This window comes from Mytilus californianus, unplaced genomic scaffold (assembly GCF_021869535.1).
Source record: "Mytilus californianus isolate M0D057914Y unplaced genomic scaffold, xbMytCali1.0.p SCAF_9, whole genome shotgun sequence".
Lineage (NCBI taxonomy): Eukaryota > Metazoa > Mollusca > Bivalvia > Mytilida > Mytilidae > Mytilus > Mytilus californianus.
The window spans coordinates 30,321,833-30,393,921 of record NW_026262745.1 but is presented as its reverse complement, the minus strand read 5'-3'; the positions used below and the strand labels follow the sequence as shown (position 1 = coordinate 30,393,921).

General features: G+C 32.4%; 1 protein-coding gene across 2 annotated transcripts; it reads right to left on the bottom strand.

Moving 5' to 3' along the window:
• Window positions 1–16,844: 16,844 nt before the first annotated feature.
• Window positions 16,845–69,961, bottom strand: LOC127716326 (sodium- and chloride-dependent glycine transporter 1-like). Of its 2 annotated transcripts, none has more exons than XM_052222490.1 (15): window positions 69,891–69,961; window positions 51,727–51,826; window positions 50,788–50,974; window positions 50,231–50,362; window positions 43,951–44,260; window positions 42,832–42,964; window positions 41,886–42,020; window positions 40,794–40,897; window positions 39,912–40,036; window positions 37,512–37,624; window positions 33,315–33,446; window positions 29,937–30,036; window positions 28,223–28,323; window positions 22,013–22,180; window positions 16,845–21,040 (listed from the first exon to the last, which is right to left on the bottom strand). In XM_052222490.1, the coding sequence occupies exons 2-15, from the start codon at window positions 51,748–51,750 to the stop codon at window positions 20,837–20,839; spliced, it is 1,968 nt and encodes a 655-aa protein (XP_052078450.1). In that variant the 5' UTR covers window positions 51,751–51,826; window positions 69,891–69,961; the 3' UTR covers window positions 16,845–20,836. The 2 variants fall into 2 exon arrangements, with proteins under 2 accessions (XP_052078450.1, XP_052078451.1); XM_052222491.1 differs by lacking the exon at window positions 69,891–69,961 and adding an exon at window positions 66,310–66,441.
• Between the last annotated feature and the right edge of the window lie 2,128 nt (window positions 69,962–72,089).

The following is a 72,089-nucleotide window of genomic DNA, read 5'->3' as shown; positions in this document are numbered from 1 at the left end:
CACTGTCCCATGTTAAGGGAGGGTTGGCGCCTTCAAACGAGTTTAACCCCGCCACATTCATATGTGCTTGTCCCAAGGCAGGAGCAGGAGCCTGTAATTCATTAGTTGTCGTTTGTTGCTGTGTAACATATTTTTTTTTCGTTCATTATTTTGGTACATTAATTTGGCTGTTAGTTTTCTCGTTTGAATTGCTTTACATTTGTCATTTCGGGGCCTTTTATAGCTGACTTTGCGGTATGGGCTTTTGCTCATTGTTGAATGCCGTACGGTGACCTATAGTGAATTGTTAATTTCTGTCATTTGGTCTCTTGTGGAGAGTTGTCTCATTGGCAATCATACCACATCTTCTTATTTTTATATTGTATGGTATATTTGATGTCCCAAAATATATCTCCTGATTTTGATTACACAAATCCACCTATACATAAAAAATAGTAGAAATTTATCTATACGTCAGCTACATAGGACTTCATTATAGAAAATATTTCTCCTTCAACGTGAGATTGGGAAACGTCGAAGTTTAGATATGATCCTAATATCCACATTGTTACAGGGACCCCAAATTGTTAAACACTGATAAGTTCTAAGCAAACTGCATAAAGGACCAAAATATTGTCAACCATCGAAAATAGATTGGAAAGATTGTCGCGACTTAATAAAAGATGTTTTTATACTCTGTCAAATATGCAATTATGGTGTAAACGGGAGGAATCTGATAAAAATCACTTCATTCTTTATTTCAATAAATGTATAAATATTGCAAATATTCACATATATATATCAAATTCGAAAGTTGAAAATTAATAAAAGTGTTAATAATAAGCCCATTTCAAGGATTAAAAATAAACTTTAAGTACTTGAAAAGCGTTTTGTGTTCGTACCGGATGATAAAGTAGTCAACAATGTGGTAGTGGTATGACGTAAATAGTAAATGTATACGGAAGCTCTTAAGAATAACATTATAAATTGTTTTTAATTCAAATTGTACGCTCCACGGAGAGTCAAATAGTAGATTATCACCTCAATACCACTTTTCAGATTTAGGCCTTCTGTGGACATTCGAAGGATCTATCATGTATTGTCTATCTTAACTACACTAAAATACCGTCCAGTATCGTTTCATCTCGACTTTCATAAAATGCTGAATTACTCCAAATACTCAGTTTTGTTTTACCTCTAGACAAAGATTGCGTATTTGGCACAATTTTCTCATTTTTTGGCCTCTAATGCTTTCCAATTTCGTATTTGATTAGGCCTTCAACTGATTTGATTCGAGGCCAACTGACGAGTCGATGTAGACAAAACGCGTGCCAAAATATAAGCTCGGTATCTTTGGTGATTTTCTACAACTAATATTTCTGTCCTTTTGACTTTCTCTGACAACTATTGAAAAAGAAAAAGATGATACCAAGGAGACAATCAAAATCATGAGTCGAAATAAAATTGACAACACCATAGCCATACCAGAAAATTGACGAAATAAAACTGACAACACCATGGCCATAACAGAAAATCGATGAAATAAAACTGACAACACCATGGCCATACCAGAAAATTGACGAAATAAAACTGACAACACCATGGCCATAACAGAAAATCGACGAAATAAAACTGACAACACCATGGTCATACCAGAAAATCGACGAAATAAAACTGTCAACACCATGGCCATACCAGAAAATCGACGAAATAAAACTGACAACACCATGGCCATACCAAAAAAATCGACGAAATAAAATTGACAACATCATGGCCATACCAGAAAATTGACGAAATAAAACTGACAACACCATGGCCATAACAGAAAATCGATGAAATAAAACTGACAACACCATGGCCATACCAGAAAATCGACGAAATAAAACTGACAACACCATGGCCATAACAGAAAATCGACGAAATAAAACTGACAACACCATGGTCATACCAGAAAATCGACGAAATAAAACTGACAACACCATGGTCATACCAGAAAATCGACGAAATAAAACTGTCAACACCATGGCCATACCAGAAAATCGACGAAATAAAACTGACAACACCATGGCCATACCAAAAAAATCGACGAAATAAAATTGACAACATCATGGCCATACCAGAAAATTGACGAAATAAAACTGACAACACCATGGCCATAACAGAAAATCGATGAAATAAAACTGACAACACCATGGCCATAACAGAAAATCGATGAAATAAAACTGACAACACCATGGCCATACCAGAAAATTGACGAAATAAAACTGACAACACCATGGCCATAACAGAAAATCGACGAAATAAAACTGACAACACCATGGTCATACCAGAAAATCGACGAAATAAAACTGTCAACACCATGGCCATACCAGAAAATCGACGAAATAAAACTGACAACACCATGGCCATACCAAAAAAAATCGACGAAATAAAATTGACAACATCATGGCCATACCAGAAAATTGACGAAATAAAACTGACAACACCATGGCCATAACAGAAAATCGATGAAATAAAACTGACAACACCATGGCCATACCAGAAAATCGACGAAATAAAACTGACAACACCATGGCCATAACAGAAAATCGACGAAATAAAACTGACAACACCATGGTCATACCAGAAAATCGACGAAATAAAACTGTCAACACCATGGCCATACCAGAAAATCGACGAAATAAAACTGACAACACCATGGCCATACCAAAAAAATCGACGAAATAAAATTGACAACATCATGGCCATAACAGAAAATCGACGAAATAAAATTGACAACACCATGGCCATACCAGAAAATCGACGAAATAAAATTGACAACACCATGGCCATACCAGAAAATCGACGAAAAGACAAACAACAGCCTACAAAACATTTCAAAGAAAAATAACGATAGAGCAACACGAAACCCACAAATAAAATGCTTATAATGAAATTTTATTAGAGGGATATACAAATAATGGAATTTATTATATATGGAGTGATATTCTAGTTTAATAAGTTGCAGTTAACAGTTATATGTTTTCAACTCTCAATGCTACACTTCCAAACAATCTTATCTCACAGTACTTTTTATGTACGCAAATGATCGTTCAAAAATCTAATTGCGAATAAAAAAATATGAAAAAAACACATATAAAGCCTAATCCCTAATCTGAGAACAAAATAAGATACATATGCAAGATAAACTAACGGAACTGTGATGAGATGATTAAAGATGTTAACTTTCTCCTTGACATCATCTTTGTACATTTCGGCAAATAAGTTTATCGACAGGTTGTATTCATTCTTATAGTCAGCAACCGCGTCCCTTTAATAGCATACTTGTCTCTTTATTTTTACAATTTGAGATTAAGGATGCTACCGATATTAGAAGGCCTGCTTGTATCTTCATCTTTGATTGATAACATTTGATTTTGTCAGTTGTTATTGACTTCCCCTTTTTCTGGTATTTTTGTTATACTTTTTTCCTTGATATTGACACAAACGTGATGATTTCAACTCTTCAATTGCCATCTTCTCATTTCTCGACAGAATACACCTTATGCCCCATTGTATGGTGTTAACATATTCCCATAAAGACTTTACGCTCGTGAATGTGCACACTATGCGGAATTCATTTGATAACAGGAGTATGCTTCTTCCACAAAAACTGCTCTTACAGAGTTATGAGGAAGAATTAACTCAATCGACACAACCTATGTTTTACGGTCACCATCATGATTTATTTGACCGGTACGATGTGTCTGTGTCTCAACTCACTTTTCAAAACATGTTTTCGCGGTCTGTGATCTTTAGATACCAGCATAGTCGTCTGATCTGTTATTGTTTGCGTCCTACTCCCATTTGTGAATGTTGAATGAGTGTGGATTCGCATGGAAGGTGAAGTATTCATATCGGGAGATGCTTAACCTGTTGACTCCCACGGTCTAGCTCCTTTTTCAGTTCATACGGTGATCTAAGTTTTTGTTCATTAGCTTGTTTTGTCTCTTCGTAATCGATTCAAAAGATTTGAACATCGGTAAACTGTTTGTGTGTTATGTCTTTATATTAGTTGTTTGTTGTGCTTCGTACCGATCTGATGTGTCAGGCCTCTTCAAAATTATATTAACAATTTGCTCTTATGTTGTATTGTTACACTATTGTCCATTCTGAGGGGGAGAATTGGGTGGCCACACACGTGTATAACCCCGCCACATTCTATATATGCATGTTTCAAGTCAGGATCCTGTAATTCAGTGGTTGTGGTTTGTTTCTGTCCGTTATACAAGTGTTTGTTTTTCGTTTATTTTTTTTTTCATAAATCAGGTAGTTGGTTTTTTGCTTGAATTGTTTTATATTTTAATGTCAGGGCCTGTTATAACTGACTATACGGTATTGGTTAAAATAATATCCTTATTTTTTTAAAACATCTGAGGGAATCGCATGAACTCCAAGATGAGCGAAACTGGTTGCGTGGACAAGGTAAGCGTCTCCTATTACCCATGCGTCACCCGACAAGCGAATCTAACCTCGGTCAAAATGTCACAATTGAGAATAGGATACAATTGGTAAAATTATATGAATATTTCATATCCAAATATCCAAGAAAACTTGTTGTAAGGAAGTTGACACACAGAAATATCGTATCGGTCAACCAACTTGTGATGGTGACCGTAAAAGTTTTGTAGCGTCGATTTCATTCTTTCTTCTATCCTCATAACACTGTTGGAACAGTTTTTGTGTAAGGAGTACGCTCATGCTAACAAACAAGCACACAACTGCTAACAAAACGGTGACTAAATGTCGTAACATAGATATAAATTTAAGCATCATCTCTTTCAAACACTTCGACTCTCTTTATGACAGTACTCTCTTTATGACAGTTTCAATACACGCAGAATATTAAATGCATCTTAGGACACGCCAGCTTATTTTTTATAAATGGAAGCATATCATGTTCATGATGCAACATGATGTAAATTCATGTCAATAAAGAAGATTTGTAAAACACAAATAGTAAAAAAATGTGTCCATGCATATTTGTAGGACTCTTAACCGCGATGGCACTCCGAACAGCGAGGTCACGCTGATGTGCGATGGTTTGACGCTGAAGTGCGTTTTTGTTCATGCTGAAGTGCGATGGTGGCATTTTGACGCTATCTTATTGATAGCTACGCCGAAGTGCGATGGTTGAACGCTGAAGTGCGATGGACTGCACACACTATATTTTTTTTTTTTTTTTTTTTTTTTTTTTTTAACACTCAAATTGATTCTTTATTGCACATATTGCTGTTTTAACAATAAAACTTGGTGTACAGCATTCCATCAAGTCTCCCTGCTAAATTTACTACTAAATATCCAGGGAGAATATTCAGTAGAATTAACAATAAATAACATTGGTACAAATATCTGAATAAATAAATTACTGTTACAGACAGTCTTTATTAATACAAAATTTGTATATTATTTATATTTATACACTATATTTTCAATGCTTTTCATGTCGATGAAGAAATCAATTTGTTTGTTAGAAGTAGTTTTTTCGGGATTTTTAAAGTTAATTACTGGCTTCTACACTTTTGATAATATGTGAAACGGTGAGTGATTGGTGGAGATCGAACCTTTTGTACCGATTTTTTTTTCGAAATCTACCAAAAAATGTTTTACGTACGATAGAGCGTGGCCTTATCTCAATACACAAGGGTCCGAAGACAGACTTTTCGTGTTATAATATTACGATGAACGGGAAACTCATGAGAAGAATCAAGTAAAGATTAAATATTAACGCAGAATTATGTTCACATGCAAAAAATCAAAGAGGCTGATCTCATATTTAATTTGCGACTGTTACTAAGGACATACATAGACAATAAAGTATGCAAATTTACATACTAAGTATTAAACAAATCTACTTCTCATAGGCCTAATAATTGAACATCTGTAGATTTTAAACTAGCCATCATTCGTAGTATAGACCATTGCATATCAGCGAACGGACCATCGCCCTTCAGCGTGACCATCGCACCTCAGCGTGACCATCGCACTTCAGCGTCCCCATCGCACCTCCGAGTCCTACATATTTATTATATAACGACTAAGTTATAACATATGAAGTATTACTGTTGAAATGTCAATTATATCTCAAATACATTTTCATTTGTCATTGAGCAATACAGAAACGTGAAACAACAATAAATCAATAAAATAATTTTGTGAAAGATACATCATACTTTTCGGATTGTGTTTGTCTTCAAGCTGTATGTTCTTCTGGAGTTTAGAGATTTAAATATGCCTTGTCCTAATTGAAAATATATAATGATTTCAAAAGGATAAAATTAACCAAATGTTATAAGCGTATTTATGTGGAAATTATTGAACATAATAGTATATTTGCTAATGAATTTGGAGGGGACAAAATCTCAATTGGAATTTTATCGGAATTCCTTCAGGAATATGAAAGTTGTTTTCCATTCGTTTGATGTGTTTGAGCTTTTGGTTTAGCCATTTGATAAGGTAGTTTCCGTTTTGAATTTTCCTTGGAGTTCGGTATTTTTGTTATTTTACTTTTGAATACTTTAAAAAAAAAACATTGAAAAAATTAGAAAAAAAAAGAGGACAATATACGTATAGTATTATGACATTCAGACAATGTACACACTTGCTGATTGGTAAAGGGCAATGGTTCTAAATTGAAATGGTAGACAGGTGTGTAGGTATTTATATATACATATGTGTCATCAAAATTGAATAATAACTCCTGTATTAACGTAGCATACCAAAGCAAAAAAATATCAAAGATACAAGGCTTATCATTTTGAACGCCAGACGCGCGTTTTGTCTACAAAGGACTCATTAGTGACGTTCGAATAAACAAAAGTTTAATAGCCAAATCGAACACGAATTTGAAGAGCATTGAGGACCCAACTTTTGAAAAATTAAGCCAAATACAGCTCTGAAATGTATGTTCTTTTATATATCGTTTCGTCATAAAAAAAAAGGCGTAATGACTGAGATTTCAAAAATATATAGTTTAACTCCGCTACACATTCATGTGTACGTCCCAAGTCATAAACCTCGTAAGCAGTTGTCTTTTTTCTATATCTTAATGTTTTTTTGTTATACTGAGTTTTGTGTTGATGCCAAATCTAGGATAATTTCTGTTCAACTAGTTCACATTGTTTATAGACTCAGAACGATTCAGAGCTTGACATACTTTAAAGACACCTCTCTATTGATACAGACTGAGCGTTGCCTTTCATATATCTGTTGGTTATATGTGCCGTTGGTATGCCTTACCTTTTACGTATTATTTACGCCTCTTTTTTTCATATTAAATTGCCCTTCAGTAAACTGTCTGTGTAATTTTTATTTCTTATATCTTATAAGTGAGCCCTTTCTGTACTGTTCCATAATATACGCATTGATTTCGCAATTAAATTGATGAGAGGACTGTAGACTATTACAACGGAAAACGGGTATTTTGTGTCCAATATCAATCGTTACTTTACGTGTTTGATACCATATTCAAACCCACTGCAGTTTTATTACGACTGGAAATTCAGTTTGTTACGGAGTATACATAACAGAAATTTAAATTATTAATCGCAAGACATGTAACCTTCTGCAATACTTCTCATATGTAATGAAATTGTGACATATATCCTTTTAATCTCGAAACTGTCGCGGAACTTGCGTCTAGGTGTTTGATTGATTTGCTGTATACATTACATCCTAGTACACCATTATCTTGCATTAATGCGTTGTTTTTGTCACACTTTTGACATAAGGCTAACAGAACAGATCATGAGATAGTGTGACATTGAAGCGGATAAAAAGGCGGAAACTGTCGTCCGACATCCATTGTTATCGCGTATATTTTTAACTATTTTTATGGTAAATGGTGAGGAACATGAGATTTTTTTTTCTTTTTTGGCGATCAAAGGGGTGAGTAAACCCTCTAAGTCCCCCTTTATCCGCCGATAATACTGGATCTAGAAAAATCAGGGTTAACACGATTGAGGTCTACAAAAGCATGTTATATCTTACTTTGATAAAATACCATTGCCATATATGTCTGTCTATGTCACTGTTGGTGAACCGTCAGTAACGTTACGTATCACCCGACCACTACCATTTCCATCTTTTATTTTATATTTTTCAAGATATGTATATATATTATTGGCTCTTCTTTTCAGACTATTTTCAATGTGTTTTCAATATTTGTTTATACATCCTTGACTTTCAAAACTGTTATCCCTTACGTTTTAATGACAGCTAACAGAGCAAAATTTGAACAGCATAGAGTCGTTGTCTTTCTCTTTGAAAATTAAAGTAGAAGTAAATTAAGGTGACAATAGTTAACCGATGTTCAAATCGATTAAAAAGAGACATATCAAGGAAACACACAAAAACTGAAGGAATCGCATGTACTCTTAAAAGATCGATGCGAGACAGGATGCGTCGACAGGTTGAATGTCTCCTGCTATACCCGTAATGCGAATTCACACTCAGTCAAATGTCACAATCGCAAAAAGCAAACAACCGGTTAAATTACAGATCAGACGATTATACTTTTATCAAATATCTTAGCCCCGAAAACATGTCGCTTGTGAGTTGAGACACGTAAAACGTATGTGGTGTCGATTTCAGTGGTTCTTCCTTGTATCTCTGTTGGAGCAGCTTTTGTGTGAGGAACACATCGCTATTAATGAAGGCCGTATAGTGTGGAGTTGCAAAAACGTAAAGTATTAGTATCAACTGAGATATATAAACGCCATACGATGGAGTACAGGGTATTATTCTGCTGAGAAATGGGAAGTTGTCAATTTGGAAAAAAATAAACCATGTTTGTCATAGATTCTAGTTTGAAGTCGCTCATCTGTGTCAATATCGAGGAAAAGATAAAGATATGAAGCAGACTTTTTACCCACGGTAGTATCCTTAATCCTAAGTTTACTGGGATATATGAGATGTAAGCACTCATTGAAATTTGGGTTATTGAGTAAGAGAACATCATCATCAATTTGTCTGGAAGTGAAATAAAAAAACTTTGCAAGGTGCGTTTTCTTTTTTGTCTTTGAGAAGGTTCGGTTTGAATTCTGCTTCATAGATACAATAAATTGCTTCGCCGAGCGCAGCTGGATACGACCGCAAAGGTCCAACCCTGAACAGTTGGGGCAAAAATGGACACAATATTCGCGCTTGATACAGGTCTGAATTTGGATTGTAATTAAATATTTTTTGCGTTTGTGCAATACACTATGCTGTTGCGAATTGACCCCCCCCCCCCCCGGCAAAAAAAATAAATTCCCCCCTTTTTTTTTGCTTTTGTGCAATACATTAGCTGTTGCGAATTGACCCCCCCCCCCCCAAAAAAAAAAAAAATATTTGAAGAAATTTTCTTTTTAATTTCTGAAATCTGAATGAGAAAAAAAAATTGTTCCCCCCTCTTTCCAATTTTTTTTCACCTCCCCCCTCCCCTTTTTCCAAAAAAAAAATTCTTTCCCTCAAGATATGGTCATTATCTCAATTCAAATTTCCAATGGAGTTTGCAACCATAATTACCCATTTAAATACATGATAAAAGTCTTAAAATAGAAAATGACATACATAATCACCTCAAGACAATACAACATTTTTTTATACATAATTTAAAAGTAGTGTAAGGGAGGTAATCCAAGCTTAACATTGTACTTTAAAGTAATTATCCATTAAGGTGGTACCTAACACTACAGGGAGATAACTCTGTAAAAATCAGCTAAACGTTTTAATCACGTTGTATTGTTAAGGAAATATTAAGCTTCTCAATGATCAAAATTAGTGTTTGTCAATTTGCTATATAACCAGTGAAATTTTTCTGATAAAGTGGTTGGTTCAAATTTTTTGAAATTTTTATATTTTTGTCAAAGGGTCAAAGTAAACATTTTGTCAAAATTTTAGGAAAATTAAACGAGCCAAATTAATATTGGTCAAGGTGTTGGGTACCACCTTAACAAGGAAACCCTTGTTTTTCCCCCTTTTTTGTCCCTAATTCCTAAACGGTTTGAGCCATTACCCTCCAAAGCCAATCCTAACCATCCCTATGTGGTATGGAAACTTGTGGTATAATTTCAGAGATATCCATACACCGTTCCACAAGTTATTGTCTGGAAACTAGAAAAATGCGTATTTGGCCCCTAATTCCTAAACTGTTAGGACCATAACCCCCAAAATCAATCCCAACCTTCCTTTTGTGGTTATAACCTTGTGTTTAAATTTCATAGATTTCTATTTACTTATACTAACGTTATTGTCCGGAAACTGACGACGACGACGACATGATACCAATATACGACCGCAAATTTTTTTTCGGTCGTATAAAAACAAGTAGAGTAGTCGTACAAAATAAAAAATAAAATGCTCCGCAGGGCGCAGCTTGATACGACCGCAGAGGTCGAACCCTGAACAGTTGGGGCAAGTATGGACACAACATTCAAGCTTGATACAGCTCTGAATTTGGATTGTGATTAAATATTTGACACAGCATAGGTTTCTGACACAGAATGAATGTGGTCTAAGAACTTAAAAAATTTTAATTGGACATTCACCTATTATGGTCCAATATCCAAAATCTAAATACATGGTTAGATTCAGCATATCAAAGAACCCCAAGAATTCAATTTTTGATGAAATCAAACAAAGTTTAATTTTGGACCCTTTTGACCTCAATGTGGACAAAGTTGATAACGGGGCCCAAAAATCAAAAATCTAAATACATGGTTAGATTCAGCATATCAAATAACCCTACATATTCAATTTTTGTTGAAATCAAACAAAGTTTAATTTTGGACCCCGATTTGGACCAACTTGAAAACTGGGCACTTAATCAAAAATCTAAATACATGTTTAGATTCATCATATCAAAGAATCCTAAGAATTCAATTTTTGTTAAAATCAAACTAAGTTTAATTTTGGACCCTTTGGACCTTAATGTAGACCAATTTGAAAACGGAACCAAAAATTAAGAATCTAAATACATGGTTAGATTTGGCATATCAAAGAACCCCAATAATTCAATTTTTGATGAAATCAAACAAAGTTTAATTTTTGACCCTTTGGACCTCAATGTGGACCAATTTAAAAACGGGGCCCAAAATCCAAAAACTTAATACACGGTTAGATTCAGCATATTAAAGAACCCCAAGAATTCAAGAATAAAACCCCATTGAAATTGGTCAAGAAATAAGCAATTTATACGAAGTATCTTCTTTTGCACAATACTGTGCAATTGACAATTTCTTGCTATTGCGCAATATTGTGCTATTGGATATTTCTTGCTATTGCGCAATACTGTGCAATTGAAGATTTCTTGCTATTGCGCAATACTGTGCAATTGAAGATTTCTTGCTATTGTGCAATACTGTGCAATTGAAAATTTCTTGCTATTGCACAATACTTATTGTATAATAATTTACACATCCTGTTTGGTGTGTATCTCCTACCATATCATTATTATTTGCTTTTAAATATAAATCAGAAATAACCAACTTAAAATGGAAAATTTTAAAAGAAAAAAAAAAAGGAAAAAAAGAAAAAAAAAGAAAAAAAAAAATCCCCCCCCCCCCCAAATTTTTTGAACCCCCTTATGATTCATCACCCCCAAACTCAATCCCAGCCTTCCCTTTGTGGTATGGTACCTTGCAGTACAATTTCAGAGAGATCCATACATTTGAACACATGTTATTGTCTGGAAACTAGAAAAATGCTTATTTTTGGCCCCTTATTCCTAAACTTTTTTGGGCAATTACCCCCAAAATCAATTCCAGCTTTCCCTTTGTGATATGGAACCTTGTAGTACAATTTCAGAAAGATCCATACATTTGAACACATGTTATTGTCTGGAAACTAGAAAAATGCTTATTTTTGGCCCCTTATTCCTAAACTTTTTTGGGCAATTACCCCCAAAATCAATTCCAGCTTTCCCTTTGTGATATGGAACCTTGTAGTACAATTTCAGAAAGATCCATACACTTGCACACAAGTTATTGTCCTGAAACTAGAAAAATGCTTGTTTTTTGCCCTTTTTTGGCCCCTAATTCCTAAAATATTGAGGCAATTACCCCCATCATCAATCCCAGCCTTCCCTTTGTGGTATGGTACCTTGCAGTACAATTTCAGAGAGATCCATACACTTGAACACAAGTTAATGTCTGGAAACTAGAAAAAAAGCTTATTTTTGGCCCCCAATTCCTAAACGTTTCGAGCAATTACCCCCAAACTCAATTCCAGCTTCCCCTTTGTGATATGGAACCTTGTAGTACAATTTCAGAAATATCCAAACACTTACACACAAGTTATTGTCATGAAACTAGAAAAATGCTTGTTTTTTGCCCCTTTTTTTGCCCCTAATTTCTAAAATTTTGAGGCAATTACCCCCAAAATCAATTCCAGCCTTCCATTTGTGATATGGAACCTTGTGGTACAATGTCAGAGAGATCCATACACTTACACACAAGTTATGTCTGGAAGTTACAAAAATGCTTATTTTTGGCCCCTAATTCCTTAACTGTGGGTACCATAACCCCCAAAATCAATCCCCACCTTCCATTTGTGGTATTGAACCTTATGGTAAAATTTCATTGAGATCCATTCACTTAAGCTAAAGTTAGATTGCGAAAACTAATGTGTCTTCGGACGACGACGACGACGCCGGACGACGACGACGCCAACGACGACGAGGACGACGACGCCAACGACGACGACGACGACGACGCCAACGTCATACCAATATACGACCACAAAATTTTTTTTGCGGTCGTATAAAAAACCATTAAAATACCGATTATCTGCTGAAATATCAATCCACCAAACTCAGCAAGTATGTTTTATTAATCAGACGATGTAGTCTTTCAATTGAGCACGGGGAACAATAGAGTAAAGAGATAATAAAATGCTCCGCAGGGCGCAGCTTGATACGACCGCAGAGGTCGAACCCTGAACAGTTGGGGCAAGTATGGACACAACATTCAAGCTTGATACAGCTCTGAATTTGGATTGTGATTAAATATTTGACACAGCATAGGTTTCTGACACAGAATGAATGTGGTCTAAGAACTTAAAAATTTTAAATTGGACATTCACCTATTATGGTCCAATATCAAAAATCTAAATACATGGTTAGATTCAGCATATCAAAGAACCCCAAGAATTCAATTTTTGATGAAATCAAACAAAGTTTAATTTTGGACCCTTTTGATCTCAATGTGGACAAAGTTGATAACGGGGCCCAAAAATCAAAAATCTAAATACATGGTTAGATTCAGCATATCAAAGAACCCCATATATTCAATTTTTGTTGAAATCAAACAAAGTTTAATTTTGGACCCCGATTTGGACCAACTTGAAAACTGGGCCCATAATCAAAAATCTAAACACATGTTTAGATTCAGCATATCAAAGAACCCTACAAATTCAATTTTTGTTAAAATCAAACTAAGTTTAATTTTGGACCCTTTGGACCTTTATGTAGACCAATTTGAAAACGGAACCAAAAATTAAGAATCTAAATACGCGGTTAGATTCGGCATATCAAAGAACCCCAATAATTCAATTTTTGATGAAATCAAACAAAGTTAAATTTTGGACCCTTTGGACCTCAATGTGGACCAATTTAAAAACGGGGCCCAAAATCCAAAAACTTAATACACGGTTAGATTCAGCATATGAAAGAACCCCATATATTCAATTTTTGTTGAAATCAAACAAAGTTTAATTTTGGACCCCGATTTGGACCAACTTGAAAACTGGGCCCATAATAAATCTAAATACATGGTTAGATTCAGCATATCAAAGAACCCCATATATTCAATTTTTGTTGAAATCAAACAAAGTTTAATTTTGGACCCCGATTTGGACCAACTTGAAAACTGGGCCCATAATCAAAAATCTAAATACATGGTTAGATTCAGCATATCAAAGAACCCCATATATTCAATTTTTGTTGAAATCAAACTAAGTTTAATTTTGGACCCTTTGGATCTTTATGTAGACCAATTTGAAAACGGAACCAAAAATTAAGAATCTAAATACATGGTTAGATTCGGCATATCAAAGAACCCCAATAATTCAATTTTTGATGAAATCAAACAAAGTTAAATTTTGGACCCTTTGGACCTCAATGTGGACCAATTTAAAAACGGGGCCCAAAATCCAAAAATTTAATACATGGTTAGATTCAGCATATTAAAGAACCCCAAGAATTCAAGAATAAAACCCCATTGAAATTGATCAAGAAATAAGCAATTTATACGAAGTATATTCTTTTGCACAATACTGTGCAATTGAATATTTCTTGCTATTGCGCAATACTGTACAATTGACAATTTCTTGCTATTGCGCAATATTGTGCTATTGGATATTTCTTGCTATTGCGCAATACTGTGCAATTGAAGATTTCTTGCTATTGCGCAATACTGTGCAATTGAAGATTTCTTGCTATTGTGCAATACTGTGCAATTGAAAATTTCTTGCTATTGCACAATACTTATTGTATAATAATTTACACATCCTGTTTGGTGTGTATCTCCTACCATATCATTATTATTTGCTTTTAAATATAAATCAGAAATAACCAACTTAAAATGGAAAATTTTAAAAGAAAAAAAAAAGAAAAAAAAGAAAAAAAAAGAAAAAAAAAAATTTCATTGAGATCCATTCACTTAAGCTAAAGTTAGATTGCGAAAACTAATGTGTCTTCGGACGACGACGACGACGCCGGACGACGACGACGCCAACGACGACGAGGACGACGACGCCAACGACGACGACGACGACGACGCCAACGTCATACCAATATACGACCACAAAATTTTTTTTGCGGTCGTATAAAAAACCATTAAAATACCGATTATCTGCTGAAATATCAATCCACCAAACTCAGCAAGTATGTTTTATTAATCAGACGATGTAGTCTTTCAATTGAGCACGGGGAACAATAGAGTAAAGAGATAATAAAATGCTCCGCAGGGCGCAGCTTGATACGACCGCAGAGGTCGAACCCTGAACAGTTGGGGCAAGTATGGACACAACATTCAAGCTTGATACAGCTCTGAATTTGGATTGTGATTAAATATTTGACACAGCATAGGTTTCTGACACAGAATGAATGTGGTCTAAGAACTTAAAAATTTTAAATTGGACATTCACCTATTATGGTCCAATATCAAAAATCTAAATACATGGTTAGATTCAGCATATCAAAGAACCCCAAGAATTCAATTTTTGATGAAATCAAACAAAGTTTAATTTTGGACCCTTTTGATCTCAATGTGGACAAAGTTGATAACGGGGCCCAAAAATCAAAAATCTAAATACATGGTTAGATTCAGCATATCAAAGAACCCCATATATTCAATTTTTGTTGAAATCAAACAAAGTTTAATTTTGGACCCCGATTTGGACCAACTTGAAAACTGGGCCCATAATCAAAAATCTAAACACATGTTTAGATTCAGCATATCAAAGAACCCTACAAATTCAATTTTCTGGAAACTAGAAAAATGCTTATTTTTGGCCCCTTTTTGGCCCCCAATTCCTAAACTTTTCTGGGAATTACCCCCAAACTCAATTCCAGCTTTCCCTTTGTGATATGGAACCTTGTAGTACAATTTAAGAAATATCCAAACACTTACACACAAGTAATTGTCATGAAACTAGAAAAATGCTTGTTTTTTGCCCCTTTTTTGGCCCCTAATTCCTAAAATTTTGAGGCAATTACCCCCAAAATCAATTACAGCCTTCCCTATGTGATATGGAACCTTGTGGTACAATGTCAGAGAGATCCATACACTTACACACAAGTTATTGTCTGGAAGTTACAAAAATGCTTATTTTTGGCCCCTTTTTGGCCCCTAATTCCTTAACTGTTGGTACCATAATCCCCAAAATCAATCCCAACCTTCCTTTCGTGGTATTGAACCTTATGGTAAAATTTCATGGAGATCCATTCACTTAAACTAAAGTTAGAGTGCGAAAACCAATGTGTCTTCGGACGACGCCGGACGACGACGACGACGACGACGACGACGCCAACGTCATACCAATATACGACCAAAAAATTTTTAATTTTTGCGGTCGTATAAAAAAAATTAACGTTTAAAATTACTGCCAACTTTTAAAGAATGTGATTAAACATTTCGGAGTAGATCTTTAGTATTTTAAAATCCACATCCGGTTGACACCACTGGTTAAATATATCTCATCACAATATTTCTGAAGGCCATCTTATACTGCAGAAAGAATGGTGGTAAGAACTTTAGAAAGATGATTACTATCGTTCTTTATAAAGCTTTAGTGAAGTTTAGATATCCAGCATACAAGTAAGAAATTGTCATCGTCCTTTTTTTATTTTAATACCAAAGGAGAGAAGGACTGATTTGTGATTTTCTAAAATCTCTCCTTTGGTTCATGATGTAGGGTATTTGTAAGATGCCTAGTTTAGCTGTAAATTTCAAGTTCTTTAGTGAGACATTCCAAAAATGATTTTTGCAAATAAAAATATTGTTTGGGGCTTTGTTTACTTCAGCAACACCATATATGTCTTGTAAATCGGACTATTATTAATTTAGTGAGTTAATCGCACACAGTTTACAATATTGTTTTATTTGTTTACAAAGGTTGTCTACCCAAGAAATGGATTCACTTTGAGGAATTTGGGACTGCGCTTCAACTTCGTACTTTTTTTTAAAATGTTTGATTCGAGCGTCACTGATGAGTCTTTTGTAGACGAAACGCGCGACTGGCGTACGAAATTTAATCTTGGTATCTATAATGAAATTATTTACAGATCAATAACCTATAGGGAAATGAGTTAATCCTATAACATAGTGTATACATAAAGACACAAGTTATACAATAATATTTTATTGATACTAAACAATAGCGAGGAGAAAATAAAGACATTGAAAAATGAAATTTCACCCAGAATTATTTTCTGAATTTCCTTTTTAAAACTGCTTACATCTTTTACTTAAAGAAATGGTGACTGATTTGGTGTAATAACACCAAATAGTCAAACAAATTTTGTTTAATAGAAGTTTTCTTTAACGTCTAAAAAGTACATATACTTTCAACCAAAATCTGGAAAAACATGAAAATTCATGTATAAACTACCGGCAATTGTCTTCCACAGGAAGTAATGTTAAAGCATATACATACATACAGAACCACATTCGAGTGAGCAAGCTAACTTCTTAAAAATGGAAACAACACAACTACCAATACTATTTTCTATATTCCATTCCTTACCAACGTCAATGTTTCTTCACAATAATGCGTACTGCAACAACAATGTATTCACTGCATGAAATAACTAATTGCATGTTATCATTGTTTAAAATGCTTTTCAACTACATAAAAAGAAAGGAAAGCCCATCAGCTTAATTGATCTTAAATTGTAATTCCGGTTCAAAAGTCAAGCACCGAACAACATATAGGAAAAGATTACCAGTACGTTTTCACAACGTTTTTAAATGGCAGTGAAATTCATTGTCATAATAAAAATCGATACAAACTTGGCTACTTTTCTCACACGAAACTGGCCGAGTTTATGTTTGTCCAATATTTTGATTGACAAATGTTCTATCGAAATTCATCTGTTATTCAACTGAATACAATAATTTTGGTAAATATTACATTGAAAAAGAATGATATAAATACAACTACACAATATAATTTGACTAAAACGATAATCCTTTTCTCCATGCTCAGGTACGAGAGTTAACAAGTCAGTAAGAAAAGGATTATCCTCACTTACAAACGAAGAATATTGTAAAGTGCTCATGGCTCAAATTAAATCCTTATTTGTCTTAAATCAAAAATGTATTTCATGCTCAGTGCGAATTGATTTTATTCTTTAGCATTTCAAATTACACTTGTCTTTGAGATGTAAGGAATTTCATAAATTTGAGGAAATTTTCTTAAATCATCTTTTAGACATTAATTGGCACAACAGCACGATTAATTGTTGAAAATTGTACGATTAGGTTTTATAGTTGTGAGTTTGAATGTTAACAATGTAATGTTTAGATAAGCAATTTTTTGTTTATATACAGTTAAAATAAATGAATTTCAAACTTCATTCAATTTCACATTCAATACGTCCCCTTTTATATCAAATACTACTGATTTGTATTAGGCTATTAACTGAAACTCAAGTATTAAAATTTAAATTAACAAAATTAAAATTCGATAATAAATTTCAATTTCTGCTTAAATTGTATCGGAATATTTGAACTATTTATTGACCAACCTTTTATACCGAAGTATTGGAAAGCACATGCATTGCTACCTAAATGTTTAGGTTATATATACTGTTTCATTTATCAGAATTTTAATTCGACATTCCAGAGCTTTCAATAAGAAATTATTTCATGCTGATAAATGTTCATCAGGCCAGTTCTAACTTCTATATAGAAATTCCTTGTGTTGAACTGTCAGTAAACAATGTGATGATCCCTTATTAACAAAATGTTTTAATTCATACTTGAAAATAGAGAAACATAAAATCCTATTACTTCATTGGTCATGAGCACTTTACAATATTCTAATGTGTAAAATCATGAACTATGGAGGCAATTGGCACACATGAATATACAATATTGGTCCCTTCAATGAAAGCATAGTGCATGTGATATCATTATCAATTATATTTTTTATTCAAATAAAACAGAGGATGTATTTTTCTAAAACTTTTAACGCTGAAATTTATCGACTTGTTAAAAGACATTCGGATTTATTTTTTGGCTGTTTTTGAAATATCATATTATGCATACAGTTTTTACTAGATATTTACATCTTTCTTCAGTCACACGTGTTTGTCGTAAAAGCTATGTAACGTTGAGACTAACAAAACGAACAATGATATCCACCGGGTTAAACGACAGTCTGCTTACATACCAAAAACGACTATTCAGACGAAAATCTTATTTTGAAACAAATTTGGAAATATTAAATCTATAAATTATAAGTTTTAACATAAATGACAACTGGAGGTCTACTGGTGATTAATTTTTTACCAAATAAAATGTGACTAGAATGAGTATTAATGAGTTGAACAATGCACACGTAAACAAGATGCACGTGTAACACTTCATTGTGGTCATGATGACAATCTTGTTGGTCTACTGGTGATTAATGTTAAATAAAATGTCCCTTGAATGAATACTGATGGGTTGAACAATGGACACGTTAATTAGATGCACATTAAATATGTCATTTACAATAAAAAAAAATCCAAAGTAAGGACTATTTACATCCTATAAAGTATCATCATGATATTAGTTAGAAATTACAATCAGGTCGATCTTACTAATCTATCAAAAAAAGACAAAGAAGATACCTAAATGTTCACTCATCCCAGAATCATGTTTATATTTCTATACCAGATTTGAATTATTACTCCTTTCAAAGTTAAGGCGACATGTCTAATTAGTAGTCTACCAAGTTTACTACACACATGACCACTGTACTAACAATTAACTATTTATACTTAATATATTTCTTAAAACGTATTTAGTAACGCTTCATGTACCACATAAATATCTGCTTTGGTATATTATTTCTGCTTAGTATTTTCCATTACCATTTTATTTAGTAATAACTTTAACGGTACCAAATTTACCAGATGCGTAATATCGAAAATAAATGTCATTCAGAGATGCTCGAGAACAAACTATTTGATAATCCTTGATAAACTTATTCATAAAAAATTAAAAAGAACACTTCACATAGCACAAAAATATATTGTTTGCATTTTTATCTAACTTGCCCTTGATTTCATTTTAGGAAAAATTACCGCAGACTCACACACCATCAAAACCTAAAAAAAAAACAACACAATAACTGAAACTATTAGGCTTTAAATGGAAAACAAAATAATTCAAACTTTACTAGAACCATAGAAAATGCCAGGTTTTACAACTATATCAACAATGTTTCGCGGATGTTGGTATAGGTAAATACAATACTAAAATTATGTTTGTTATTTTTTTTATTTTCTTGTACTTCAAAAATATTGAAAAATACTCCAAATCTTAAATTGAATTGTCTTTTTTGAAAGCTAAATTATTTTGATTATTGTGTCTTTATATCAATGCATTTAATTAAGTGTGAGTCTGATGACTTATTCTGTAAAGGAAAATTAAGTTATAATGAAACTAGTATACCACCCACGATAAAGTTGTGGTAGGTAACTACATAAAAGTGTATGGAATAGTTAAAGTAGGTGACTGTTACTATATAAAATTCCATGTAATAAATAAAGTTACAATAGTCAATCCAGCGGTCGAGTAAGCAGAGAGTTTGGCAGACTTCTTGTAAGATTTGTCGTTCTAACTATGAAATGAGTGTAATTCATGTTCTCGCTTTGAATGCTGGATGATTCACAGGATGTAATATATTAATTTATCAATAATCGTAGGATGTCGGTTTATGTTCAGAACATTACTTCTGCATTATCTTGATGTTTACGACAACGCTTATGTTGTAATAATTCTTTTGTACATAGGCTTTCGTCAATTTAGACGAGTCTCGGTCTGTCTTGGTCTGTCTTGTCTGTGAATTTTTTCGCGAATAACGATCATGTAAATCGTTTCTAGATATTATGCATACACTTTTTACATGTGTAAAAATGGATCACAATGGTGAAAAAAGTGCATTCTAATATTCGTTCAGATTTCGACTGCATCAAACAATGTACTAAATACTAAGGAAATAAAAAGATTATGAAAAAATAATGATGATATAATTCAGGCATCTCCAGTGCCCCCTCTCACAAAATGTAACAATAGAAAAACAATCAGATTTTTGGTGCTACAATATCATCCTATAGTGTATTAATTTATGATATATGGTTTGTTTTGGATATCGACAGAGCACAAAGTTCACTATCAGGGTGACAATTGTCGTCTCCATAATTGATTGTAGGTGGAAAATATATCTCTCCTGATGTACCAAAAGATGATCTGCTGGCTTCATATTTGATTCGATATCTCTCTACCGCTGGACCCCACAGTGGACTAGGTTTAAGTAACATCCCTATTCGCTGTAAAAGAAAATAATTATATCAGACTAGCAGATATTACGACACATCTCTTATTGATTGAATTGATCACGCTTTGCATTTCAAATTATAAACCTATGTTTTATGAATATTTTATTTTTATTTATTTTGTTTAGAAGATATTTTATTCATTATATTGATATATTGATCACATTATGTTTTTTTATGTCTTCAGTTAGTTATACTGTTGACATAATGCTCAATTTTAGAGACGAACCATTTTATCTTCAGTAGATAATTAGAACGGTGAAATCAGAATAGACCAATGTTAACATTTCATATCCTATCATTCTTAAAACAATAAGCACTTTGGGAATGTTATTTTACTCTCTGATGAGCTTTGCTAACGTTTTAAATTATTATCATCTGTAGCAAATATCACTGAGTGAGTCCTTGTTAATTTGCATATATGCTCAAGTGACTTTGAAGCAATCAGTTTGCCATGCTTACAAAAGTATAAATATGTATTTGTTAATCCATAATTGTTAAAAACTTGTACAACATACGTGTTCCTACGTTGTAAATGAATTGTCTACTTAACAAATTTAAAATTTCTATTCCTGTCTATCAATCACCAACTAAACCGTTTATTGCATTTTGTTGTTTTTTGTATAATTGGTTGTTTCAAAGTAGCTGTATGAGTTATTGGTGGTAATAGTTCTTTTGTTTTAACCGAACTTTGGTCCCTTAAACACCACAGCAGTTGAAGACCATTGAAGACATGCATACATTATAGCACTTAATGTTGATAACGATCTGAGTTTGTGACATGAAAAAATCAGTTACTTCGACACAGATACAGCTGGTTGACTGGTGTTCTTGTAATTGGGTTTAGACTACCGTCACTCGTTACTCGTAAAATCAAATAAGATTCCATTAATATAAGCTATTCCTTTCCAGATAGACATTTTTCGTGTCTCGTTGATCTGTGAATTTCAATATGCGGATACCTACTTGTAACATATTTCCATCAGTCGTAAGAATTGCATATATCATATAAGCTGGTAATGGTAAGATCGATGCCAACCCTAACATCCAGCCAGCAGCAATCGCCCAACCAGGATACTGATAATCACCATAAGACACAGGTTTCAGCTGGATTATACTGAACAGCCAAACACCCTGTAAGAAAGAACATTAACCTATAACTGAATATCAACTCTTGCTAGGAATAAAAATATGGTTTATTATCTTTTTTCAAATTGTATTTATTTTGTCGTCATTATTTGTATTTTAATATACCATTTTTATCTTCTGCATATTTCAGTATTTTCTATTAAACTTGCAAAAAAGAATAAATTGCTTGACATTGTTGCAATCAGATGGCCCAAAAGCACCAATTTGCATAATTGAAACAGCTCTCACAGATCAAAACTTAACTTTGGTCTGCCGAAAATTATTGGATTTTTTTTCACGTAAAACGATATGTATTGCACATGTCACTGCTGTTGTAACAAATTCTGCTACAATAGGATAGTCGAATATAAATTATTTTATCTACGTAACATATATATCGGGTTAATCAGGTTTATACTTTCACTTTAGATTATTACTTGGACCTAAACTTATGATCTCTGCAAACATTAGAAAAGAAGCATTACTTTGTTGTGCTCGCTTTTCATTAAAACGTTTGATTTTTAACATTTTGGGTGGCAATAAATCTCGTAGAAAAAAGTAATATAAATTTCTGACAAATTTCATCAAAACCCATTGACAATGAATTTGCATATTTCAAAACGGCCAAGCACCTTAGAAATTATGAGATCGATTCATTTTCGAACTAGAATTGGGTTAATTCATAATTTGTAGGAAAATGTTTATGGAATGTCATATTCTCCGCTTTTTTCTTCAATTGTGCCAGGGAACACCATCGAAACCAAATACATCAAATATTGCCTAATAAAACAAAACATGGGGGTTGGAAACTTTTACAAATACGAAGACATTTGAAATGTCAAGATGTCATAACTTCCTTTGAAGTTGTCAAAGAAACATGAGGAACGAACGTGTTAAACGTTACAAGATGTGCGATTTATCACTTTAACGTTTTCTTAAGGTAGCATTCGCAAGACATCAGTACAAACATGGTTTATAGTACCACACCTCTTGCATAAATTGTTTCGTCAAAACATGACAATCGCATAATATTTTATACATAGCTATCTAACATCTCTGACATCTTGTAAATAAGACAGAAATCATACAAAGAAGAAGACGTTTCATTCACAAGACATGTATGTAAAATATAAACATATGCAAAGTGTAATAGACCACAACTCCTGAATAAATATTATCAAATCAAAATGACGGTACATAATAACTATTTTCATTTGCAAAATCATCCTACCGATATAAACAGTAGTCATTTGAATTTATATATTAATTCTATATATAATTTTATTATCGACAAAAGTAATAACGTTTAGTTTCAATCAAATAACTCTAAATGGAATTTTAGAAGAAAATAATAATTTGCAAGACAATTGGATTTTATGGTGATTGATTTCAGCTGAATGACTGTTACTTTTATTGACAAATCACGTTCATGCTGAATAAACCTTCTCTGAAAAAAAAATCAATATGTTTGGAATTTAAATTGAAAGTTGTTATTTTGTGTGAACATAGTTTATTTAGAAAAGGTGTCGTTATTCTAATGATGACCAAAAATGTTGCCTTTCTCTTCAATCTCATCATCTATCACCAGTAGGAAGTATAGATGGATATTTCGACAATTAATGTCCCTTCATAAATGCCTGAGGCTGAATTATTTAAAAACCAAAACCAATTACACACGTTGAAGACATTTGAATAGATCATTTATGCTGGGTAATATTTCTATTTACCTATATTAGTATTTAAGATAATTAACATTAATGCTAAAATTGGCCAAATAGTCCTTTACAGCGGTCAATAACTCCTATAATAAGGCAATGAATGGTTTCAGTAATGAGAGTTATTTTTAAAGATCATCTTCACTCTTTAAAGTTATTGTCTTTTTTATATAATTTTCAAGATAATAGGCAGAATGACTAAAATTGGAAAACAATCATCACTTAAGGGCAATAACTCCTTATGGAGTCATCTGTTAATTTTGGTATGAATTGAAAGAAGGTCGACATTGTGGATATTAAATTCCCTTGCATTTTGCTACTATGTTCTATCTTTAGGTGTTTTCTTTTACGTTATATAATTTACAAACTATAATCGTCACAGCCTAAGTATTATTATTGTGAAAATAGGGTTAAATTTGTTCATTAATCTGACGGAAAATATTTTTGAAAATTTTTTCGATGCACTATGACCAATGTTATGTGCTGTCAAAAGTAGTTCCCTCATTTCTCTTTCTTTATACGCGTCTGTGTGTCTGAGAAAGAACATTTAGAATAATATGGAAGTCGAAATAGATCAAATATTAAAAATAAATCTGAAAATCATAAAGAGTTCCCACCGAACAAATTTATACCAATGAGGAGTGATGTGACAGGTAATGTATCACGATATCAGCACCGTCTTTCATGATTCAACAAACCAATTATTTAATCTGATTTAATTTTAGGAAGACTTCAATTACAATTTTGCCCTTTTATAAATGTGTATTTATTTAAGGAATATACAGAGCATAACTATTGGTCAGAAACAGAAATGTTTTATTTCAAATCCTGCTTCGCTGAGCGCAGCTGGATACGCCCGCAGAGGTCCATCCCTGAACTGTTGGGGCAAAAATGGACACAATATTCAAGCTTGATACAGGTCTGAATTTGGATTGTATTAAATATTTGACATATTATAGGTTTCTGAATAAATGTAGTCAAAGAACTTGAAATTGGTTATATGAATTGAATATATATTCAATTAAAGATTTCTTGCTGTTGTACAATACACTGTGCTGTTGCGCAATACTTAGTAAATCTGTTGTCAGACTATAAACAATTAAAGTTCAATTAATTCTCAATGTCAAAATAGAAATTTATGAAAATGTAAAGGGGGCTTACATCAATAGATATAAACAATTCACCAAAGTTTCATGAGAATTGCTGACAGCAATTTTGAGTTATTGTCCGAAAACTGGAAAATCCCCCCTTTTAATGAATAAAACCCCATAACTCAGAGATGTAAAATGTAAAATTTATAAAATTCTAAATAGAGCTTACATCAATAGATATAAAAAATTCATCAAAGTTTAATAAGAACTGCTGAAAGCATTTTTGTTTTTTGTCAGAAAACTGGAAAATCCCCCTTTTTTTATGAATGAAACCCTGTAACTCGGAAACGTAAAATCTAAAATATATAAAAATCGAAAGGGAGCTCATGTTAATAGATATTCTTGAGTTAATGTCCGACCTGTTGACGACGGACGCACAGACGGACGGACGGACAGAAGGACAGACGGACAACGGTATACCATAATACGTCCCACAAACGGGCGTATAAAAATGTAGTCATTGAGAATACGTATCAATATCTCCTTTGTTCATTTACATAGATATTCCTTATTTTTGAGATACATTTGATTTCCAAGCACAACTTAACATTTTCTCTTAATATCAAATCATGTTTCATTTGTTTATTTTCAAGATAATCATATTTTACATTTACATTTGTATATATATTCAAGACGCTTACATTTGTAACAAGAGGCTGTCGAGTGAGAGCAAACCGGATTTTCCTGCAGAGGTCAAATCCTGAAGAGTAGAGCAAGTATGGACAAAACATTTAAGCTTGAAACAGCTCTGAATTTGTATTGTGATTGAATATCTTGGATAGATTATTATCTAATAAATAATGAAAATGATATTTGCATATCTGAACCCCAAACAGGATCATGTAAAAATTAAACATTAACACACACAACAATAAAATTGATACGTATTCTCAATGACTACATTTTTATACGCCCGTTTGTGGGACGTATTATGGTATACCGTTGTCCGTCTGTCCTTCTGTCCGTCCGTCCGTCTGTGCGTCCGTCGTCAACAGGTCGGACATTAACTTAAAAAAGCTTTAACCAATTTGCATAAAACTTTGGTGAATCATTACTGGCTTATGGAGTAAATTTGATTTATTTCCCTTTGAACAGAAATATGGTTTAACATAGTACTCTTACATTAGATATGATTAATGAGTAATAATTCTCTAAAATAAGATATGATGTAACACAATGTATATCTATTTTCAAATTATAATCAAATATAATTAATAGTTCGAAATATTTTTCTTTCATTTATCACAAACTAATACAGATATGCAACTTATCAATGTCAACATCTTTAAATGTAATGACATATATCCTTTAGATAATAAAAATAGATTATTATCTAATTAAAGAAGTTCACTTCATAATAAAACCAGTGATGACTAAGTTCTCTTAAATTAGATATGGTTTAACACTCAAACATTGTCAGAATCAGCATATCGAAGAACCCAAGAATTCAATTTTTGATGAAATTAAACAAAAGTTTAATTTAGGCCCTTTGGACCTCAATGTGGTATTATCTAATTAATAATGAAAACAAGCATTCTTTGAGTATTGCATGGCAATACATAGTCCCCTACCGGTTACAAATTCATTGTAATGGAACGAAATTCTAACTTGATCTATAACATGTCATGGTGTAAACGTAACATAAAAATATCAAGTCAAAATCTTCAAGCATGACGAAAAAAACTGTTGAAAACTGATTATTTAAGTGAATTTTCTATGTCCAAAGACCATAACTCTGCACAAAATTATCAGACTGGAACAAAATTCCAACTTGATCTGTAACTTGTCATGATAAAACTATATACTAATTATCAAATCAATATCTTCAAGCCAATGACAAACAAACCTACCACTAAATTCTTCAAACAATTTACCAAAGAAAAGGAAAAGAATCCAAAATGTCTTTTTGTCTTTTTAAGAAATGAGTCATTTCCCTTCGAACAGAAATCTACTAATTAATAAGTATTTCATCAAAAATTTAATTCTAGGGAAAGGACTTTAACTGAACAAAGAGAAAAGCTAAAATCGTGAAAATTTAACTTGACCTGTAACTTGTCATGATAAATCAATAGACCAAATATCAAATCAATATCTTCAAGCACGAAGAAAAAAAGTCTGGAAAACTGATTTGCCGGACTGACAGATGGACAGACAGACGGACAGACAGACAGACAGATGGACGGAGTGCAAACCTAAAATCCCCTTCGACTTCGTCGGTAGGGGACTAATAAATACATGTTTAGATTCAGCATTTGAAAGAACCCTATATATATTCAATTCATGTTGAAATCAAACACAGTTTAATTTGGACCCCAATTTGAACCAACTTAAAAACTTGGCCTAAAATCAGAAATCTAAATATATGTTTATTAATAGACAATATAAGCTTAGTTTTCAAAGGAGTTCACTTCATCAACAAAAATTATATATAACATTCAGAAAATTAGTTTTTACAGAATAACAAACAAAATGACAACAAAATTCTTAAAACAATTTACCAAAGAAAAGAAAAAAAGAATCCAAAATTTGTATTTATCATTAATACAATGTCTTTGAAAAATCTATAAAACTTATCTGCAATTATCTTCAAAATGTCTAAAAACGAACAGTAAATTTCTTACTATATTTATACAGTCCTATATAGCTTATAATCATCAGCACTTGGGAAACAGAAAATAAATCTGTCACTCCAATTATAATTGTGGTATAAACATTTACCATATGTTAGTCATAATTTGATAAAAGATAAGAGAAAACTATTCAAAAACACTTACTGTAATCAAACTTTATATGTATAACTAACCATTTCTGTACAAAGATAAATAACTCAATCCCATTATAAATACCACCTTTGGATATTAAAAAGGGCGATAACTCAACAAGGAGAAAAGCGAAAATCGTGAAAATTGAACTCGGCCTTCATTTAGTCACAGGGAACAACATATCTAAATTTGGAAAAATTTCATCAAAGCATTTTTATGTTATTGAGGAGACACTGTTTGGCAGACGCCCGTCAGCCCGCCCGACCACCCGCCCGCCCGCCGTACATCCCAAATCAATAACCGATATTTCCTTCGAAAATCCGGTTAAAAATTCAAAATGCTAATGTTTTTATATATTCAAAACACTTACGTTTGTAAATAAGCAAGACGCTTATATTTGAATATATTCAAGACACTTACTATAATGACGATGGGTGTTATAAATTGCCAACATATCTTCCACCATATTGACGGTTTGTATCCAATCATTAGTTCGATGTCACTTAAAAATCTGTCAGCACCTGTGAAACAAATGGATACCAATTATTCTTATAACATTTTACCTATCTTATTCGTACTATTCTAGTTCTGTGTCCTTCAAAGTCAAGAAAAGCTTATTTTTTTTATCGATGTCATTCGTCATTCCCGATCATTAATCCAACTATAATATTCTGGAATTTGATGCGACTGTCATACAAGTGAGAGGTTTAGCTAGCTATAAAACCAGGCTCAATCCACCATTTTCTACATAAGAAAATGCCTGTACCAAGTCAGGAATATGACAGTTGTTATCAATTCGTTCGATGTGTTTAAGCTTTTGATTTTACCATTTGATTAGGGACTTTCCTTTTTGAATTTTCCTCGGAGTTCAGTATTTTTGCGATTTTACTTTTTTCTGAAGTATATCATGACGTTTATGGTTTTATGTATTTCAAAATTTTAAATCATTTTTTTTTAATCTTTTCTCGTTTTATTTCATCAAATATTTATGATAATTGCTAATGTGATTCTTTATGGGATTCTAGGCCACTATTCACATTTATTAACCATACATAATAAGAAGTAAAGCATTTCTGTAGTTCGCCATGTAGCATTTCATTGTCAACGAAAGTCTAACAATGAAACACAGAATTTAGTGAACAATTTTGTCTTCCTAAACAAGTCATGATGAGGTTTATATGTCAGCATTGATTATGCAGTATCAGATACTATGTTTTTTTAAATATTGTGTGTGAGGTTCTTTAGAGCTTTGAAGTAATTAATTGAAAGGGCATTCCGCCGCCATTAAACCATTTGAATTATTTCACTGAAATCTCTTTAATTATGAAATATTACATTAATGACTTAAGTGACATGCCATGAATATACCATTATTAACAGCAATATCACATAAACCCTTTTACATAGAAGTTAGTACTTGAATTAGAAACATACTGCTAATCGACCAACTGTGTTTGAGAAAAAGGAGCAGCAATTGTTTTATCTACATTGGAATATCAAAATATAAAACAATTTACGGACGAACAAAACGAAACTTACATGATGAAACATCAATAGATCAGAAGTTACAGTACGTTTAATCTCTTCTAAAATTTACTAGATGCATGCTGATTTAAATCTTGAGTTACTATTTAGAACATTTGTTTATTGTTGATAGTCGTATGTGTTTCTATCCGTTGATTGTTGTCTCGTTCTTATTTAAAAACTTTTATTTGCAAGACGCAGTTCAGTTTGGTTGAAATTACCAAATAAAACCATATGCGAACTACCATGTTTTCTCTATAAATTTTGCAAAATGAACAAACAATAGTTTTACTGCTGGACCATTTATAAAAACAGGGGTCAATGTAAGAAACGCAACCGTACTCGAACTGTCATGTAAATGGACTTTTGTTTGCCTTAACGTAATGATGCAGTCAGAGCACATAACGTTCTTGTATTGATTTTGAAGTTATGACATTGCACCTGTTGAAAATATTATTGAAAAAAGCGAGCAAAACAAGTGTTGAAAGCTGCTAACGAGATATTCTTAACTAGATCTGATCTATAGGTAATAATTCAGTCGTCCATTAATATAATACAATTCATAACGATAACTGAACTATTAAAATGTTGGTTTAATCTGAAAACTTACCATATACCCAAGCTATAATAACACATTCAGTAAATGACAGCAACATCAAAGAGAAGACAGCACAATACCAGTCGATGATCTGCAGCACGTATATCCCTCCCTGTAACCATTATATAATTATGAATATTTGAAGAAATTGTCAATTAATCCATTCAGTTATCAGGTAAACATAGCCAGTCTTTCGGTTATTATTTTTTTTATTTTACATATAATAATAATTTCATTATATAAATAGAATGAATATACAGATTTCATAATTGTAAAATAAAGACAACAGTAGTATACCGCTGTTCGAAATTCATAAATCGATTGAGAAAAAACAAATCCGGGTTACAAATTAAAACTGAGGGAAACACATCAAATATAAGAGGTGAACAAAGACACAACAGAAATTGGAGGAAGGAATATTTTTTTGTCAAGGCGTCTTTATGCATGCATATGTACACATTAAGAATCCGAATACTTCATTTTTAACATAAAAGATTTGATAAAAAGTAAAATGCTCCGCAGGGCACAGCTTGACACAACCGTAGAGGTCGAACCCTGAACAGTTGGGGCAAGTATATATTGACACAACATTCAAGTTTGATACAGCTCTGAATTTGGATTGTGATTAAATATTTGACACAGCATATGTTACTGACACGGAATGAATGTGATTTAAGAACTTAATATTTTTAAATTGGACATTTACCTATTATGGTCCAATATCCAAAATTTAAATACATGGTTAGATTCAGCATATGCAAGAACAACAAGTATTCAATTTTTGATGGAATCAAACAAAAGTTCTTTTGACCCCGATTTGGACCAACTCAAAAAATTGACCCTAAATCAAAAATCTAAATATATGTTTAGATTCAGCGTATCAAAGAACCCCAAGAATTCATTTTTTTGTTAAAATCAAACGAAGTTTAATTTTGGACCATTTGGAACTTAATGATGACCAATTGGAAAACCGGGCCCAATGTCAAAAATCTAAATACAAGGTTGGATTCAGCATACCAAACAACCCCAAGAATTCAATGTCTGTTGAAATCAAACATAGTTTAATTTTGGACCCTTAGGATCTAAATTTAGACCAATTTGAAAAACGGACCCATATTTAAAAATCTAAATACAAGGTCAGCGTTGGCATATCAAAGAACCCCAATAATTCAATTTTAAATTCAATCAAAAAAAGTTTAATTTCGTTCCCTTGGACTTCAAAGTGAACTAATTTAAAAACTGGGCCTTAACTCGCAAATTAAAATACACGGTTAGATTCTGCATATTAAAGAACCCCAAAAATTCAAGACTTTGAATTAAATCCCATTGAAATTGGTCACAAGATATAATCAATTTATACACAGTATTAGAAAAAAGTATTGTTTTTGGCCCCTTTTTCCTAAACGGTTGGGAGCAAAACCCCCAAAATCAATCACAACCTTCATCATTTGGTATAAAACATTGTGGTACAATTCTTTAGAAATCCGTACACTTATACACAGGTTATTGTCCTGAAACAAGATTAATGCTTGTTTTTGGCCTCTTTTTAACCCCTAATTCATAATAAACAGATAGGGCAATAACCCCTAAAATCAATCCCAACATTTCCTTTTGTGGTATGGAACCTTGTGGTACAATTTCCTAAAGAGATCCATACACATATACTCAAGTTATTGTCTGAAATCCAAATGTCTTCAGACGACGACGACGACGACAATGTCATACCATTATAAGGCCGCCAAAATTTTCCGGTTGTATAATAATAAAGGAGAAGTATGATAAAATCTTTATTTGGCACCTTAAATTGGAATGAATAGAAAATTATTCCATTCTTTCTAAACATTTAAATGGAAATAGTGGTCTGCCCATATGGAAATATGCACGACAAAATTATATATATGTTTATATCTGATGAAAAAATATTGCTGAACCTGAAGCATGTTATTTGATAGATTTATATTATTTTTTTCATTTTCTAATTCATGTGACATCTCATACCTTTTTATTTAAAGGGGCATTAGCAGCCAAATTTTTCTAATCTAATTATTCAAACTCTAAAATCTAATTTAATATATACTAAAATGTATATCAGAACTACAAATTAAAATTCCATAAAGAACAATACACAATGTTTAGAATCGTTATAAGAGAATCAACAATTCGTGTGTATTCCTTGACTGGACGGCATCTAACAAACTACCGACATTACCTACGAAAACTGTCGATGGCACATGACCCCGTTTTATTATAAATTTAAACAGACAGGTAAGTGTAAAACTCCAAAGATAGGTTAGAACATGTAATAGTCTAAGGTCAATTTTCTTTGTTCTGCTAGTAATCCATGCATAACACATATAAATTAAATGTTTAGTCATTATTCATAACTTGAGGAGATTGATCTTTTATGCCTTGCAAGCCAATAATCCATCAGCTTATTTTAACAAAATGGAACAATGGTGACTGCTTACAGCGAAATATTATTTTAATATTCTGCTTTTATAAATGTTTTAAGACCTTTTAAACCAAACAAAAAATCGTAATTGATTGTTTTAGTTTTAGTCGTCGCTGAATCATAATGATACTTTAATGGAAACTTTAGTCGTTTGTTATTTAAAATATACAAAATTGGTCAATGTATGAAAATAGCACTTTATAAATTTTGTACTCCGAAGCGTGTTTTTCTGAATTAATCTTCATCTCAAACGGACTTTTCAAAAAATTTGAAAACTATGGATGTAAAGATTCGAAGAAAATGGATCTAAAGTCAATTCCTAAAATCATAATTCAAATGCTATAACTTTAAAACGGGTAAACGACGATTTCGACCATGTCTACTTATGTGTAGATCTTATTTTGCTAATGCTTTTATGTATTCAAGATTTTCTCCTTCTGCAATAGTTTCAAAAAATCAAAAAAGGATCAAAATTTTTGTCGGGTGCAACGACGCCGATCTTTTAGGATTAATTGTTTTAGTCGGGTGCAACAATTACTTTCTTTTAAAGTTTTCAAAGCAAAAACGGGAAAAATCACCTATAATTAGATGTACACAAAAAACATTTTTAGAATCTAATGCAGTTACGAAATCTGCTTGAAATCACCTTCTGATGTATATTGGTCACATTGTTATAATTTGTAATAATACCGTTTAATGTAAGCGACGTTTCTATTATGGTGCAGTATTTATGAAAATAGGGAGATGTGTGGTATTTTTTATATGGCCAATGTGAGTTAATTTCAATCATCATACTCTAGCAGCTTAAGTTGAAGGACGACATTTAAAGTGCTTGTTGTTTGATATAATAGCAACATAGAAGATATATCATAAGATAATTTTCTCATTTACATCCAGTCCAAGTTTTACTGCAAATAAGTTTTTGTACAAATACCTACCTCCATAATACATGGAATTCCCAATAAAAACTCTACAAAACATACAAATGCAGTGAGCAGCATTTTCCTGTTTCGTAAATATTTTGGATATTCATCTATGAATGCACTTATCATTGTCTCAAACATTCCAAACTACAATTAGAAAAATAAAACAAATGTTACAAAACAAGAAATACCTTTTACAAACTGACTATTGAAATATTGATAAAGAAGCTGGGAAATGAATGTTTTAAAAAAGTATAATTCTTTTGAATGATATTACTTAAAAACTTTGAAAAGGAAACCGTTTCTAAGCTTTGCAAACTGTATAAATGAATTCCAAACTTTGCCTTATATTTTCATTTTCATTTTATTCCCAACTTTTTCAATATGCATGCATTTGTTTATTTCCATAGAATATATTGTTGTTTTGTTCTAAAGTACACCATAATTGAGGAATAATTTAACGCTTACTATATGTGGTTTTGATGAACAAGTCTCGATACATTTGTGTTACTTTTTCATGTAGCTGTTGAAATGTGGAACAAATTACATTTGATATGTAATAAATATTAAAAGTTTTATATATTAAAATATCAATCAGGTAATTACAAATTAATGTTCGAATAAAATACACTGGTTTGGGTTTAAATCAGACCACTAAAGCTTTGATTCAGCAAAAAAGTTTTTTTTTTATATTTACCCTTTTTGTTTGTAATGGCTGATTGAATGAAATCATTCAATTGAAGTCTAGGTGTTATATTTGAAAGCTTTAGAGTGGTTTAAACAACATCGTGTATCAGAACTTTTTCTTGGAAAATAATAAATGAATATATTTTAGAATTCTAATGAGTTTTAAAATTTTGATAGATCTTAAGCAGAAATGAAAATCTAACAAATGACATTTAACATAACAAATAGAAAATAAGGGTGTATATGAGAACAAAAATACAATGAAACCTGCATATCACATAAGTTTATCGCTAATATGACATGTATAATTAAGTGTATGAATGCATAAATTAAAAGATATCCCATTTGTCAGTTCTAAATTTGAAATGAATATGGATGTTTATAAATAGACTAGTGTCATTTACTAAATGATTGTGTAAGATAATAACATCGTAAATCATAAAGATGCTAAACTTTAAGTACATTTGGTCATTTTGCATAACTTAAAAGTATCATATTAGCGACAAAATGTATGTCTTTGAACAGTAATTGACCTTATTTGACCTTTGTGATTACCATTATACCTTGTAATTAAACCAATTGGTGCACTTCATGAATTGTTCAACTAACAACCCTTTCACAAAAAGGGAGTTAGTAAGTTTACATCTTTATCATTTCTGTCTTGATAGAAATTAATATTTCTTCACATTTGGTCTTTACACACATACACTCTGAAATATTATAAATCTAATGACTTGAATAACTTCTTTAAATTACATGAATTAATTCGAAAAATTCTTTTGAGTAGCTAATAAAATTCATAAATGCACCGTTCATATATGTATATATATAGTAAATATTTTATATCAAGAATTGTTTACCACCATCCGGCGATGATAATTCTGTTTTACGTTGACTTCCTTTGTTCAGCAGCACAACAAATCATCTTGGACCAAGGATATGAATAACATTCATACGCTACCACACAAATTTTCTCACAAAAAAGTCTCTCAAAGCTGTATCTTATTAACAATTAGAAAAACAATCAGGTCACTTCACTGGACTTTTTTACGACACTTATTACGTTTCAATTAATAGTTTATTGCTCATTTTACTGTCCTATAAAATTCGAAATTTCAGTGGAACACAATTCGTGAGATATATAAGAAACTTTTTGATTTGACATCAAAATTTATTATACAGATTATTATGAAATTGCAAGACGTAAATACAAGAAATCTGTGTTGTTATTTTTTTTTATTATTGTAGATTTTGGTATTACAATTTGAATGGATAGTTGCAATTGTACATTTACTTCCGAGATCAAATGATTGTAGTTTGTATTGACATATATATATATATTTTCAAATACTTAATGAAGGATGTTCTAATGTTGAATAGATTCTGATTCTGATTTTCTTAAAAGGAGTGAAGGTAGTAAAACTTGAAATGGTCAGTGTGTCCCGTTTGTATTTATCTATTTTTATATCATCGTAACTATTAATAATCCGAAAGAAAATGGGTTTGCAATCCTCAGAACTCTTTCTGCCAAATTGAATGTTGAAAATTTACATTCTATCATAAATAAAGTATGTTCATATGTCGGTATTGTTTTAATTATAAACTTTTTTATCACCTATTCAAGTAATTTTTCTTTTTACTCACGACTCCGGATGCCGGATAATTTCATATATTGTGGACAGTGGGAACATTGGAAACTTTATATCTACAGCACTGATAAATAACTAAATAGCGGAAAAATAGGGTTATATCCCAAGACCGATTAAAATTCCCAATTTTTTTTTTATGTAACTAAGCTTTTGAGAAACTTTTTCCTATATCACAATCATTCAATATATGTCCACATGATTTTCTTTTAAGATATTATTTTGCAAATCTAAAAGCTTGATTACAAAAGGTTGTGCTATGATTTTTTTAGGAATTAGGAATATAAATACAATTCAATGTAAGATTTCTTATTCGTTCTCAGCTTATTTAAAAATCAAACCGTTTTTACCCTTAATGTAAAAAAATAATAATTAGTCAATTCTGAAAACAGATAGTTTTTTCAAACATATTTGTGGACATAATATATATTCAACTCAGCCTTTCATGCACAAATACACTCTACCTTGGGACTTTACCTGTTTTGCTGTTAAAAAATAAATATCAAACACATTAGATCATTTTAAAGACATCTAAACTACTTTTACAAATATGAAGATGCTATAAAAGACTCCATTCTGCAACAAAATTCTTAAGAAAAAAATTCTTTTTATATTGCATGAGGAAATTTTTTCTTAAAATTAAAATATATACCTATACACTAACAAGTTTACTAAACATTTCAAGCAGATACTTATTCCTTAAAAGATTGAAGAGGAAGTTTATGAGTCTGATAATAACTCATAATGTACACAAAGTATTGTTGTTTAAAGAAAAATCAGTTTCCTTCTTACATGTCTAAGATAACACTATTATTGTTCCGCAAAGCAATTTACTTGATATTGTTTTCGTTTTTAAGGAGGACTAACACTTCAAAATTATGTAAATTCATAACGTTGGACGTTGACCACAATATTTTTATCTTCAAGGCATGTCTTAATTTTTATTTACATTTTAATGTAGTGAGCGATTGGGGATAGCCCTGTCAAACTTTTGATTTAACCAAGAAGAAAAATCTTTGCCCATTACTAAGCTGGAAATAAAATTCAGATTAATGTGTTCAGTGCTTTGTTTATTTGTCTGAACCTTTAATATATAGAAGTACATGTACATATTTCGGAAAGAAGTGCCTGTAAGAAAACTGCATACAATTAGGGTGAAGATATTGAAGTATATTTAAGATTTTGAACTTTTTCATTTATATCTTTATTTAAAAGCTTGTACAATTTAAGTTAAAATAATATAAAAAGAATAATGAAAGTGGCCAAAATTGTGTTTATGGGTTAATTTTCCAAATTTTCTTAAATTTTTGTGAGTGATAAAAGTAGGGGTAGATATTTAATATTTCTAATAAATACAGATCTTTGTGCAGTGAAAACTAAAAATTGAAGTACTGAAAATATACTTCTTATAAAGGTATATAAAAATAAGGAGATTTCGTATGATTGCCAATGAGACCTATTGACCCTTGAATTTTGCATTTTCATATAATACCTAAAATAATTATATATTAAATTTCTGTAATCATGCTTGTATATATTTAATCTGCACCGAGGAATTTCACGATGGATAGTCCACATAAAACAGACTGTAATCAGGAAACAGGAGGTTTTCCAAATAATTAGGTGATCAATGAAAAGAGTTCTATACAAAATAGCATTACTTTACACTAGCTGAAAAATATTTCCATTATTTGTTAAAATGTTATAAAATGCATGTGCCCGTACGAATCAAAATTTAATTTAATGTGACAAATTTTATTCAAGAAACCGAAATAAACATAAATTATATATGTGCATTTTAGAAAAAACGGACATATGCATTTTCAAGAAGCATGCAATAAATATTTAACTTATACAATTAAGCATTTCATAAAGTTACTTGTGTATCCAATCCTACAGACAGCAGCATCAGGAAGAATAGGACTGCCCACAGTGGAGATATTGGAAGCTTTGCAAGAGCTGCTGGGTAGGCAACAAACACTAAACCTGGACCTGTACAGAAAATGCTTATTTTTAAAATAATCTATATATACCAGTAAAACGTGTTCGATTTCATTTAAGGATACATGTATTAGTTTTTACTAATCTTTGTAAGGCTTCAGCAATATAAAAAAAATATGTATAACGTTGTTGGGAAAATTATACAAAGATAAACATGTATTTACAAATTTCATTTAAATAGCATAGAATTTTAGTATCTTATATAAAATCATCATTATCTTGTGAGATACTAGTATTTTTACTGTGCAGTTGTATTACTAAACACTAAAGGTAAGAGGATGCGTTATAGTTCATGTGGCCGCTATGTCATTTGTGTTAAGAAAATCACATATTCTAAAGTTAACTTTTCTAATCAGTTCCTGTATATTTCAATGTAAATTAAACATTACAGCTGATTAATACATTTCCTGTCGATCACCACCAAGAAGCAACCATCATGATAGCATCGTATATCTGTCATTTAATTATTTTCTTCTCAAGAAATTAAATATATTTCAAACAAGTCAAATGTTAAGCTTAGTCACATGTCCACTGTCATATTGTAAGGCCAATAATATTAAAGCAACAGCACTATACAAATACTATACAAGAAATGTCTGTTTTATATCGTTTCAATTGGATGAATGGTTCTATAGATAATTTTTTCTATAGAGTTCAATATCTTCAAGATAAGATGAAGTCATTCGCTGACGGTCATATTGTTGCAACACCCGATAGGCACCTTACAAGGAACATTTGAATTATATCTTTTCCAATGGCTTTTCCCGTTCATGAGAAAACTTTTTTGTATCTTTCAAAAAGCTCAAATGTAAAGCTTACGTGCTTACATTATTGAAGCATTAGAAAAATCAGTATAATCGAGAAGACCTCACGGGATTTATGAAGTGTTTATTTTGTTTTATACATAGCTACATATTCAAATCGCATAACAGTCCCGCAATTTTATTACTTTTTGAAGGGAGTTTGTAATGATTTAGTCTAAGTGTTTTCTTATGGAAAACAGATTGTTTTGTTTGTCTAATGTGCTATCTTGTTCAATTTGACTTTCGTTTTCCTCCAGACTCCCAATTTTGATTCCCCAATTTCAGTCCGTTGGCCTAGGATTGCCCATCCATGATTCACAAGTATTTTTCTATTATATCTGGTTACAACTGGTTCAAGATTTCCTTAAAATGTAATTCTATGTAATCCCCTTAGGCCTAAAGCAAAAACAAAATATTTCATTTGATCAAGGCCGTTTTGATTGGCCGATCAGAACCAATGTATTACCACTCATAAGGATTTCTACTGTTTATATAGCGTGGAATTATTCGAACCCCTAGGCATAGAAACGCGCGTCTTGTGTATTAAATTTTTAACCTGGTACCTTTTGTTAGCTATTATTCGTATGTTTCTCTGTCCTATATGTCCTCCTATTTATTTGTATTGTAGTCCTGTCATGTAATGTTGTCATTGTGATGTTATATTTAACATTGCCATAAAAGCGGGAGGTTTGGCTAGCCACAAAACCAGGTTCAACCCACCATTTTTTCTTAAAATGTCCTGTACCAAGTCAGGAAAATGGCCATTGTTATATTATAGTTCGTTTCTGTGTGTGTTACATTTTAATGTTGTGTTTCTGTTGTGTCGTTGTTCTCCTCTTATATTTGATGTGTTTCCCTCAGTTTTAGTTTGTAACCCGGATTTGTTTTTATGTCAATCGATTTATGAATTTCGAACAGCGGTATACTACTGTTGCCTTTATTTAGCCCCATTTTGCAAAACCTTTCGGAAATTCCTATTTTTAATGCTCCTCAATTTCATATTTGATTTGGCCTTCTAACTGTTTTCAGTTGAGAGTCAATGTTGAGTTTTGTGTAGACGAAACGCGCGTCTGGCGTACGAAATTATAAGCCTGATATCTATGATACGTTTCTACCAGATACCGTTCTGTCATATTTCGGTTTCGATTTGTTCAATTGGTCCCAGGAGAACCATCAAAACCATTTATGGCAATAAGAAAAGTAAAAGTTTGGTAGTTGTGGCTTTGAAAAATATACTTTAATACAGTCGTTTGATGTAACATTCTGCTAACTTTAAATTTCGCCTCGGTTACTTCAATTAGGTTCGAAACCTTTTCTAAGTCCCTACAGTCTATAGACGAACGCAAATTAAAATTAAACATAAATCAATGGCCTTTTACCTGTTTCAAAAGTAAAAGCTAAAAAACATGGAACAAACCCAAATTCCATGTTTCTGAATAATTATATTTACAGCATTAAAACTCTATCATGCCTACCTTGTTTAATAGCATCATCTATTTCAACACCAGTTTCATGGGCCATGAATCCTATGATTGAAAATATCACAAGTCCAGCAAAAACACTGGTTCCACAGTTCATTAATGGAACAATCATAGCTTGTCTGTAATTGATGTAAGATAAAAAAAAAAACAAAAAAAAACCAACATTATCATTACCCATTGGAATCATATCTGGCTTGATCTATTGCATATTTAACGACTGTTATATTTTGGGGTTCTTTAAAAAATTTTAATGTCATGCAAACAATTATGCATTTTGATGACAACTTTAAAATGCTTTAATGAAGCGACAAAGAAGAAAACTCAGGAGGTAAATAATTATGAAGCAATATCTCAATCCTTACCTTACGTCTTTTGTTTAGATTATTGGGATGTATAATTTTTCCTCAATGTTTTCAGATCACAAAAATGGTTTTATTGCTTCACAAAACTTAACCAGATGATCGTACAGACTGAATAGGATTTTCGAAATAAGATATTGAGCATTAATATCCATATTTTCCGAACTGGAAGTAATTGCAAGACAACCCATATTTGATTCCCTACAGTGAGTACAAATTGAAAATTATCAATGAATGAGAAAGTTAGCACACTTGTATTCATCTTCTTTTTTGTTAATTTTCCTTTTTTTTCATTCTTGATTTAATCTTGACCAATAATGGAATTTGGCTAATTCTAAATAATCTGAAGATTTTTTTTCTTTTCATTTCATGATCGGTATTTCACATGTGACTGTGATGTTATTAGTGTACTGATTAGATATTAACTTTAATTCATATTGTATTAGACGTACAGGTAATTATTAAATAAATCAACTAATTGCACACCACTATATATTGCTTAACAGACAGTATATACCTGTAACAGTTGTTATTGAACTTGTTATAACTAGCTAATGTTATAAGCCCGCCCCAAGCCATTCCCACAGAATAAAATATCTGTACAGCAGCGTCTCCCCACACCTGAAAAATAAATTTTGTACGTTAAATACTGCCTCTAAATTCATGTTAAAGTATAGGTGTCAAAGTAAACTTGTTTAACTCAGCACTGCACACTCTCACATCAGGAAAAAAAACTTTATTTACTTAATCTGTGAATAACTCAAGTTTTTTTCCTATTCTACATTATGTTTTGGTGATGGTCTGTATATTTTCTTGAAGTTAAGTTTCATTCTCTATTTTTCGAAAACAAAATATTTCGGTAGATGATAGTTGGTATGAACTTGATTCCCATATATATTTTGTTCTTAAAAAAAGTATTCTCTACAATGATAATTTTTGTCATTGAAAATATTAATAAATTTCAAATTAAAGATTGTTAAAATGTATTTGTACAGACTTTCGTTGATGCAATAAAAACTGATTTCAAAGACAAGTAAACTGAAGAATCGAGGCAAATCTAAAATTCTCACGTTGATGTAACATTATCTGATTATGTATAATTCAAATGATCAGAGTCGACAGCTTTATCAGTTTTGATGCCTCTTACAGCAATCAACCAAATTGAAATGCAAAAATCAATATCAACCCTCCTACGTAACTACTTAAGCTAGCTTAACACTTAATAGCACACAAGATTTGATCAATGTTTCTCCAGATTACAAAATAACATTACATCATTCTTTCGCATAATTGTTTCATTAGCTGACCACAAACGATTAAAACAATTATAAATATTTAGGCATGAAAAAGTAAATCTTTAAATCGCGATTAGAATGACATCCAACTAAATGCTTAAATTATAACTAAATCTTTGACTAAAAGTAAAATTGTCACGCTTTTCATAATTTGAATAGAATTAATACTTTACTAAATGGTACGTGTATTTATTGCTATTACGTGACTAATAAAAAGGATATAAGTTCTATACTTAGTCAGTCATTTACGGTATTTTCAGTAAAACAAGAGTTGCTAAGAAAATAAAAAAATAATAAGGTGTAAATGTCAATACTTGAAATGTTGCTAATTTTTCCCACTTCGGTATAAGATACCACTTCAATCCATTAACGGCTCCAGGCAAAGTGACTCCTCGAACCAATAAAACAAGTAATACTAAATAAGGAAATGTAGCCGTTATATACACAACCTGAAAAACAAGACGTTGTCTTATATTTTCATTCAATATATGCTTTTCATCAACCCTACTTAATTTAGAAATAAACAAACAAATGAACATTATGAGAAAAATAAAATTGGGGGAAAAAGTTATAACATATTTTGTTAGCTAGGTTTGGGAAATATGCAATAACAATGTGTCTAACAAGAACAATAAATGTGCCTGTACATGACAAATGGTAATATTCAAATGCTTTTCTAACAGTCCAAAAGACGAATATTATGGTGTTTAATACGATGGACAACATCTCTGGTATGTATGATATAGTACACTTTGTCGCCAATGCGATTGTCCCTCGATGAACTTCTTTACACTGAAGAACAACAGAAATTCCAGCATAAGGTTCTACCTGATTTGTATAATTTACCAGCTTTAACTCAACATTTTCTTCAGAAAATGCCTGTACCAAGTCAGGAATATGACAGTTTTTTTCACTCGTTCCGTTGGATGATAACGTTCGATTTTGTCAGTTATTATGGACTTCCCCTTTTAGAATTATAGTTCAGTATTTCTGTTATACTTTTTCACCAAGTTTTGTAAATATAGATATTTTTATTCAAATGTCAAAACTAAAAGGGTAATGCACATGTTGTATAAACTAGTACGATTTTCATTTACGCTGGTTTGATTGCAAATTGAAATAAATAATAATATTGACACTACTAATTTGACTGCACCAAGTAACATGGCACTTTTTATCTTGATGTTCGAACACTTTCATAATAAAATATCAATATGATAAATAAATCACTTTCATCATGCTTGATTTTCATTTCATTACCTTTCCTGACGATTTCACACCCTTACAGAGACAAAGAAACACAAGTATCCAAGAAAACAAAAGACACAAAAACAGCTGCCATCTCAGTTCTCCCATGTTCTCTATGCCATCTGTGATTTGTAGTACATGTTTTCTGAAATATAACAATTTTAATCTCGTTACCAGAATAAGATGTACATTAAAATGAATGGGATTCGACTCAAAAAGCGCGTTATTAAGTCATAAAGAATATTTAAATAATGCAAATAAGTAGCTGCCTGAATCAAAAATGATACATTACTCTTCCGTTAATATCATAGGATCTATAGGTAGATTTTGTGTTATAAAATGTGACTTCCTTTAATTTCAGTTCAAAATACCAGCACAAAACATCTTTGAAACCAAAAAACCTAAACTTGAGAAATTCGATTTGTGGTTTGCTGTTTTGTCAAGAGAAGTTTTTTAACCACAAATATTACGGAATATTAAGTATCACACAGTTCTTCAATTACTACATTTAAGTAATCTAGCACATTTAAACAAATGTTTGAAAGGGTTATTCAAGCTGCTTGTTCCTGACATAAAATTCTACATGAAATACATCAAATTTGACATGGAATTTAAGGAACTTCTGATTTATAGTTCGTGAGACATATGCGACGAAAATTTCTTAATGGGCATTATGTGTAGAAATGTATAAGTTGTCGGTTTTGACTTAAACAAAAAAAATGATATATGGGGTTCTTTGATATGCTGAATCTAACCGTGTATTCAGATTTTGGAGTTTGAGTCACGTTATCAAATTGGTCAACATTGAGGTCCAAAGGGTCCAAAATTAAACTTTGTTTGATTTCATAAAAAAAATGAGTATTTGAGGAACCTTGATATGCGGAATCTAACCATGTATCTAGATTTTGGATAGTGGACCATAATAGGTAAATGTCCAATTTCAAATGTTTAAGTTCATTCTGTGTCAGAAACCTATATTGTGTCAAATATTTAATCACAATGTTGTGTCCATACTTGCCCCAACTGTTCATGGTCCGACCTCTGTGGTCGTATCATGTTGCATTCTGTGGAGCATTTTATTTCAAATATCGTTCATTAACTTTTTAAAAATCTTAATCAACCATAACTTACTCCCAAAATTCTTCGCTTGGTGATGTGTAATTATGTTTCAAAATACTAGTGCTGTTCATCAGAACACCAGATTGTTGGAGTAAGCCATATTTTGAAGTTGTAAAGTTTGTAACTGTTTGGTTATATTTAAATGCTGTGTCAATTGATTTATCTTTTACGAAACAATGTTCTGTATTCCAATCATTTCCACAAGTACTCCAGGGTAGGACTGTCCTCATAGACATAAACAGGAAGTATATTGTCCAGGCGATCAATACATTGTAGTACAGACAACACATCCCAGAAACAATGGCCATTCCTATTCCAGTTCCTACAAGGAAATAATATATGTAATTTGAAGTTAAATGTGAAAAAAATCTTTCGACATGCATTATATGACATTATAATTTTACATGAAATGTTTGATTAAGGTTATCTCTTAAGAGGAATCTTTGAGATTTTAGTCACAGATGGCTAATTTTGGTTTACCTGCTCCCTGTAGTGAAATGTAATAATAAATAGAATAAAACACGACTGCACATTCAAAGCTAGTAACAAAATTCTATTCTATTGAATACAATATGTATGATTCAGACTCCCAATTTCATAGTTGTAAAATCAATAGCTTTTTGTTTGATGTCCATCTCTTTTGATACCACAGCCCCAACAGTCAAAAGAAATTCCATAATTATTGTTCCAGTTATGGTTCATATAATGTTAACTGTGTAAATAAGGTCATATTTCTTTACCAAAGCTATTTTACAAGATTTAGCTATACATGGTAACACTTGAAATCCACTATCACACATGTAGATTTTCAGCTGAGAAAACGATTAAATAAATTACCGTGAATTGACTCATATCATATCACTTGCAAACATGACGTCCGAAACCGGACTTGAATTTTACGGGAATGTGTATTTTTGGCCGGTATATATTGAATATCAGATTAATTAGTATAGATAAATGGTTGCTTCTTAATGCATTATTTTTTCTTCAAAATATATGTTGAAAGACAATAAAATAAATGAAACTTTCATATAATTTGAGACTTTGGTCAACAGCTTTCAAATAGACTCTCTATCTTTCTTTATAAAACGGCCAATCTTACATTTGTATTGATATCTCAAACTAAAATCATGATTAAAATAGCAAAAACGTACTTCATACTATTTAAAAAATAAATGGGGACACAGATGATGCCCCCGCTTGCATATAACGTTATAAAGGGGCATAACTCAAGAACTGTAAAAGTGTCGCTACCCAAATTTGTACTTGATCTGAATTTTGTGCTAATAAGCATTGTGAATAAGTTTCAAAACATTTAGTTCAGAGGCAAACTTAAGTTAGAGAATGGAAACGAAAAACTCAGCAATTTTTCCATTTGTAAAGGGCATATTCTAGAACATTAAAAGTGACGCCACCAAAATTCGAACTTGATCTGTGTTTTGTGGTAATTATCATTGTGCATAAGTTTCATAACATTTAGTTGGGGCAAACTAAAGTTAGAGAACAGAAACTAAGATTTCAGCAATTTTTCCATTTGTAAAGGGGCATAACTCTAGAACGGTAAAAGTGACGCCACCAAAATTCAAACTTGATCTGAAGTTTGTGGTAATAAGCATTGTAAATAAGTTTCATAACATTTGGTTGAGGCAAACTTAAGTTAGAGAATGGAAACGAAAAATTCAGCAATTTTTTCCATTTGTAAAGGGGCATAACTCTAGAACATTACAAGTGACGCCACCAAAATTCGAACTTGATCTGTGTTTTGTGGTAATTATCATTGTGCATAAGTTTCATAACATTTGATTGAATCAAACTAAAGTTAAAGAACGGAAACGAAAAATTTAACAATGTTTCCATTTGTAAAGGGGCATAACTCTAGAACGGTAAAAGTGACGCCACCAAAATTCAAACTTGACCTGTGTTTTGTGGTATTTAGCATTGTGTATAAGTTTCATAACATTTGGTTAAGGCAAACTAAAGTTAGAGAACGGAAACGAAACATTCAGCAATTTTTCCATTTGTAAAGGGCATAACTCTAGAACGGTAAAAGTGACGCCACCAAAATTCTAATTTGATCTGAATTTTGTGCTAATAAGCATTGTGCATAAGTTTCATAACATTTGGTTGAGGCATACTTAAGTTAGAGAATGGAAACGAAAAATTCATCAATTTTTCCATTTGTAAAGGGGCATAACTCTAGAACATTAAAAGTGACGCCAGCAAAATTCGAACTTGATCTGTGTTTTGTGGTAATTATCATTGTGCATAAGTTTCATAACATTTAGTTGGGGCAAACTAAAGTTAGAGAACAGAAACTTATATTTCAGCAATTTTCCCATTTGTAAAGGGCCATAACTCTAGAACGGTAAAAGTGACACCACAAAAATTCCAACTTGATCTGTGTTTTGTGGTAATAAGCATTGTTTATAAGTTTCATAACATTTGGTTAAGGCAAACTAAAGTTAGAGAACGGAAACGAAAAATGCAGCAATTTTTCCATTTGTAAAGGGCATAACTCTAGAACGGTAAAAGTGACGCCACCAAAATTCAAACTTGATCTGTGTTTTGTGGTAATAAGCATTGTGTATAACTTTCATAACATTTGGTTGAGCCAAACTAAAGTTATAGAACGGAAACAAATTTTGGGACGTACGCACGGACGGACGTATAGACGAACAAGGGTATTACTTAATGCCCCCTCCGCTACGGCGGGGGCATAATAAAAAAGGTTCCAAGAATTCGAGGGAGACAATACCAAAATTAATAGATTGAATAGACGTATAATAGCCAAAACACTGTACGGAAAACAAAAGATTAAACAAAACCAACCACACCACAAACTGGGATGAAACTCAATAGCTAAGGTTGGAAACAGATATCTTCGAGTAATTAGATAAGCATGATCATTTCACCCTTTTTTTGTTGACATTATCTGATGTTGCACAAATGCGTTTTACAAAACAAATTACGAAACGTACAACAAAATAATACTGGTCAAATAAACAAAATATGAGTACACACTACTGAGTACCACATCAATGGAAATAATAAAACCCAAAAAAATAAAAAATAAAAAATTGTGTCAAATGGTAATATTAACAGAAAAGGGGTAAACAAGACACCATTCAAAACAATTCGGCAAAGTAAAACTAATATAAGAAAATTGAAAATGGCATTTAAATGGACAGAATATATCATGGAGGCCATCAAAATCCCTAAGTCGAAAACAAAACATATTAAGAATAACACGAACAGACTAACAACAGGTCATAAAACATTACACAGACAACTTAAGATTGAGCAACGAGAATTAAACTATTTGGGCTGAACTCAGAGGCTCCGGAAAGGTTATACCTTCGTTCTCTGCTTAAGTGACAGTCGCTGTTGGACTCCTATCTAAATATGCTTATGAGTTACATCCGTTAATATTAGGCATGATACAATAATGGATTGGAATTAAAGTCTCTTTTCTTACCCTAAGACATCACAAAATTCATAAACCATCGATGCATGTAAATCATCTTTCCCTACAGCATGGCTAAATGTGAAAGTTTGAAATGAAAACAGTTTTTTTAAGCCAGGTAAAAAAATAGACAACACTATTACAGTAAGAAATAACAAATACATTGAAAAATAAAACAACCAAAACTACAACATTGAAAACTGTAGCAAAAGCTACACGAAACCTTGTAAAACAAATTAAACTAAGGATGAACGCATGCGCTGTGGAAGATAAATCAGTTTCTATTCCACCCTAATGACATCCGTCGTGTTGCTCGTGGTGATAATTTGTATTAGCACTACGTTGAGTAGGTCTGCTGTGTTTGATTGATTGATTGATTGTTGGTCTTTAACGCCACTTCTAGCACTATTGGCTACATCGTGGCGGTCAGTTTTAAATGGTAAATGAAGCCGGAGTGTCAGGAGAAAACCATCGACCTTCTACAAGAAAACTGACAATCCTAGTCAATTAAGATTGGAAAATTTCGTTCATATTTCTAAAGGTGTTTATACCATTTTTAATTAACTGAACAAATCTAACGAGATTACAAGCAGCATTCAGTATTTTTGTTATACTTTTTTACAAGAAAAATAGTTTTAATGAAATTTAGTGTTTTGCAATAAAATCTTATTCAATCCGAAGTATCTTTTTTGTATTTAGACATATTAAAATAGAGATTCCTAAAGCGTAATGCTAATGTACAGTTTACGGTTGATTTGTTAGTCCATCAATTAGACAATCAACTAATTAAAATAGAACATAATTCCTTAATTTAGACGATAATAATTATATCTTGATACTCTTGCATGTTATCACTATATATTTTTGTTTACAAGAAGATGTGTTTATGATAGATATATCCGTTGATTAACTGTCATAGAAGTATATTTCGGTGGCTTGTATCAATCAATAATTAGTAAGCATGATCGTTCTCTTCTTATGTTTTTTACATATCATCAGATATAATAGAAATGGGCCTGACAAAACAAATTAGAAGCAAACAACAAAATAATATCGGTTAGATAAACAAACAAATATCATGAATATAAGTAAGAGTAAACACTTCAGTGTACTGTACTTAATGCAAATAGTGCAACGGAAAATCAAAACACCATACAGTATTTCATTTAACATTAAGCCATATCAATAGAAAATCATAAAGACAAACGACTACATTCAAAATATTCGGAAAAAAACAATTATTTGACTTCGGTTAGTCATATCCTGGTAATCTGGTAACACATTTAATAAATGCAATTTTCTATGCTATTCACAAATTAATACTGCTTAAACAAACACATTGCATGATACATGTGTTATTGTCTACCACATAATGCAATTCCCAATGAAAACTTAACGCCTGAATAAAAATCTGTGTTTGAGGTGTTGCATATTTACAGCTTCAATGAAATTGTTCCAATCTAATGTTAAATCTGGTCACAACTGTCCAAATTGGTTTGCAATTTGGAAAAAAATAATCTGAAAAAAATATACAAACAAATCTGGAGAATGAAAGAATAATAATCCCCTTTGATAATTAGATTTGATCAACAAAACAATCAATGAAGCTCGCTGTTGTCATTAGTATGAGAATTGAAAATTTAATATCAAACTCATGTAACGGAAAATGCTACCCAACTAAATCCATTTATGATTCCATTTCAGAATAGGATTGGCCCCCATAGCCGCCATCAAACATTGCATCCACTGACACAATAAACTGATTCAAGATGGAATATGCACATTTTTTTCTATCCCTCTATGCAAACAATTACAGAGCAATTCTTAATTGGACATTTTTACCAAACTGAGTTTTGTAAAGTTTTATTTCTTAACATTTGTTCGATATTGAAGAAGGGAAAAGAAGAATTTTGTTATTTGGGGTATTTTATAAACGTCAGAATATCACTCATATAATTTTCTTGGCCAATACAACCTAAATAATTATGTACTTACTAGTACCAATGAATATGATATTCATATTTTTTTTCTTAAAATGTTTATTTGGTGAATATTATCACTAGGATTGATTGATTGGTGTTAGCCTGTGGGAATATGTCATTAAAATGAAAGTTAGAATAATACGGCAAAAATAATGTATGTTTGATAGGGGCAAAAAAATTAGGACATTCTCTAAATTTTAATTTTATATTACACTTAGTGTATTTCAATTGTCATATACTTTTATTAAAAAGAACTTATATATGAAGTTCATAAGTACTTAAACATCATTCTTGAACGACTTTTGTAAAAATAAAATATTTCAAAGTTTATTATTAAAATGGAACTGTTTGTCCATCACCTAACAACCCCCTTCAAAAAGTTAGTACATGTAATGTCAAATTAACTGGTAAATGACTAGTCAAATACATCTAAATTTATGAATCCATGTAGCCAAATTGAAAGTTAATGTCAAATTTTAAACTTATAAAATGCTAATATAACTACAACATTACGGATGTCACTTGAGAAAGGGCATGCAACTTCAGACCAACCTGCCTCATTAAAACCTTGAAGTTGCCCAAGTGCATTAATCATATGTGTCCATGTTACAGAGTAATGCACGAGTCGACGTCAGCACCATTTCCTCTGTACCAGGTTATAATCATACGAGGTACACCGAGGCAGTGACCATGCTGGATATTTTGCTAAAACGGTTCTTCTTTAAAACTATATCTGATAGCACTCTTATGATTATAGCTAGCTACAACAAACTCGTATGGAGTCAAATTTATTTACGGAAGCTAGGTTAGCGATCTACAAACGTCATGAAGCTAATGATTTACTTACCTTTGAACAGCGGACAGATTCTCCATATTGTAATAGGACTGAGACTAGCAAACTGTCCAAAAGATACTTCCAAGAAAAACAATGGCACGCCACACAAAAACAGAAATATTGTGTATGGTATAAGAAATGCTCCTGAAAAAATATCAAATCGTATATGTTAATTCAAAGTACTCCGAAATGTGATTGAAAACTCGATTTATTTTGTTTTCTTTTGGGCTTTTTATGATTTTTTTTATACTGAGATAAATTCACAAAATCAAATTATATATTGGTTACACAGATACCCAGATACACAAAATATGCAACTTTCATTTTTAAAATTTTTGAATTGCAAGGTAACAATCTTTTATTGTTTTTTTTCAAACATATCTTTATCGCACACGAAAACGAAGCTATTGTATTTATTTGAAGGTAATTTTGTTATGTTTTGCTACATTTTTAATAATTCCGGTATCCTATTGCCCGGGAGAACAACTGACATGGGGGGAAATGGCTATATAACACCGAAACTCTCATTGTAGCCTATCTAACTTTTGTAGTTACTTTAAGTAAATTACCTCCACCACTTTTATAACACAGGTAAGGGAATCTCCATATATTACCCAAACCAACGGCGTAACCAACCAATGATAACCAAAAGTCCATCTTTCTTGTCCAGTTTCCACGTTCTTTATTTTCATCACTGTTTTCTGATAGTGTAGAACATTCTCCTGAAGAGGAGGAATCGTCTTCATTAAATTCTTTCTGAAAATAAAATTAATTGAAAATCAACTTTGGTCAATTTACGAAGTTTTTGAATATGGTTATTAGATACTTTCCGACAAATTTCAAAACAACTGTATATTTTTGTTGAATTAAGATAACATGAGATCAAAACGTAATGCTGTCTTAACTACCCAAAGCAATGCAACACCCCTTATCTTGAAAACTGTAAAACGATGAACCTAATCAATTTATATAAGTTTAATAAGAAGGATCACATTTAGCTTAATTATTGTTTTACGTTGTGATGCAAAATTGACAATGATTTCAAACTTCAATTCTGGCGTAAATATTTATTTTGCGCTTCACGTGAAAAAAGTTAGAATCACAACCAAACGTCTCCTGCGTGAAATAACCATCTTTGGGTAATGTCAGCTGTCATATGTTTGCAGCATTATGCATGTTATGAGGGGTCATAACAGAAAAGTTGTCGACAATTTTTAGTGAAAATCATTTAAAATCTTACCATTTGCCTAATATGCATGTCGGAAAGATTAGGTAGATTCCTAGTTCATATGATCATACAGACTGTATTTTTTTCAAATTTGATTTTTAAAGATTCCTCATTAACGCATGAGGACGTCAAAGCAAAAACTAAGAGCGTCATAATTATTTAAACTTTTCTAGGCAGATGCCTAGAAAACTGTTATGTGATATGACCTTTTCAGCCCTCTACGTTGAATTTCTTAATTTCCCGACCTCCCGTAATATTCTGACATCGATTTATGACTTACCGTTGCTTCTGACATCTTCTCCATTTTGTATTTATAAGTTTACAATCTCTTCAGAACTCGATCTATATCACTTCAAAATAACATCCGAATTCAGTCAATACTGTAAAAACAAAATATGAACTGCATATATATTTCTGGTTGGCACCGTCAAAGTGTGTTCAATAATATCTTCTGTAGCTATTTACCAATACTCAACGAGTTGATATGTAATGTAATATTTTTATCTTATTGGAAAAGTGTAATATCTTGACTGGACTGGACTGGACTGGACTGGACTTTTGGACTGGACTAGACTGGACTCTTACATGTTTTGTTTTAATGACATGGACTTACTTTGTATTTGTTGTATTTGTTATCTTCTTGTTTATTATTACTGTACTTTATGCTATTTTATTCAATAATATAAATTGAATTTATAATCTGCCGATAATGAGAAGTTGTATTAATTGATGATATTCGACCTCCAAAACATGTTTGTTTTTTCTATTGATTTACAGATTGGAATGTCAGCATCAATTTTATTGTACATGTATGAGGCAGACACAAGGTCAGAGAAGAATCCCGTATTTTGTATTTTTATGTGTGTTATACATGTATCGCCTTATTCTATTTCATTTTCGAAATTTATTATTGTGTACTTTGTGTCTAGTATGAAATCTGACCTTGTCTTCAAATATATTTATGCTGCCCTTTTGTTGTCATTATATAAATATCTATTTTGAGAATAGATGTGGTTTATGAAGGTCATATTGGTAACATGCTAACAAGCAAAGGGTGTGTAAATGCCAAGACCAAAAAACGTTGCAACTGGGGTAAAAGACAAAAAGAATATATATTAATTTTAAGTCTGGTTTGGAAAATAACTTTCAATTAATAAGACATCAGTGTAATGATAAAAAAAACATGCCATGGAAACATGTATTTATACAATTAAATGTAACAAAAACCTGCTCATTTGAGTACATGAATATCAAAATATCTGCAACAAAGGTCTAGATCACTGTTAGATAAGGGGAGCTGACTCTTATTTACCGAAACCAAGGGACAGGCTAGACTTATTATTCTGATATATGCATTGCTAAAACACAAGAAAGGTTTTTATAATTGGATTAACGATATAAATTTTGATGAGTTATAAATAGAAATCAAATTGTAAACAATGCCAAATAATAATACTAATATTCTTACTAAACTAAAAAGTAAAAGAAAGCCAAATATCAAATTCAAAATAAAACAAATTTTCTTTACAATGTTAAAATAAAATCAATGGCAAAACTACAAAATCATAAAATAAACTTAATTTAAAAAATAGAAAATGAACAAAGCTATCCAAATAAAGATTAAACAACGGTCTAAAAAATTGATTCTCAAAAGTATTTGCCAAAGAAAAATGGAAGTCAGAGATAAATAATTTCTTAACACTACACAGTGAACTGGTAGACTGAATAGATAGTCTTAAAGGACCAGTATTAATGAATAGTGTGAGGTTACATTTACGAAATACTGACTGATTTTTCCACCATATTTATACTAAGGCCAAAAATCAACATAACAAGACATGCAAATAAAACTCCCATTTACACAATAAAAAAGTGATTAAAAGTCTAATCCTATAATGGTTTGAAGAAGAAAAAAAGGATCCTAGTGACATATTAATGTACAATTATACTTCACAATAAAAATAAAATCATGAAAACAGTGCCTCCAAGTGTCCAGTCCAAGACTCCAGTCTAGTCGAGGTATTACACTTTGCCATATTAGTCGATTATATTATGTATCACTTTATATGTGTATCTAATGTTATATACTCTTGTCAGTATCACTCAGCATCACCATTGTTTAAATGACATTGACAGGATTATAAACATCCATACCTGCTAGATACAGTTTAACCCTGTTATACCCATGTGCAACTAGAAACAACATACAGTAATTCAAGGTCACAATTGTTTAAATGCACCAATTTACACGTGTAACTGTTTTGCAATTTTATGTTTATTGTCATATTGATGAGCAAGTTACCAACAATATTTTACGGAATTTTATTTTAAAGCAAACAAAGCATAATTAAAATATTTGTTAGTATTGCTTTATAATTGAAATAGCTATATTGGAGTTAAAGCTTTTTAAACATTTATTGAATAGTAAAATTGAGAATGGAAATGGGGAATGTGTCAAAGAGACAACAACCCGACCATAGAACAGACAACAGCAGAAGGTCACCAACAGGTCTTCAATGCAGCGAGAAATTCCCGCACCCGGAGGCGTCCTTCAGCTGGCCCCTAAACAAATATATATACTAGTTCAGTGATAATGAACGCCATACTAAACTCCAAATTGTACACAAGAAACTAAAATTAAAAATAATACAAGACTAACAAAGGCTAGAGGCTCCTGACTTGGGACAGGCGCAAAAATGCGGCGGGGTTAAACATGTTTATGAGATCTCAACCCTCCCCCTATACCTCTAGCCAATGTAGAAAAGTAAACGCATAACAATACGCACATTAAAATTCAGTTCAAGAGAAGTCCGAGTCTGATGTCAGAAGATGTAACCAAAGAAAATAAACAAAATGACAATAATACATAAATAACAACAGACTACTAGCAGTTAACTGACATGCCAGCTCCAGACTTCAATTAAACTGATTGAAAGATTATGTCTTCATCATATGAATATCAGGCACAATCCTTCCCGTTAGGGGTTTAGTATCATACCATCATAACATATATGAGAAGAACATAACCCGTGTCATGCCAACAACTGGTTTTTAAATAAATGTGTTTAGTGCCGATGCAAAGACCCTATAAGTGAATCAATATTAACGCCAAAATATGCAATCTTTAATGACCTGACAACAGTATCGTAACTATATCCCTTCTTAATAAGTCTATTTAAAGGTTTTGTTAGCTTCAGAGGTGAATACTGACATTTTTGTGCTTTATAAAGAATATTTCCATAAAAAATTGGATGTGAAATACCTGAACGTATAAGAAGTCTGCATGTTGAGCTATATTTACGAATGATGTCCTTATACCGATGATAAAATTTAGTAAATGTTTTGACTAGTTTGTGATATCGAAAACCCTGGTGTAATAATTTTTCAGTAATACATAAATTTCTCTCGTTAAAATCTAAAACATTGTTACATACATAGATTTGAAAATTAGCTCTACTGAAAGCCTACCTGTCGCCAGGTAAACAGAAATGAAACCAAAAAAAATCTCTACACATCAATCAAGATTTGCATTAGAATGTCATTTCTGTAAGAGTTTGTTGACATATTTCCTATCCGATTTTCTCAGAAATACATTGTAATTATGCAAATGATGTGGTAATTAAGGCAAATCTTCTTTCAGCTAGCATGCTCCATTTCCAAATGGAACTTTCACCAAAGTTTTAAATTTGTATTGTTACATATATCCAATGCTCAAAAAGCACATGTAATCTCGAATCATTGATTCTGTTGTCATGTCAATGTGTATTCCCTTTGGAACCCTCAATTGGAATAAATATTTCTTCTTCTATGAACATGATAATATCAAAATTCGTCAAAGTGTTGACTGTTCTTATGTTATCCTTTAGCCCGTTAACATTGTGAAAGTCCACACATGCATGTCAATATGCAGCTGTATAAATTTGTTTATGTATGTAAATGCAAATGTGCAATGCGTTCACCTGGTTTTAATATCAGGGATGTATTGCGATATACACATTTGGAATAAAAGAACTTGTATTTTTCAAAGATTGAACTTGAAAGTGGAGTCATGGCAAGAGCTAAATCCACCTTTACCATTTTTCCAATTGTTGCACTACCTGTGTGTATGGTCTTAAAGAATTGCGATACGTTTTCATGCTGTATATAAGACCCAAAGTGACAATTGAGGGAAAAATGACCCCTTAAAACCCTTTTTGGTTACTGTCATATCATTCTACACTTGATGATTAAATATGAACTTACATTTCTTTTATATAAATGACTATTTAAAGTAGCCATATATTTTTTTTAATGTTTAACATGTACATATGCACGTACATTATGTGTTACTTTATATACTACATGGAACTATAGCCTACAGATATGGAAGTATTGAGATTTTGATTTTTTTTTAAATAGACACAAGTTATCATTATTAATAAAATACATATATTATCAAAGCAACCTTTGCCTTCTTACATTCTAAAATTAATGATTGTCTATTAAACAATTGCATGTCTTTTGCCTATGTATTCTATTATTCCTTATAAGAATTTGAAATAGTATGCATTAAATGTGTAGAACTATTATGTTCATGTGCAAAAAAAAGAAATCCCATCATGAAGAAAAATATAATATGTATATATATATTAATAGAGTGGCATTAAAAGTCTTTATGACAAGATAGTTACACACCAATGAAAACATTCTGAAGTCATGCATATTCATATTCTGGAGTTTGAAACATTATTTAGATGCACTGAGCAAGACAAATAATGATAATCACTTGAGTATCTTCACAAGTCATGAGTCAAATTAATTTGTAACGCTCGCGAATATTAATAAAATGTATGGGGTTATCAAAAATCAAATTCATTAGATCAAATTTCATAGATAAATTCTATCTAACATTCTGTGATCATAATCTTGCAGATTGGTTTGCCAAAATAGGAACTCTGAAATGTAGGATGTACATACACGGCGATATCAATTGATGATATATCGAAAGCAATGGAGAATATCGTGGAAGGAAAAAATAGATGTACCTTTTGTATTTATTGTACAAGAGCATCGTGTCAACCTAACCGAACACATTATTCTGACTCCTTGTCAACCAGTCTTTGTTCTTACTCCTTTACATAATGCGGCGTACATAGCGCAGTCAGGATTCTACTTCGTCAAAATTATCTCCCCATTACGCCAGTTCATTTTTACAATCGTAGAAATGGAAGCCATTGTAGGGATGACGCGCTGCCAATTTAGCTCTTGAAAACCGATAAATTTATCCACATAGCACCATTACGATCCTTATATTTCAGTTGTATTTTAAAAGACAAATCTATCTACTAGCTATTGAGCATCAGTTAATGATCTTGTCTGCATTGAGTCAACTTAAAACTATTGTCTGATCGGTTGTCAGGTGGAATTTTCGAAAATTCATAAACATGTAAAAAAATTCTAATTAAATATTTCGTGGAAGGGCAGACTAAAAATTTGCAGTGGTTGAAGACTATAAATCCTAATTATCACACACACAAAATTATGTTTTTTCGAAGATATGCATTTTTACCATCCAACTTAAAAGACTGTCGTCAAGTACTTTTAGTAAAAATTAGCTATTCGAACACATCTTCTCTGTTTTTGTGATTCATTAGAAAGGTATTTCACTTGACCTATATATTTCATCTTTTAGTACTGTGTATGTCTTATGTTATAAAGTCAACCTGTAGCCTTGATATATAAAAATGATAGAATCTGAAGCGAGATGATGTATCAAATACTCTTGCTTTGTACGTTTTCAAGACGAAATAGTCAACTCAAACACGCCCTAACATAAAAAGGTACACTCGATTTTCTCTTTTCGATACAATAGTTACCCATTTTTTGGATTTTTTTCTTGAGTCAAATAATGGAAGGGCAGACACGAAAATTACTGAAGTAATAGATTGATATGTTCTCCGTCCGTGGTAAAAAAAAATTTTAAATCGGAGGTTAAGCATTTTCTACATCCAACTTGATAGATACCCATGTCGTCGACTTGATATCTATTTGTTCTGCTTAACTTTGTAATAGATAAATTGAAAACTTATGCAAATGGTGTTATTAAAATAAAATACTTCGTAATTGAGCAGAAAATTGTCATTATTATTTGTTTTTATGAACTTTTAAAAATGTTGTCACTATAGTAAACATTACAGTAAGCATTTATCGCCTTCTCTAACAAAGAGCTTCAATTCTTTTGTTCTATTTCAACCGGGTTTCCGCCTGAGCGGAGAAGTAGCAAATACGAAGTTTAAAGTTTTTGATTTGACCCGACCGGTGATCGTACCCTGATCCCGTATTTGAGGCAATCGCGCTACCATATGACCAACGAGGCGATCTAGAGTAAAACGATGTTTGCACGCAAGATGGGGGATAAACAAGATGACAGAAATTGACATTGCATCCTTTCTGCAGGTATAGCATAGGTGCAGGGGTTGGACGAAGCATCATCTATGTTGCTGAAATATTTGGTACTATATTATACAAGGGTTAATGTACTAATATTGATGGATAATGTCCCTTGTAGTGTATCATATTGCTCTCGAACGCCCCGACGTACAATATGATATACGGCTCGTTGCAATATTCCTCAATATAAGTGCAATAACCCCATATACTAACATAATCAAGTAAATCATTGTTTTTTTATTTTTAAAATTCTAAATAAAATTTGATAAACATAAGTGACGAACTAAGATAATAGATAAACAAAATTTAGAACACTTTACCTTTTCTTAGAAGAGAATATATTTAATGATGATATACATGACAAAAGCAGAAAGAAGATGATAAACTGCCGAGTCATGAACATGATGAAGACTAATGAGAGTGACGGGGTCCTCGAAATTCAAATATTTTGGTCAACAAGTACACGCCACTTTCAGGTGAATGAATTTCATGCATGGGATATTTGAATTAATGTATGGTTCCATTTTTAATTTTATTCATGTTGAATAAATTTATTTTCGACATGAAACTCTAAAGAATTAGTACATTGTTGAAATGTAAGAGTCCCCCGTAAATGTAAATGGTTCGTTAGGAAGCAATGGTAATCCAGGTCCAATTGAAAAAGAAAAGACTAGTTTTGAGAGACTTCATGTCTTATATAATGAGGCGTTAAAAATTTAGATAAAACTCCTAGTTCAATATCCGAGTGACTGGTACTGATCTCTTCATATAGAGGGAATGAGGAAAACTAAAGCAGTTTGGTTATTTTAAGGGTTTCACACTGTCCGTTTTTGTCCTACCACAAAATGAAAGTAAAATGTCGCCAGAACCAGAATGATTTATCGATCGTGTTACAATCGTAAAATATTTGACCTTCAAGAATGAATAAAAATAATAGTTTGCAATCATAGACAATAGCACAATATCATTGTAAAACGCAAATCTGTAATGGATTCCAACAGCTCTTTGTACATGTTGTAGCTCTCGTTACAACATTTAATTCAGCCAGACTGATTGACCATTTGTATACAGAATTCATGCAGTCTTCAACTTTGGGCAATTGGTGCCGTTGAATTGTTGTCTCATTGAAATATATCCCAACATCTCATTGTCCTCATATATATGACCGCTATTATCTATTATTAACTCTGTTTAATAAAAGCTATCTTTTTATATTTTTCGTAAACGTATGCACGACATGTTTCTTGAATAACCTTCATAAGTTACTCTGGAGACCAAAAGTTTCCACAAATAAAATACATAAAACATTTCGGAGCATCAAAAGTAAGAATTAAAGAGGACAGTCTTAGTTAAGTAACGTTGAAAAATCTATAAACTTAAAATTAAAACCACAAAGTATCTTTACAATAATCATCACATGGATGTACTTGATACTGTGTTGATAATACTCTTAGGACTGACATCCTACAAGCACCTTAATTGATTTCGTGGTAGTTATATAAACGTAGGTTACAGATTGTAGTGCGCACTGACATCCAACCAGCAGCCTTACTGATTCCGTGGTAGTTATATAAACGTAGGTTACAGATTGTAGTGCGCACTGACATCCCACCAACAGCCTTACTGATTCCGTGGTAGTTATATAAACGTAGGTTACAGATTGGTGTGCGCACTGACATCCCACCAGCAGCAAGACTGATTCCGTGGTAGTTATATAAACGTAGGTTACAGATTGGTGTGCGCACTGACATCAATCCTGTACCCTTACTGATTCCGCGGTAGATATATAAACGTAGGTTACAGATTGTAGTGCGCACTGAAATCCAACCAGCAGCCTTACTGATTCCATGGTAGTTACATGTATATAAACGTAGGTTACAGATTGTAGTGCGCACTGACATCCCACCAGCAGCCTTACTGATTCCGTGGTAGTTATATAAACGTAGGTTACAGATTGGTGTGCGCAATGACATCCCACCAGCAGCCTGACTGATTCCGTGGTAGTTATATAAACGTAGGTTACAGATTGGTGTGCGCACTGACATCCCACCTGGAGCCTTACTGATTCCGTGGTAGTTATATAGACGTAGGTTACAGATTGGTGTGCGCACTGACATCCCACCTGGAGCCTTACTGATTCCGTTGTAGATATATAAACGTAGGTTACAGATTGTAGTGCGCACTGACATCCAACCAGCAGCCTTACTGATTCCGTGGTAGTTATATAAACGTAGGTTACAGATTATAGTGCGCACTGACATCCCACCAGCAGCCTTACTGATTCCGTGGTAGTTATATAAACGTAGGTTACAGATTGGTGTGCGCACTGACATCCCACCAGCAGCCTGACTGATTCCGTGGTAGTTATATAAACGTAGGTTACAGATTGGTGTGCGCACTGACATCCCACCTGGAGCCTTACTGATCCGTGGTAGTTATATAACGTAGGTTACAGCCACCAGCAGCCTTACTGATTCCGTGGTAGTTATATAAACGTAGGTTACAGCCACCAGCAGCCTTACTGATTCCGTGGTAGTTATATAAACGTAGGTTACAGCCACCAGCAGCCTTACTGATTCAGTGGTAGTTATATAAACGTTGGTTACAGCCACAAGCAGCCTTACTGATTCCGTGGTAGTTATATAAACGTAGGTTACAGCCACCACCATGACCACCAGCCTTACTGATTCCGTGGTAGTTATATAAACGTAGGTTACAGCCACAAGCAGCCTTAATGATTCCGTGGTAGTTTTATAAACGTAGGTTACAGCCACCAGCAGCCTTACTGATTCCGTGGTAGTTATATAAACGTAGGTTACATATTGAAGGGCGCACGACACTTGTATATCTATTTAGAACAAGAATTCTGTGAGTAGTGCATGGCAATACATAGTCCCCTACCGGTTAAAAATTCATTGTATTGGAACAAAATTCTAACTTGATCTATAACTTGTCATGGTGTAAACTATATAACATATATCAAGTCAATATCTTCAAGCATGACGAAAACAAGTGTTGAAAACTGATTATTTAAGTGAATTTTCTAAGTCCAAGGACCATAACTCTGCACAAAATCATCAGACCGGAACAAACTTCGAACTTGATCTGTAACTTGTCATGATAAAACTAGATACTCATTTTCAAATCAATATCTTCAAGCATGACGAAAATAAAGTGCGGAAAACTGATTATTTGAATGAATTTTCTTAGTCCAAGGATCATAACTCTGCACAAAATTATCATACCGGAACAAAATTCAAACTTGAACTGTAACTTGTCATGATAAAACAATATACCAATTATCAAATCAATATCTTCAAGAATAACAAAAGAAGGTGCGAAAAACTGATTTGCCGGACTGACGGACAGACAGACAGACAGAGTGCATACCTAAAGTCCCCTTCGACTTCTTCGGTAGGGGACTAATAATCTCCCTTAGTTAAAATCGACCAAAAGCGTTAGAAACCAATCACAGGGGAGCATAGAACTCGAAGGGGCTTGCAAAGAACAATATGAACTACAGTGAAACTTCTCTAAACCGGTCCCTCTGAATACCGGTTCTCCCCTAATACCGGTCAAATCAAGAAGTCCCGACCGATTTGTATTCAAATAAATGGTCATGTAACCTTATAAAACCGGCCACCCTGTAAACCGGATACCCGCCGGTATTTTTCCAATATGAATTACATGTATACAAAATAAACTCTGCCTGATATTTTGGGCAATTACACAAGTTTTTAAACAGTCAAACTATATCATAAAAATAGCGCAAATATCGGAATAATGGCTACTCGACGGAAAGTACGATTTGGACTGAGTTACCAACCATTAGCGGTACTGTTCTAGGGACCCATGAAACCGCTCTCATTGCGCATTACACGCGTTACTGACAATAACTTCATCCGGTACGCCTGAGATCAAACGTGTTGGCATGTAACATCAGTTAGAAGAATCAAAATCCGAAATGGTCTAAATAGAACAGCAACTATACCATTTAAGCGATCAAATTTATTTGTAGATATGAATAAAAAGATGTAGGGTATACGTCAACTGCAATTAGGCCGTGATCCTACGACACAATTTAAGAGCAAGGTGAGAAGTTAAATGAGGAACTCAAACTCCAATCAAGAATTATAGTTCTGATCACATCAAACTTGAATATATATTGTGACATTCCCAGCTGAGGTTTTGAAGTCCTTTCGTGGCTTATGGAATATAAAACCTAACCCGGAAATTTCACATTATATATCCTGTCTGTACGAGACTTCAATAACACATAATACGTATATGAATTTGTTTTCTATGTCGGAGAGTATTCTAATTATTAAATAGGGGTCAAGTTGCGTTTGTTTCACATGAATGAAAATTAACATCCTTATTATCTTTTATATTTATGTATTTTGTCATGTGCAAATTGAATGATATTCCTAGAAGTGTACAGGAAGTAAAATAATAGATAATACTAAGTAAATGTTTGTTCTGTTCTAAATATTGAAAAGGGGTGTTATCTTATTGTCGTATTTGAACAAATAAACTACTATATAACTGTTAAAGATCGTAATCAAAAAACTTTTCAATGATAAGGGTACTTCCGGGATTTTGGAAAGTTGAATTTATGATCGAAATATACATTTAAGTAAACACTTGAAGGGATTATTTTGTCTATATTGTTGATTTTCCCAAACACATGGTCTCGTTTATCTTATTCACGTCAACCTTATTAATTTCTCACACAAAAATATATGTTATCACATTCAAGGAAAGGTTTCCCCGTTCATATTGAAAGAAATGTATTATTTTGTCAAGATATGAAAACTGCCATGAAGCTTTTGTGAGAAATGATTATTACGTGTACAGAACAGTGGTGTGATGATACAAGGCAAGGGTGTGATGATACAAAACAGGGGTGTGATGATACAAAACAGGGATGTGATGATACAAAACAGGGGTGTGATGATACGAAACAGGAGTGTGATGATACATGGCAAGGGTGTGATGATACGAAACAGGGGTCTGATAATACAAGACAGGGGTGTGATGATACCAAACAATGGTTTGATGATACAAGACAGGGGTATGATGATACAAGACATGGGGGTTATGACACAAAACAGGGGTGTGATGATACCAAACAATGGTATGATGATACAAGACAGGGGTATGATGATACAAGACATGGGGGTTATGACACAAAACAGGGGTGTGATGATACCAAACCATGGTGTGATGATACAAAACAGGGGTGAAATGATAGAAGACATGGGGTGTGATGATACCAAACAGGGGTGTGATGATACAAAACAGGGGTGTGATGATACAGGACAGGGGTATGATGATACCAAAACAATGGCGTGATGATACAAGGCAAGGGTGTGATGATACCAAACAGGGGTGTGATAATACAATACAGGAGTGTGATGATACAAAACAGGGGTGTGATAAGATGTATTTTCAAAGATTCATTATTTGGAAAAAAAGCTGGTTTTCAAATGTAGGTAGTAATACGTTTTTACATGCACTTACAATTATTTCATTGTAATGTGAGCAATACTTCATATACATCTAGCTATACGCATCCATTAATGTTATACATCAGCTGGATAATCAATACTCTCTTTCGTTAAAATGTATTTTCTCTTCGAAAATGCTTATTATTATACCTTGATATCTTCTATGGTAATTCGACAACGAAGTTATGAGAAAAATAATGTCATACTGTTGCTCTGTGAAAACACTTGTTACGTAGCATTATAAATGTATTAGTCTAATGACTGTATGCGTCAATGTTTCGTATTATATCTTAAAGTGTAAAGCTAAAGCAGAAACAATTCAAATGCGATGGGGTACCAACAAAATCGATTGATATGCAGCAAAGATCAACACATTTTAGGTTGCAAATCCAAAGTGAGATTTATCGGACATTTACACCTGGTCGGAAAAAGAGTGCGCCATTTTCTTTCTATCCGTGTTTGCAATACGCCAGACCTCCAGAATTAATATTGTTAACAAAACAAAAGTTATGGACCATTTTACTGATAATTGTACACAAATAGGGGTGTGATGAAATAAGACAGAGGTGTGATGATATCAAACAGGGGTGTGATGATACAAGGCAAGGCTGTGATGATACAAGGCAAGGCTGTGATGATACAAAACAGGGGTGTGATGATACAAAACACGGTTGTGAATCTGATGATACAAAACAGGGGTGTGATGACTAGCCGATTGCAAGCAATCCAACTTACCTCCATGCATTTCTAGGAAGCAGTCTTAATTAGCGCCTTTTATCCTAGTCGACCTTCCTTACAGAACCTACCTTGCAATTTTTTGTGTGTAAATGTGTTCTCATCATAACAATGCAAGAAATATTTGCCACTGGACTTTAAACAAACACAAATCTTTCATTAAATATACGTATACCCTTACTATGATAGATTGATAGACAATCTCGTTATGCTTTACCAATAAAAACCTTTAAAGCTATGAAACAATATATGCCTGTAGTTTAATTAAGGCTTTAGTACTTTTAAATGTTCAACCCACGAAAAAAAGAAAGTAGTGATTTATATTAATTTGTTGAAAAACAAATATTATCAACAAGGAGCGATTCACGAATGAGTCAACGAATTTACGAAAATCAATGGTACAAGTGCTTGCTTTTGAAGTTAAGTCATCAAATTTATATAGAAAATAGAAAATGCTGATTTGTCATGCATTGACGCATGGAATAACTATTGCTTTGTACTATTCTTCATGGTATTGATTAACTCACAGAATAATGCAAAAAAGTAGGTCAAAGATTATTTAAAATTACAGTTAAAAAGTTATCAAACATTTTTACAATTATCCATAAAATAAGTATTTTTTATTGTTCCCATTAAGGCTCGTTGATGGGCAGTATGACATTCACATACACAAACATTACATTATGATTTCGTACAACATTTCCACATTTAATGTTCGTATAAATAGTAACCTATGTACATTCAGTCTTTTCTTTATTTAAATCATGCTGTACATGATTTTCAGACCTATACTAACTGTTGAATTTAGACAGTGTTAGACGACTGCAAATTTTACATGCTCCACCGTTTTATTAGATCACTAATCGATGAGATTTTCGACATTTGTTTTTTTTTTTCAAGATTACAATTGACTCACACAAGTTCTATCGATTTCCGTTTCACGTGACTCAATCAATTTTCGAAAAAGCGTGAACAAAAATCTAGCTTGTTACAAAAAACAAATAATGAAACATAGCAAGTTTTCCTTCCCGAGACTTGACTTGCCACTACTTCATGCTATTCTTCACCATGCATTGTGTGTTTTAGATTTCACAATGAAAGAAATCAATAAGAAAATGAAATAATTTATATAAGAAAGATTAGTTAAGTAAAACAAATGATTAATCTATTGTTTTCGTCTTTTATGGAGTATTTTTCTTCATTCTTAAGCATCTTTAAGTTACTCAAAACGTGACAAAATATAACGTAATCTTGATTAAATGAAAGAAGTAAGATATGTATGATATATAGTTAACAAAATAAACATGAAATAGTATTATTGTGAATATTAGTAAATATTCGGAAACAATTTGAATATGACTGTTGGTACAATACATACAATGAAAAAGTCCCTTTCATTATTTTGTGCACTTTTATTGATTTGTGTACTTGCATAGAAAAAGCGGTAGAAATCGAGGACTGTAAAGTAGAACATTTCTGTACTACCAAGAAAATATTCGAAACAATGCATAGGTATACCCTAATTATACCTGAACATTTATCAACGTTGTTCAGAAAAGTGTAAAAACAAGAGGCTACAAAGAACCGAACCAGTTGTAAAATGTACACACCATAGGGTGCCACATGTGAAACCACCGTCCAGAAAAAAGGAATTTGTGTTCACAAAGTTGAAATCCTCTCTTTTGTCGTTTATTTGTTTAACTTGTTGCAAAAACACCGTAATGGCAACGAATATTATTTTGCCAGGTATAAAGTTCTTTTGTTCAATCACAAAGGAAACATGGTGAATAGACAAAATACACCAGATAATACTTTAAAATGTAAAAATCGAACTTATAAAAATAATATGCACAAGGTATCACCACAAGCTATCTAAGGGTGGGCTCCTCAACCCTTCATATTTTAGCACTGCCCTTGGATTTCTTACGCCTCTTGATTTACTCAGCACCAAGGCAACCTTGAATTTTGAGATTATATATGATCAGTAATGAGAGAAGTTTCAAAACCAAATCTGATTCAGTACAATTATGGGCGTCAGCTTCAAACACCTACACACATATCATGTATATAATCATAAAAAGTATTGCAAAAAGGTTTACAATTTATATATATTTTTCAGGAGATCTGAAAGGATCCCTGATTCACTATATCTATATGAGTTTGATCGAAGTAAAATTAAATTAAGTTACCGGTATTTGAATTTACAGTTAAATCCAATCAGCTAGTCTCACATAAATAAGATAAAAATTAAAATAAAAACATAATCGATTATTTCCTCTTTGCAGTAGGAAGTGCTTGCAAAAGTGTCCTTATTCAAATATGTTATAAAAATAGATTTACCTACAGCACATTCAAATATTTCCTGCTTAATCCAGTGAATATAATTATGAATAATCATGGTAAATAAATATATTCAGTTATGGTATGTCTGACCTTTGACTGTCCTCTTCGTATCTCCTGTCTCATGTGTACAAATTATATCATAGATTTGTAAAAGCAGTGAAGTATTGTAACTATTCTTAAGAGAATGACTTTTCAATAAATTCTTTCATCTAGTTAATGATGGTCAATGTGATAATATATCCCATTAACTTTTTTTTTTAAATATATTAGAATAGAGAATGGATACGAGGAATGTGTCAAAGAGACAACAACCCGACCAAAGAGCAGAAAACAGCACAATGCCACCAATGGGTCTTCAACGCAACAAAACAATCCCGCATCTGGGGCGTGCTTCAGCTGGCCCGTAAAACAATAAGGTATACTAGTCAGCGAAATGGATGCCACACTTAACTCCGAAACACGCAATGACCCATATATACATGATCCATATATACATAACATATATCATGATATATACATAAGTATTTATCTATGTAAGTTGTTGAAATTGTGTCTGATTTTAATTTAAATTTTTTCAATTGTCTTCGTTGATTTCATTTGACTATGAATAAGATATATTAAGATGTATGTGACAAAACACAACCAACCACTAACGAGGCGCCTGACTGATTGAGAGATGTCGAGTTAAATTGGATTTGGATTTCTGCACCCTCTCCCTTTTTGTCCTTTTAATCGCAATCATTGAACTTACAGGAAGTAATTTAAAGAACATATAATAAAAACAAGGAAAGAAAAAAATGATTTTAAAATAACAGTAAAATAAAGATTACAAAAGTAACAAGTACAAACATATTCAATAATAGCAGTTATAAATAATACTGAAAGCAAAAGTGTTTTTCCTGCTGTTATGAAATCACGCCATCCTACGCCCTAAAATATCAGTGGCTCTACTTTATAGATTTCATACAGTGACATCATAAACATTACAGGAAGAGTCTTAGACAAGATCTTGTGTAATCACCAGAACAAAAAGTACAGAATTTCAATGCAGAAAATTAAAAGAAACAGTTAAGCCTTGCTTCAAACTATTAGTTAGTGAATTGATGTTAATTTCATAACAAAAATACCAGACGAAATAATTGAACAGCAGTAGATTATAACCTTCATCAACAAATATGTTTAGCAAAACAGAATGATTCGAAGAAAGAAAAAAAACAGTTCTTTAAATGTCAGCTTTGTAAAAATATTACCATAAAAAGCTAGGTGTAATGTCACTTTTTATTAAATTCCTGCTGGTGAAATCATATTTCCACAATACATATATAAATCATTAGAAAATTTCGTAAAATGTTTTGTTTATGATATCTATATATACCTCTGCTGTAAATGTTATGTTTTTAATCGGGAGATACATAAATGCACCTGTATTGTAATTTAAGCTTGGCCAACGTGAAACATCGGTTTTACCGTCGCAAGTTCAGTTTCCAGGAATACACAAAAGTCGTATGAATAATGTTGAAATGAAAACTTCATAGAGATAATCCTCACACCCAATGAAAGCCATTCATCATATGCCAATATAATTTCCGAATCCAAACTCAGTGTAGAAATAGCCAAAAAAATGCTATTTTTGGAATAGAAAAAATGATGAACAAATGAGTAGCCATGCGCAAACTCGGTGAAAATGAAAGTATTTTGTTCATTCCTGATAATCATGTTCAATATTTACATTAAAATTTATCAACTTTCATTACAGTGATTAGTATTTACAGAGCGATTGAAACAAATCCATGCGAAGTAATCCGTTAATAATGATTTTAATGTAACAAAATGATTCAGAACGCCAGACGCGTTTAAATCTTCTATATGCAACACTCGTCAGTTCCGCTTTAATCGAAAAGGTTGGAAGACTTAAGCAATGATGAAGATGAAGATAACTTAAACCAAATATTTCAAAACGTTGCGCCGATATTCTGGCTGTAGTGCAATTTGATTTCAAATCAGTTTATTTCATAAGTAAAGGGTTATTTAAATTATGACAGTGGGATTTTATGACATTTTATTTACAGTAAATTTACAAAAAGGGCGATACAATGATATGCTAAGTCAGCACAGGAATGGTGACCACTGGGCTAGTGACATCCTCGGCAGTGGTATCTACCGAAGTATAGAATCGGTTGTTTAATCGTCTATCTACTGTATTCATGCATGTTCAGGTCAATAAAAAAACCAAGAGCGGTATTGGACATGCATGAATCATCATGATCATACTTTGGTCAAGACTTACTTTTTTTCTATACAAGTCAATCATTTCTATTTGATTGTCATACTTTCAAAAGATATGGTTAATTTCATGACCGATTCAATACGTCTACCCTATTACTTACATATATTTTGGGAATTATTTTTATTTTTATTTCTGACTTATCCATTTTTAAAATAATTTTTAAAAAAATGTACAACCTGAATTCAGAAAACTACTATTGATAAATAACATAGAATTCTGAAAACTGCCATTGATATAGATAAGATAAAATTATTGCCATAGTCATAAACATGCTCTTTAATGTTTGTTGATATAATTTTATAGTAATCAAACACACAGTTTTATTAGATTCGTTCTTTTGTTCTCATCTTTACACATTGATAATTATTGTATTGATACGTGAGTTTAAATCTCAAGTTATCTTCTGATTCCAATGTGTCCACTCAGTATAACTACAGGTTTGGAACAAATCACACGATCTTTGAACAAATAAACTATAAAGCAATAACTTCCCTTTATCAAGTTTATACACAACGCGCACAGTAGCCACACAATCTCAGTGATCATTAAACAAGCTTTTGTACAATTATAAACGTAATTCCCACTTCCATGCCGTCCTCGAATACTCTTAACATTTATAATATATCAAGATATTTTAATGGATTCCTCCATTATATTCAGCAAACCTACCCAACGCTAGCGAATCTGGAACTTTTAAAGAATGGGGACCGGCGAGGCTAACCAAAATAACGTACACTTATTAAAAAAAAATTTAAATGTTGTCATAAAAAGGGGGCTCACCTTGATTCACCATGGCGCAAGTGAATAAATCAGAGACACATATATATATACATGAATATCTCTCAGAAGATACATCATATTCCCATGGAGGAAATAGTCACGATATTGTCATTCATAGCACTTTCTATGTATGTTACATAATAGCCTACGGTCTTCTTGGGCATCACTTTCTTTGTCAGTAGTCATTACTCAGCGCGTGGTAAAGGGCATTTATGACACATTTTAATCGATACTACTACTTTATTTAAACAATGTAGCTATTTAAACATAAAAACACAACAATATAACAAATAAATATGAATTATCAATTTACATTTTACATTTTACAATTTGAAGAAATGAAAAAATGAAAATATTTACCTCACTACACAGCGCGCAGCTGTTCTTATCGATTTCCACAAAACTTGTAAATTAATGCTATTCTCTAACAAAAGAGGAGTGTTGTCATGCGCTAAAATGTGGATTTTAAAGAAGGAATGATTGTTTTCTATAACCCTGATAACAATATATGTTAAATCTTAATTAATTCTAGAGCGTATCGAAAGCTGAACAAACTTGTGTATGATGTATGTAATATGATGTAAATATTACCTGTAAAAGAGGACTAAGCATTCAGTTAACATGACGTTTTTTAGATTAAATTATAAATAGTTTTGAATCGTATCACCAAGGCAACCAATTGTTTTCACATTGTGTAATGTTCAAGAGGGTCACTTACTATGAACTGAGAGGTAGCGATGAGCCGCTGGAACTGGTCACTATTTCAAACCTCATTATGTATGATAAGGGCGATAAATTTAGATTAAATATTTGATAAGGTCGCTTGATTATATCATAAGTTTCTGAAACTAATCAGATGTCAGTTACATGTATTATAAAACAACAGTCGTAAATGTATAAGATAGTTGTCAAATATATTTATCGCTCCATGAAATAGCGTAGTTTAATTGTATATCTACACGGTAGAATATATTTTTGTATTATTAAAATTTATGAAAAGGATGGGGTACTGGATCAAAGTCGAATTTAAGGCGGAGAGTGCATGGGGGAGCCCCATTTATGGAGCTGCATATGTGGTAAATGCATAACCTTTTTTCAAATCCAACTCCTAACGTTGCCTTGTTGATGCACCCTTTTCAAAATCCTGAATCCGCATCTGTAGATGTCTCAACTGCTTATCCCTACCACAATAGGATGTAATGTGTTCTCATCCTCACTGCAAACTAAGAGTTGAAATGGCCACCACTTGAGCGATTCATCTTGCGTCATTCCGAAAAATCTACACAGACCGGGGTTGCAAAATGCACATACCACGGTATAGTAACGACAGAAAATGGTAGCTAGAACGATTTAGGGTTACCAATTTTACTTTAAAAACCAGATTTTTCAACGGTAAACAAAACATGAATAAGGGTTTCTGGAGGAAACGCAGGAAGATTTTAAAAAATGAGTAAATATGCCTGGTCTGGATGAAAATTAATATTTTATAATTTGCAAGAGAAAATGCATGAAACAAATGTGTACAAAGGGGGAGGGGTGGACATTAGGGGGTCCGTTAACATGTTAACAACACCTCGATTTTGGCAAAAGCAGTTAACAACAAATTTAAAATGCTGATAACAGTTAACACCAACTTTAACTGAATAACAGATAACAGATAACAGTGGTGTAAAAACTTTAATAACACTTAACAACCATATTGAAAAATCGAACAATATTAAGGTATTTAATTGTTCTATCCAAATTTGGGGAATTTTTAAAACAAAATAGCGGGTGTCTTGCAAAAAGCAGGAAATACTCACCCCTTCCAAGCCCCTCAGTGTTTTCATTAAGTTTTGGAATAAGAGGAAATAATGTCAGAATAGCAGGCAAAATCATTTTGCAAGGGGTATGGGGCCGTTTGCCCCCAGTACCTGGTAGGGGTCGGGGGGGGGGGGGGGGGGGGGGGGTCGGTGCAAAAAGAGATTTAGCAAATTTGAAGTCATTTTTCAGGGCCTTCCTGCTCCCAAAAATAGTCATTTTGAGATCAGAGAGGCTCTAAAAAATGACTTCAAAATTGCTTATTTTGAAACAATATTTTGACTGTAGCCATATTTAAAGTCAGTGTCAAGTTGCATGATCTGAATATACATTTCTGAACATTTTCCTGTCGGTTGGCTGTTAGAAATGCATTGTTTAACTGAAAGAATCCAAAGATTAGTACTCTATTGTGATTTTCTTGAATTATTACTTGAATAATAGTTTCAAATTGAATTCATTGATAACATTAATTTATGCTTTATTATTTCAATAAATCGTTGTCAAATCCTATCCCAGCACCCCAACTCCATACACCACAAGGTGTTTCGAACATCCATCTAGACCAATTAGAATAAACTAATTGACCATGGCCATGTCCATCGTCAGGAGCCCAAGCCAATGCATGGTGACACTTTATCTTAAAAAAAACTGTAATTTTTATATGGTGCTCGACACCTCCACGGCCGACACTCGGCTAACCGAGAGATTGGTCGGTTAATCTTTATTGAGTATGCGGCTATATGGGCGGTTGGTCTGTTA

Bases quoted from the DNA above. Each gene is read 5' to 3' on its own strand.
- LOC127716326 (XM_052222490.1), bottom strand. From the start codon at position 51,750: ATGGAGAAGATGTCAGAAGCAACG. The intron at 40,037-40,793 runs GTATATACTGTC...CATCAATTACAG, and splicing joins TTCAATAACAACTGTTACAG to ACAAGCTATGATTGTTCCAT. The intron at 30,037-33,314 runs GTAGGTATTTGT...TAATGGTTACAG, and splicing joins GAATTCCATGTATTATGGAG to GGAGGGATATACGTGCTGCA.